Raw genomic sequence first — 64,937 nt, 5'->3', positions numbered from 1 at the left:
TTTATTTAGCGATGTCGGGGGAGCAGCGGATTAGGGGTATTTAAGACTAGGAGTTTATGTTAGGGTGTTAGGTTTTAACATAACTTTCTTTTCCCCATAGACATCAATGGGTTTGCGTTACGGCGATCACCAATCTGCAATTGCAGGTATTAGTTTTTTCTGACACTTTCTCCCCATTAATGCCTATTGGGGAAAACGTGCACAAGCACGTAAAGTCACGCCTTGGGTTTTGTGCCATATGGAGTTTATCACATCGTACCGCACAACAAGAGAAGGTTTTGGCTTAACTTGTAATGCCAGCTCTCTGGAAAGTGCAATAACACTCCTTTTTTGCATTATTTACACACCCGGTATAGCGCAAAACTTGCAATCTTGGTGAAATTGTGCAAATGCTGCTACCATCTGGTGCTCAGAAGTGTATAATTTTGTTAAAAGCATTGTAGCTACTACTATATAGTGTTGCAGACACGTGCACACTCCTGAGGCTACCTACGTAAGCTCTTCAACAAGGGTTACCAAGAAGGTAAAGTTAATTTTATGCTAGAAGTAAATTGCACATTTGTTATTTCTTTGTTTTGTTTTTTTAATTGTATACTCTATCTGAATCATCAAAAGAAAAAAAGTTTTTTTTTATGTTCCCTTAAAGGGACATGCTGGTCAAAATTTAAATGCACATAGATTAATTACATCTTTGAATAGAAACATATTTGCAATATACATGTATTGGCAAAAATGCTTCTAGTAAAAGTTATCACTGTTTTAGTGTTAACATTTTTCTCTGCACGTGCATGTGAAATATAGCTACATATTCTCAGTGCACCAGCATTTTAAATACTGCAGCTGCTCAGATCGTCAGTGGGGCTTGTATCATGCCATGTAAGTTATTACAAGATGGCACAAGCACCTTAGGCAATCTGCGATAGTGCTGTGTTTAAAATGCTGGTGCACGGTGCATACTTAAATACGCTTTTGACACAGCTGTAGCTTTTATTAGAAGCATTTATGCTAAAACATGTATATTACACAAATGCTTCTATTCAAAACTGAAGTGTACCCATGTGGTTCCTAATTTTGGCTGGAATGTCCCTTTAAACTCTGTGCTTCTCTTAATACTCTGCATTGAAGCACACCTAGAAAATCAACTGTATCGCCTAGCCCTGGAGGGAAGTCAAAATTAAAGGGACAGTCTACTTGAAATTTGTTATTGTTTTAAAAGATAGATAATCCCTTTATTACCCATTCACTAGTTTTGCATAACCAACATGGTTATATACTTTTTACCTCTGTGATTACCTTGTATCTAAGACTGCAGACTGCCAGGGAGCAGTATCTCATTGATTTTTTTCCAATTTTGCATTTTAGCCAATTAGTGTTGGTTTTTGTATAACCATTATAATTCTCCACAGGAGTAAGCACAATGTTATCTATATAGCACACATGAACTTAACTAGTAATTGCAATATTCTATAAAGCACTGAGATAAGAGGTGGTTTCAAGGGTGTTGAAACAGGCAAAACTAGAGGGTAAAAATATATTACTATAACAATGTTAGTTATGCAAAGCTGAAGAAGGCGTAGTAAAGGCGTTGTCTGTGTTTTTAAACAATAAAAAAAATAATGTAGACTGTATTCAGATTTAGATAGAGTAAACAATTTTTCAAAACTTTCCAATTTAAAAAAAAGTTGCAAGTTTAGGTGTTTTTGGGTATGTTTTGAACCTATGTATTTCTACAAGGGATTCACATACCCCTCCTCTGAGCTATCTGGAGGCTTCATAATTCCTTTAGTAGTTTTATATTCAATAAAGACATTAAATAAAATTATATATCTGGTAAAGTTATTTACAGACAGATTCTCTGCAAATGATTTTCACCGTACAGTTTTTTACCCTTAAACCATGCAAAAAATGAACCGTGAACCTGCTTGCACGTTTATAGCATTTAGCTCTGTTACATGAGCAGTAAAATTTAAAAAAAATGAAGAAGAAAAAACAACACACTGATATCCTGGAACTACACTTAGGAAGTTCAGTAGAAAAGTACCCTATCCGCTGTGCTTTTGAGATACTTGGGGATTCCTTTTGGAGTTTTCCATTTTAAATTCACAAACAAAAGAGCACACTTTGGTCAAAATGTATCATTATTGCGGGCGGACAAGTTCAGTTGGCAAGTAGGGAACCTGTCCGTCTGCAATCTCCACTTACGATGCTGCATCTCATGACGAAATTTAACATTGCATAAGAGGTTTCTTGTTCAATGCTCCTACACAACCAATTGCACAAAAGCAAGAATATGTCAATCTATTAACGAGTGACTTTCAGCTTGATTGATATCGCCACTTCTGAGGTGGCAAAGGGAGTCAAAAGAAGCAGTTTCTGTTTTTTAAAATGGTGATAAATACTAGCATTTACCAGTGCTATAAATAAAGGGGACTTTCAGTCATGAAAGGGACAGTCTAGTCAGAATTAAACTTTAATGATTTAGATAGGGCATTTTATTTTAAACAAATTTGCAATTTACTTTTATCATCAATTTTGCTTTGTTCTCTTGGTATTCTTAGTTGAAAGCTAAACCTAGGTAGGCTCATATGCTAATTTTATAGCCTTTGAAGGCTGCCTCTTATCTGAATGCATTTTGACAGTTTTTCACAGCTAGATGGCGTTAGTTCATGTGTGTCTTATAGATAACGTGCTCACGCCTATGGAGTTACCTAGTATTCAGCACTGATTGGCTAAAATGCAAGTCTGTCAAAAGAACTGAAATGAGGGGGCAGTCTGCAGAGGCTTAGATACAAGGTAATCACAGAGGTAAAAATTATTATAAGTGTGTTGGTTATGCAAAACTAGGAAATGGGTGATAAAGTGATTATCTATCTTTTAAAAAAATAAAAATTCTGGTGTAGACCGTCCCTTGAAGTATAAAAAATTTCATGTTGAAAGTACCTTTATTTGCTTGCGAGTTTATGTTGAGCTAAGCACCTCCGGCTACCCACGGCAAAACACTATTTTTTAAATGAGGTGAAGGCACTTTCAGCATGAAGCTTTTTATACTTTATGACTGAAAGACCCTTTTATTTAAATATGTGGCTGCAGGCTCACTCATCCAAACCTGCTCCTCTTAACCTAAAAAGCTGAGAATAAATCATAATTGCACCCATTTCTCCATCCAAAAGCAGGTGATATGCAGGAGTCAAGTCGAGCAGGAATGCATTGTAACAGAGTTCCTGCACTATTTTTGCAGGAGGAACGAATTTCCCCCAGGACAGAGAACAGAAACATTTTAGTAAACACATCTGCTGTTGGGGGGAGGAGCTGGAGCACAATCTGGTTAGAGGGATAGTGAGATCCTTTAGTAATGGGCCATAACACTTCCTACATTACACTAAATGAGAGACTGTCAGAGGTCCTGCTGTGTGATCACCTTGCAATGTGTGGAACATGGTGCTTAAATTTCTGTGTGGCTTGCTCTGGGGCTATTTAGCTCCCCTCAGCAGAAATAGGACTATTGCACCTTAAGTAGGTGAGACTCTGCGACAGAGGATTCTCAGGCCCAAAGGCAACCATTCAACCTTTCATAAGATTTAATTTGCTTTCATAAACCAAAGTCTATAGATTATATAACATAGTAGATGAGGTTGAAAAAAGACCAAAGTCCATTGAGTTCAATACATATAAATACAGTGTGTATGTATGTATATAGTTATCAAATGTCTATTATTCCTATTTAAAAGCAAGAGGTTTTTAATACTATTAAAGGGACATGAAATAAATATCAGGCAAAGGAAATATTTTGCAAAGCAATTTCATTATGTATTTTGTCTCTTTTTCCTATTAGTGCAGTCATTATTAAAGGGCCATTATACACTCATTTTTTCTTTGCATAAATGTTTTGTAGATGATCTATTTATAAAGCCCATAAAGTTTTTTTTTTTTTTTTTAAATGTATAATTTTGCTTATTTTTAAATAACATTGTGTAAAGGGTCTTTTCATATGCAAAAGAAGGGGGAGGGGGGAGTGTCTTATTTACCACTTGCAGTGGGCTTTCCAACTGCCTTTTCAACAGAGCTAAACTGAAAGCTTCTAAGTACGTTTTTAAATCATTTTATACTGGATTTTTATATCAGTATCTGTGCAACTTATTCTTTATAGTAGTTTCTATTACATGTCTATTACATGCAGTTATATGAAAATGAGTGTATACTGTCCCTTTAAAGGGACTTTATAACTAAAAAAATAAAATGCATGGAATGTGAGACCATAGGCCATGTACCATCACAGCTACTGATTTTGAGTCCAATATCTTTTTAGGGTTTAGCTGGTACAGCTAGTATGAGAGTAGGAAAATTTACTTTTATAGCACATCATGCTACTGTACAAGCATGTGTCACTGCTGACATCAACAGTAAGACAATATACAGGGCCAAGTGTTCCAACCCAGAAGGTCTTCATAAACAGAGGAAGCAGTCACAGCTCTATAGGGTGTTGGATGGGTGTGTAAAAGCACCCAATACTTAAAGGGACATTTTCCTTTCATGATTCAGATAGAGAATTAAATTTTTTTTAAAAACTTTCCAATTTACCTACCCCCTCTTGGTATCATTTGTTGAAGAAACAGCAATGTACAAGAGTAAGACAATAACATGAGGCATATATGTGCAGCCACCAATCAGCAGCTCCTAAACCTACCTAGGTATTATTATTATTATCGGTTATTTGTAGAGCACCAACAGATTCCGCAACGCTATAAACATAGGCTGAATACAAGGAAACATTTATAGGGATCAGACGGGTAGAGGGCCCTGCCAAGAGTCGCACTGTTGTAGTCAGCTCTAAAGAAGGTGATCTACAAACAGCATGGCTCTTACACTTACATGCTAAGGGGGTTCAAGGGGATAGCAATGGAGGAGATGAAATGGTATAAAGAAAAATTAGTGTAGGTTGTATGCATCCCTGAACAGTAGAGTCTTTAGGGAGTGCTTGGAGTTTTCAAAACTAGGGGAGTGTCTTGTGGAGCGAGGCAGAGAGTTTCATAAGATGGGAGGTAGTCTGGAAAAGTACTGTAAGCGGGAGTGTGAGGAGGTAACAAGAGAGGAGGAGAGGAGGAGGTCATGAGCAGAGCGAAGGGGACGGGAGGGAGAGTATCTGGAGACAAGGTCTGAGATATAAGGGGGAGCAGTGCAGTTGAGGGCTTTGTATGTCAGAGTGAGATTTTTTTGTTTAATCCTGGAGGCAAGAGGAAGCCAGTGAAGGGATTGGCAGAGAGGTGCAGCAGATGAAGAGTGACGTGTAAGGAAGATGAGCCTGGTAAAGGCATTCATTATGGATTATAAAGGAGCTAGGCGGCAGCTGGGGAGACCAGAGAGGACAGAGTTGTAGTAATCGAGACGGGAAAGGATGAGAGAGTGGATTAAAATCCTAGTTGTGTCTTGTGTAAGGAAGTGTCTAATTTTAGAGATGTTTTTAAAGAGGAAGCGGCAGGATTTAGTCAAGGACTAAATGTGAGGAGTGAAAGAAAGATCTGAATCAAGTGTGACCCCAAGACATCGGGCATGCGGGGTAGGGGTAATGATGGAGTTGTCAACAGTTATAGAGAGATTGGGGGTGGAGATTGTGAAAGAAGGAGGGAATATAAGTAGCTGAGTTTTGGAGAGATTTAGCTTGAGGTAGTAAGAGGACATCTAGGATGAGATGTGAGAAAGATAGTTAGTGACACGGGTTAGCAAGGAAGGAGATAGGTCTGGTGCAGAGAAGTAGATTTGGGTGTCGTCTGCATACAAATGATATTGGAACCCATGGGACTTTATTAGGGAACCTAATGATGACGTGTAGATTGAGAAAAGAAGGCGACCGAGGACAGAGCCTTGCAGTACCCCAACAGAAAGTGGTGATGGGGCAGAGGAGGCCCGAGAGAAGGCTACGCTAAAGGTACGGTTTGACAGGTAGGAAGAGAACCACGGTAGAGCTGTGTCACAAATGCCGAAGGATTGGAGGGTTTGGAGCAAAAGAGGGTGGTCAACAGTATCAAAAGCTGCGGACAGATCAAGGAGGATAAGTAGAGAGAAGTGGCATTTTGATTTTGCTGTAAGTAGGTCATTGGTAACCTTAACGATTGCTGTCTCTGTGGAGTGATGGGGACAAAATCCAAATTGCAGTAGATCGAGGAGGGAGTTTAATGTAAGGAAATGGGATAGGCGTGCATATACTCGCTTTTTGAGGAGCTTTGAGGCAAGAGGGAGTAGGGAAATAGGGCGGTAGTTGGATGGGGAGGTTGGATCAAGAGAAGGTTTTTTGAGGATAGGTGTGACCAGTACATGTTTCAGAGATGAGGGAAATATACCGGTGCTGAGGGAGAGGTTGAAAATGTGTGTGAGTATAGGGGTAAGGGTAGAAGTGAGGGAGGGGAGCAGCTATGAGGGAATAGGATCAAGAGGACAGGTAGTGAGGTGAGAGTTCAGTATAAGTGCCGAAACCTCTTCCTCATTAACAGGGGAGAAAGAGCTAAATTTATGGCTATGTCAGTTGTGGTTGATTGCGAGCATTTGAGGGGGTGAGAGAATGGAAGTATGTTGAGAGCTGATTTCATTTATAATGGAATCGATTTTGTTATTGAAGTGGCTGGCAAAGTCTTGAGCTGACATAGAAGTTGCATTAGGGGGTGGGGGTGGGCGGAGAAGAGTATTGAAAGTGAAGAACAGATGTTTTGGGTTTGAAGAAAGATTAGAGATAAGAGTTGAGAAGTAATGTTTGAAGAAAGATTAGAGATAAGAGTTGAGAAGTAATGTTGCTTATAGAGATTAAGGGCAGATTGGAATTCAAAATTAACTTGTAATGAAGGAAATCAGCTAAACTCCGAGATTTTCTCCAGTGCCGCTTAGCAGTACGGGAACATCTGCTTGGGTACCGTGTCAGAGGAGTATGCCAGGGCTGAAGATAAGTGTGTGATTTCTGAGCAATGGTAAGAGGGGCCAGATTGTCAAGGACCGATGTAAGGGTGGAATTATAGTGGCAGATAGATTGGTCAGGGCAGGAGAAGGAGGAGATGGATGAAAGGAGAGGTTTGGGGGAATTAGCAAGCTGTTGCTGATCTAATGACATAATGCTTCTGTTAAGTTTGGTGTGAAGAAGAAGGAGGGAGAGTTGTAGGGAGGTATGAGATGTTGCAAGTGAGGAGATGGTGGTCAGAAAGAGGAAAAGGTATGTGTTTCAACAACAAATACTAAGAGAACAAAACAAATTAGATAATCAATCAATCATGAAAAAAAAAAAAAAAAGTTTCATATCCCTTTTACTAGGCACTTATATTTGGCAAAGGGGGTAGGTAAAAATTGCCCTCACTACCACTGTCTGTTTGCACCTAGTCAAGTCTAGAACTATTAAGCCACACCTCCAAGACATCTAGCCACGCCCCAAGACTGTACCAGCTTGCTGTCCCTACACAGAGCTCTGAAGTGTGTTTGCCTCTCCTCAGGATAAGACTGATTTATTTCCTAGTTTCCTGGTCCCTGCAGTCCCCCCCCCACACACACACACACCAACCCATACACATACAGCTCTATTTGTTAACAGGGACAACTTCACCAGCAATAAAAAAATAAGAAGTTTTATTCAGATGAGGAACAATTATATTTAAAAAAAACTCAACTCATAATGAATTTAAAAAAACAAACTAGCAAGCAATGTTTTAGTTACAACAAAGAAAAAAATGACTAACTCATGTTCACTTAAATAAACTTTCCTTAATTTTATACAGACATTCCTATTACAACCAAAATGCAAAATATTAGCCATATTCTGTAGATTACCTAAGTAAAGCAAATATATATACTGTAGATAAAGGGATATTCAAAGCGAAAAACCAGCGAGTTATACAAAGCACCAAATAAAATTCAAAGGAATCCTTTATTAATAACAATAGATAACAAACGTAAAATACAGCAGTAAGCAAGCTGGATAACACGTTTCAGCCGTCAGGCCTTATTCATAGACATAGGGCTATTCCAATGCAAAAAAATAAAAATAATGAATGCTCTAATTTATTAGAGCTTATTTATTATTGAGCTAATGGTTGATTGCAATCTTTTGTTTGAAAATTATCAGCAGATTATATGAACACTAAAGTAAAAATTAAACTTTCATGATTCAGAAAGAGCGTGCAATATAAAACTACTTTCCAAATCACTTCCATTATCTTAATATGAACATTTTATATGCATTTTGTGATTGGCTGATAGATAGATGTCACATGACACAAGGGGAAGGAAAATTGTGCTGACTTTGAAATTTCTCAGAAAAAAAATCTACTTCTTAGGTGAAATTCAAACTTAGTGTTATTGCATTGTCTTTCTGTTATGCATTTATTGATTATGCAAATCTACTGTGTTTTCTCATCCTTTAGAGGCTGACAATTTTTTGTTGTTTATTGCAAAACGTTTCATTATTGTTTAAATTCCCTATACCTGACATGTGCCAGTCCTGTTTTTCTGATCATAATCCAAACTCTTGATACTTAAATGGACAGTTTACAACACCTTGTAATTACAATACATTTCTGTTGTGTTGCTACAGAATAAAATTTCAGCCAAGTCTTAATATTTTTAAAACTAGATATGAAACCCAAAAATTTTCTTTTGTGATTCTGACAGAGCAATTTCCAGCTATGCATATATGCCCATTCTGATTGGCCTAACAACAATTTTCAGCTCCAAATCAGTAATGCATTGCAGGACCTAGCTGCCTTTAACTGTGTGCTTAACTTCTTTGTGAGGATTAAGTACATAGGTAAAGAAAATCAACAGTATAAGAATAAAATGCTCTAATACTTCTTATGAGTCATACATTAATTTTTACATTTATTATCACCCAACTCTACCCAAGTCTATAAATGTATACAACACAACAAATACAAGTGTCCAGTTTCTGCTTCACAATTTAAAACAATGCTTACCGTGGACCTGAGAACTTGAAATAATTTTGTAATTTCCTTCTACCAGTAAAGTTATTAATTTTATATATTTTTTATAGCTTTATTTTTTATTAAATTATTCTTTAATATAAAAACATATTTAACACTTTTCATTTAAACAGCCGGCAAACACAGTGCTGTTTTTTATCTAGTATACTCAATGACATTGCACATTTCTAGAACTTCATCACATGATTCCAGCTATGGTCATCTTCTGAAATCTCACAATCTGGTTAGCCGACGCCCCCGAGGAGCAAGGAAAATCCTGGCGTATGATATTTCAGAACATGCCATCAATTTAAACTGCAAGAGAAAAGAAAAATATGTCAATATACATATTAAAACAGGAGATAATGTAACAGGCGATTTATAAAACAATGTTTACAAAAAGAAGATGCTTACGTGCCTATATTTTTGTTTACAACGGCATGTAGTGTGTAACTTTCTATCTACTCTTTAGGCCCAGTTGTTGATGCCATAGTATTGTTACTTATTATAAAGAAATAAAGGAACACTAAAATCATAATTAAAGGGACACTCAAATCAAATTCACTACCATTAAAATGTGCACAATCTTTTTATTTTCACACTTTGAGGCACCAACTCCTGCTGAGCATGTGCAAGAGTTCACATTATATAGGTATATGCATTTTGGGATTGGCCGATGGCTGTCACATGATACAGGGGGGAGGAAAATGGCAGTAACTGAAATGTTCAGAAGAAAATCTACTGTTCATTTGAAATTCAGATTAAGTTGTATTGTCTTTTAAATATATATTTGTTGATTAAGTAATTCTAATGCATTTAATGCATTTAAAGGGAGAGTAAACATATTGTAATTGCAAGAAATTTATATTGTTCTGCTAAAGAATAACGTATCAGCCAAGTCTTAAAGAACCAGTCAACACAGTAGATTTGCATAATGAACAAATGCAAGATAACAAGACAATGCAATAGCACTTAGTCTGAACTTCAATTGAGTAGTAGATTTTTTTTTCTGACAAATTTAAAGTTATGTCTTTTAACACTCCCCCTGTACCAGGTGACAGCCATCAGCCAATCACAAATGCATACACGTACCATGTGACAGCAATCAGCCATTCACAAATGCATACACACTTATTCTTGCACATGCTCAGTAGAAGCTGGTGACTCAAAACGTTTAAATATAAACAGACTGTGCACATTTTGTTAATGGAAGTAAATTGGAAAGTTGTTTAAAATTGCTGCTTTATCTGAATAATGAAAGTTTCATTTTTATTGAGTGTCCCTTTAAGAATTTTGAAACACATCCTTTTTTGCAGCAATTATGTTTCCAAAGCCAAACCCCACCCACCATTTGCCTTATTTGGAGTAATTATTCTGGGCTTTAGTCTGCAGTAAACAAGGCTAACTACTGTCATAATGTTATTATAAAATTAATTTATTGCAGTTGTTATCCGTTTAAAGCCTATTAAGGACAGATATGTAGCAGATCTAGCCTTGAACAAGATTTCAAGATCTGAGAATTAGAAATTGCTCAATTTTCAGAGCTAAATTACACAATAATGGGGCAAAATAAATAAGATAAATATATTGCACAGTTAGTTGCATTATACATAATTAAAGATTTTATATAAAAAGCTCAAGGTATTTGCTGTCCCTTTAAGCTAAAGAAAATTCTCCAAAATAAAATTAGATTTCTATATATTATTTATATATATTATAATCACATAAACAATTGCAGTAAAAAGATTTAAATTTTTTTTAAAAACCCTTAAGACTTGTACTTACAATGCGTTTACTGTCCCTTTAAAGGACCACTGTATAATTACCAAGTACATAATAAAAAGACAATGCAATAACACTTACTCTGCATTTTTAATAAGCAGTAGATGTTTTTTCTGACAAATTTATTTTTTCTCCCATTTTCCGGCCATCTGTATCATGTGACAGACATCAGCCAATCACAGACTAGAATACGCATACCATGTGAGCTTGTGCACATGCTCAGTAGGAGCTTGTTCCCCAGAAAGTGTGAATATAAAAAAACTGTGCAAAATTTGATAATGGAAGTAAATTGTAAAATGTCTTAAAACTGCTGCTCTTGCTGAATCATAAAAGTTTATTTGGACTTGAGTGTCCCTTTTAGTGGTATAATGTACTGTGCCCCCCTGGTCAATCGCACCATTAGTAACTGGCCACCCATATAAAAAAGTTTGGACACCCCTTCTAAGGATGGCATCAGACATGAGTGAGTGTCATTATTGATTTTAATAACCAATATCATTATTAATGAAAAATATACACAGGTTTCATTATCATTTGTATGCCAATGACTCCCAACTCTACCTCTCTGCACCAGACCTATCTCCTTCCTTGCTAATCCGTGTCACTAACTGTCTTTCTCGCATCTCTTCCTGGATGTCCTCTCACTACCTTTAGCTAAATCTCTCCAAAATTGAGCTCCTTATTGTCCCTCTTTCTAACATCTCCACCCCCATCTCTATATAACTGTCGACAACTCCATCATTACCCCTACCCCGATGCCCGATGTCTTGGGGTCACATTTGACTCAAATCTTACTTTCACTCCTCACATTCAGTCCTTGGCTAAATCCTGCCGCTTCCACCTTAAAAAACATCTCTAAAATTAGACATTTGCTTTCACAAGACACAACTAAGATTTGTATCCACTCTCTCATCCTCTCCCGCCTCGACTACTGCAACTCCATCCTCTCTGGTCTCCTTAGCTGCCGCCTAGCTCCTCTACAATCCATAATAAATGCCTCTGCCAGGCTCATCTTCCTTACACGTCGCTCTTCATCTGCTGCACCTCTCTGCCAATCCCTTCACTGGCTTCCTCTTGCCTCCAGGATTAAACACACAATTCTCACTCTGACATACAATGCGGCTGCCCCCCCCCTAAATCTTAGACCTTGTCTCCAGATACTCTCCCTCCCGTCCCCTTTGCTCTGCTCATGACCTCCTACTCTCCTCCTCTCGTTACCTCCTCACATTCCCGTTTACAGGACTTCTCCAGACTGGCTCCCATCTTGTGGAACTCTCTGCCTCGCTCCACAAGACTCTCCATTAGTTTTAAAAGCTTCAAGCGCTCCCTAAAAACTCTTCTGTTCAGGGATGCCTACAAACTACACTCACCTTCCCTAATCCCAGTTCCTCTCCTCCATTACTATCCGCAATGAACCCCCTTAGCATGTAAGCCTATGAGCCCAACAGATCACCTTCATAAGAGCTGACTACAACAGTGCGACTCTCTGCAGGGCCCTCTACCCATTTGATCCCTATAAATGTCACCTTGTATACCGCCTATGTTTATAGCGCTGCTGTTGGCGATCTACAAATAACAATAATAATATATAATCATTACCTGTCTTGTACTCCAGACGGAATCCTCTGCTTTGAACGCTCCAATCAGTGACAAAGACAATCAGAACAGAAACATCATTGGACATAAATGTCGGAGGGACGGAATTACCACAAATGTTAGGAACTAAGACATAATTAGTTAGTTTTGACCCATCGATAACCTTCACATAGTCGTAAAGACAGTTTGCAGTAGCTTCAGTATCCACATCTGTGAAAGTAATTGAAATCTGGAAACACAACAGGGAAGAGAACCTTGACTTTCATGTGGTCAGATAGCATGTTCTGGAAATTCATCCATGCAGGGGTTAAACACATATTTATATATAAGCAATATGGTAATGATAAAATAGTATAGTGTTACTTTCAATTTAAATGTTAACAACTTTTACTTACAGGGCCATAATAAGCAAACACTCAGGTGCTGTATTTTGTTAGAGAATGTTATTTTGAGTATTGGACCTGCACTACAGTCTGTTTAACTCTTACAAAGGGACTAAACACATGGTCGAAGTACCGCTCGGGACCCGCAGAGCACTGCTGGTCCTAAACAGAAACCACAACTGATCCAATCAGCAGCGCTAATCACACGACTCAGCTGTCGCATAAGGCTATCATAAGGTACAAGTAATATGAGTAGACTCGATGGGCCTTTTTTGTTTTTTATCTCCCGTCAAATTCTGTTTCTATCGGCATCATGAAAGTTCATTTTTGGGTTTACTTTTAATGTCCTTTTAATTACTAGTAGTAAACAAAACTATGGCCTAGATTACGAGTTTTGCGGTAGCTGAAAAAGCAGCGTTAACAGGTGCCAACCCTGCTTTTTTCCTACCACTGGTATTACGAGGCTTGCAGGTTTAGGGTCACCGCACACTTTTTTGGCCTTACCACAAAACGACTTACGTAAACTTCATAAAGTCTTTTTTCTATGGGACTTTTATAGCGCTGGTATTACGAGTCTGTCCTGGGAGGCCAAAAAGTGAGCGGTAGACCCTATCCTGTCAAGATTCCTAACGCATTTGAAAGTCAGTAGTTAAGAGTCTTATGTACAACGCGGTAGCATAAAACTCATAACTAAAGTGCTAAAAAGTACACCTAACACCCATAAACTACCTATTAACCCCTAAACCGAGGCCCTCCCGCATCGCAAACACTAAAATAAATTTTTTAACCCCTAATCTGCCGCTCCGGACACAGCCGACACCTACATTATAATTATTAACCCCTAATCTGCCGCTCCGGACACCGCCGCCACCTACATTATAATTATTAACCCCTAATCTGCCACCCCCTATGTCGCCGCAACCTACCTACACTTATTAACCCCTAATCTGCCGCCCCCGACATCGCCGCCACTATTATAAACATATTAACCCCTAAACCGCCGCACTCCCGCCTCGCAAACATTAGTTTATTATGATTAACCCCTAATCTGCTGTCTCTTACATTGCCGCCACCTACCTACATTTATTAACCCCTAATCTGCTGCCCCCAATGTCGCCGCCACTATATTAAAGTTATTAACCACTAAACCTAAGTCTAACCCTAACACTACCCTAACAAATATAATTTAAATAAATCTAACTAAATATTCCTATCATTAACTAAATAATTCCTATTTAAAACTAAATACTTACCTGTAAAATAAACCATAAGCTAGCTACAATATAACTAATAGATACATTGTAGCTAGCTTAGGGTTTATTTTTATTTTACAGGCAAGTTTGTATTTATTTTAACTAGGTACAATAGTTATTAAATAGCTATTAACTATTTAATAACTACCTAGCTAAAATAAATACAAAAGTACCTGTAAAATAAAACCTAACCTAAGTTACACTAACACCTAACACTACACTACAATTAAATAAATGAACTAAATTAAATACTATTAAATAAATCAAATTAAATTATCTAAAGTACAAAAAACAAACACTAAATTACAGAAAATAAAAAACAAATTACAGATATTTAAACTAATTACACCTAATCTAATGGCCCTATTAAAATAAATAAAGCCCCCCCAAAATAAAAAAAAACCCTAGCTTAAACTACCAATAGCCCTTAAAAGGGCCTTTTGCGGGGCATTGCCCCAAAGTAATCAGCTCTTTTACCTGTAAAAAAATACAAACAACCCCCCCAACAGTAAAACCCACCACCCACACAACCAACCCCCCAAATAAAATACAAACTAAAAAAACCTAAGGTCCCCATTGCCCTGAAAAGGGCAGTTAGCTCTATTGCAGCCAAAACCCTAACCTAAACCCCCCCCCCCACCCAATACACCCTTAAAAAAACCTAACACTAACCCCCTAAAGATCGACTTACCGGGAGACGTCTTCATCCAAGCCGGGCGAAGTGGTCCTCCAGACGGGCAGAAGTCTTCATCCAAGCCGGGCGAAGTGGTCCTCCAGACGGGAAGAAGTCTTCATCCAAGCCGGGCAGAAGTGGCCCTCCAGACGGGCAGAAGTCTTCATCCAAGCCGGGCAGAAGTGGTCCTCCAGATGGGCAGAAGTCTTCATCCAGATGGCATCTTCTATATTCATCCATCCGGCGCGGAGCGGCTCGATCGTCAAGACATCCGACGCAGAGCATCCTCTTCTTCCGACAGACTAACAAAGAATGATGGTACCTTTAAGTGACGTCATCCAAGATGGCGTCCCTTAGATTCTGATTGGCTGATAGAATTCTATCAGACAATCGGAATTAAGGATTGAAGTTCAATCCTATTGGCTGATCCAATCAGCCAATAGGATTGAGCTTGCATTCTATTGGCTGATTGGAACAGTCAATAGAATGCAAGCTCAATCCTATTAGCTTATTGGATCAGCCAATAGTATTGGACTTCAATCCTATTGGCTGATTGCATCAACCAATAGGATTTTTTCTACCTTAATTCCAATTGGCTGATTCTATCAGCCAATCGGAATCTAAGGGACGCCATCTTGGATGACGTCACTTAAAGGTACCTTCATTCGTCGTTAGTCCGTCAGAAGAAGAGGATGCTCCGCGTCGGATGTCTTGAAAATGGAGCCGCTCCGCGCTGGATGGATGAAGATAGAAGATGCCGTCTGGATGAAGACTTCTGCCCGTCTGGAGTATCACTTCTGTCCGGCTTGGATGAAGACTTCTGCCCGTCTGGAGGACCACTTCTGCCCAGCTTGGATGAAGACTTCTGCCTGTCTGGAGGACCACTTTGTCCATCTTGGATGAAGACTTCTGCCCGTCTGGAGGACCACTTCGCCCGGCTTGGATGAAGACGTCTCCCGGTAAGTCAATCTTCAGGGGTTAGTGTTAGGTTTTTTTAAGGGTGTATTGGGTGGGGGGTTAGGTTAGGGTTTGGGCTGCAAAAGAGCTAACTGCCCTTTTAAGGGCAATGCCCATCCACATGCCCTTTTCAGGGCAATGGGGAGCTTAGGTTTTTTTAGTTAGTATTTTATTTGGGGGATTGGTTGTGTGGGTGGTGGGTTTTACTGTTGGGGGGGATTGTTTGTATTTTTTTTTACAGGTAAAAGAGCTGATTACTTTGGGGCAATGCCCAGCAAAAGGCCCTTTTAAGGGCTATTGGTAGTTTAGTTTAGGCTAGGGTTTTTTTTTATTTTGGGGGGGCTTTTTTATTTTAATAGGGCTATTAGATTAGGTGTAATTAGTTTAAATATCTGTAATTTGTTTTTTATTTTCTGTAATTTAGGTTTGTTTTTTTTGTACTTTAGATAATTTAATTTGATTTATTTAATAGTATTTAATTTAGTTCATTTATTTAATTGTAGTGTAGTGTTAGGTGTTAGTGTAAATTAGGTTAGGTTTTATTTTACAGGTACTTTTGTATTTATTTTAGCTAGGTAATTATTAAATAGTTAATAACTATTTAATAACTATTCTACCTAGTTAAAATAAATACAAACTTGCCTGTAAAATAAAAATAAACCTTAAGCTAGATACAATGTAACTATTAGTTATATTGTAGCTATCTTAGGGTTTATTTTATAGGCAAGTATTTAGTTTTAAATAGGAATTATTTAGTTAATGATAGGAATATTTAGTTAGATTTATTTAAATTATATTTTTTAGGGGGTGTTAGGGTTAGACTTAGGTTTAGTGGTTAATAACTTTAATATAGTGGCAGCGATGTTGGGGGCGGCAAATTAGGGGTTAATAAATGTAGGTAGGTGGCGGCGATGTTAGGGACGGCAGATTAGGGGTTAATAATATTAAACTAGTGTTTGTGATGCGGGAGTGCAGCGGTTTAGGGGTTAATATGTTTATTATAGTGGCGGCAATGTCCAGAGCGGCAGATTAGGGGTTAATAAGTGTAGATAGGTTGCTGCGACATTGGGGGCGGCAGATTAGGGGTTAATAAATATAATGTAGGTGTCGGCGATGTTGGGGGCAGCAGATTAGGGGTTAATAAGTATAATGTAAGTGGCGGCAGTTTCCGGAACGGCAGATTAGGGGCTAATAAGTATAATGTAGGTGTCGGCGATGTCAGGGGCGGCAGATTAGGGGTTAATAAGTGTAAGATTAGGGGTGTTTAGACTCGGGTTCATGTTAGGGTGTTAGGTGTAAACATAAATTTTATTTCCCCATAGGAATCAATGGGGCTGCGTTACTGAGTTTTATGCTGCTTTTTGGCAGGTGTTAGACTTTTTTTCAGCCGGCTCTACCCGTTGATTCCTTTGGGGAAATCGTGCAGGAGCACGTTACACCAGCTCACCACTGACTTAAGCAGCCCTGGTATTGGAGTGAGATTTGGAGCAAAATTTTGCTCTACACTCACTTTTTGTCTTTTAACGCCGGGTTTGTAAAAATTTGTAATACCAGCTCTGTAGGAAAGTGAGCGGTGAGAGAAAACTGCTCATTAGCACCGCACTCCTGTTACCGCAAAACTTGTAAACTAGGCATATGTAATTTATTTTATTATTTATTTTGCCTCTTTCGCCTGTAATTTAACTCTGAAAATTGAGAGGATCCTGCAAAATCTAGGGCCTAGATTTAGAGTTCGGCGGTAGCCGTGAAAACCAGCATTAGAGGCTCCTAACGCTGGTTTTGGCCGCCCGCTGGTATTTGGAGTCAGTGATTAAAGGGTCTAACGCTCACTTTTCAGCCGCGACTTTTCCATACCGCAGATCCCCTTACGTCAATTGCGTATCCTATCTTTTCAATGGGATCTTTCTAACGCCGGTATTTAGAGTCGTTTCTGAAGTGAGCGTTAGAGCTCTAACGACAAAACTCCAGCCGCCTGAAAATAGCAGGAGTTAAGAGCTTTCTGGGCTAACGCTGGTTCATAAAGCTCTTAACTACTGTACCCTAAAGTACACTAAAACCCATAAACTACCTATGTACCCCTAAACCGAGCTCCCCCCACATCGCCGCCACTCTATTAAAATTTTTTAACCCCTAATCTGCCGACCGCCACCTACGTTATACTTATGTACCCCTAATCTGCTGCCCCTAACCCCGCCGACCCCTGTATTACATTTATTAACCCCTAACCTGCCCCCCACAACGTCGCCGCCAGCTACTTAAAATAATTAACCCCGAATCTTCCGACCGCAAAGCGCCGCCACCTACGTTATCCCTATGTACCCCTAATCTGCTGCCCCTAACACCGCCGACCCCTATATTATATTTATTAACCCCTAATCTGCGCCCCTCAACGTCGCCGACACCTGCCTACACTTATTAACCCCTAATCTGCCGAGCGGACCGCACCGCTACTATAATAAAGTTATTAACCCCTAACCCGCCTCACTAACCCTATCATAAATAGTATTAACCCCTAATCTGCCCTCCCTAACATCGCCGACACCTAACTTCAATTATTAACCCCTAATCTGCCGACCGGAGCTCATCGCTACTATAATAAATGGATTAACCCCTAAAGCTAAGTCTAACCCTAACACTAACACCCCCCTAACTTAAATATAATTTACATCTAACGAAATTAATTAACTCTTATTAAATAAATTATTCCTATTTAAAGCTAAATACTTACCTGTAAAATAAATCCTAATATAGCTACAATATAAATTATAATTATATTATAGCTATTTTAGGATTAATATTTATTTTACAGGCAACTTGGTAATTATTTTAACCAGGTACAATATCTATTAAATAGTTAATAACTATTTAATAGTCACCTAGTTAAAATAATAACAAATTTACCTGTAAAATAAATCCTAACCTAAGATATAATTAAACCTAACACTACCCTATCAATAAATTAATTAAATAAACTACCTACAATTAACCTAACACTACACTATCAATAAATAAATTAAATACAATTGCTACAAATAACTACAATTACATAAACTAACTAAAGTACAAAAAATAAAAAAGAACTAAGTTACAAAAAATAAAAAAATATTTACAAACATAAGAAAATTATTACAACAATTTTAAACTAATTACACCTACTCTAAGCCCCCTAATAAAATAACAAAGCCCCCCAAAATAATAAATGCCCTACCCTATTCTAAATTAAAAAAGTTAAAAGCTCTTTTACCTTACCAGCCCTGAACAGGGCCCTTTGCGGGGCATGCCCCAAGAATTTCAGCTCTTTTGCCTGTAAAAAAAACACATACAATACCCCCCCCCAACATTACAACCCACCACCCACATACCCCTAATCTAACCCAAACCCCCCTTAAATAAACCTAACACTAAGCCCCTGAAGATCTTCCTACCTTGTCTTCACCATCCAGGTATCACCGATCCGTCCTGGCTCCAACATCTTCATCCAACCCAAGCGGGGGTTGGCGATCCATCATCCGGTGGCTGAAGAGGTCCAGAAGAGGCTCCAAAGTCTTCCTCCTATCCGGCAAGAAGAGGACATCCGGACCGGCAAACATCTTCTCCAAGCGGCATCTTCGATCTTCTTCCATCCGGTGGGTCCATCTTGAAGCAGGCGACGCGGATCCATCCTCTTCTTCCGTTGTCTCCCGACGAATGACGGTTCCTTTAAGGGACGTCATCCAAGATGGCGTCCCTTGAATTCCGATTGGCTGATAGGATTCTATCAGCCAATCGGAATTAAGGTAAGAATATTCTGATTGGCTGATGGAATCAGCCAATCAGAATCAAGTTCAATCCGATTGGCTGATCCGATCAGCCAATCAGATTGAGCTCGCATTCTATTGGCTGATCGGAACAGCCAATAGAATGCGAGCTCAATCTGATTGGCTGATTGGATCAGCCAATCGGATTGAACTTGATTCTGATTGGCTGATTCCATCAGCCAATCAGAATATTCCTACCTTAATTCCGATTGGCTGATAGAATCCTATCAGCCAATCAGAATTCAAGGGACACCATCTTGGATGACGTCCCTTAAAGGAACCGTCATTCGTCGGGAGACAACGGAAGAAGAGGATGGATCCGCGTCGCCTGCTTCAAGATGGACCCGCTCCGCACCGGATGGAAGAAGATCGAGGATGCCGCTTGGAGAAGATGTTTGCCGGTCCGGATGTCCTCTTCTTGCCGGATAGGAGGAAGACTTTGGAGCCTCTTCTGGACCTCTTCAGCCACCGGATGATGGATCGCCAACCCCCGCTTGGGTTGGATGAAGATGTTGGAGCCAGGACGGATCGGTGATACCTGGATGGTGAAGACAAGGTAGGAAGATCTTCAGGGGCTTAGTGTTAGGTTTATTTAAGGGGGGTTTGGGTTAGATTAGGGGTATGTGGGTGGTGGGTTGTAATGTTGGGGGGGGGGTATTGTATGTGTTTTTTTTACAGGCAAAAGAGCTGAAATTCTTGGGGCATGCCCCGCAAAGGGCCCTGTTCAGGGCTGGTAAGGTAAAAGAGCTTTTAACTTTTTTAATTTAGAATAGGGTAGGGCATTTATTATTTTGGGGGGCTTTGTTATTTTATTAGGGGGCTTAGAGTAGGTGTAATTAGTTTAAAATTGTTGTAATAATTTTCTTATGTTTGTACATATTTTTTTATTTTTTGTAACTTAGTTCTTTTTTATTTTTTGTACTTTAGTTAGTTTATGTAATTGTAGTTATTTGTAGCAATTGTATTTAATTTATTTATTGATAGTGTAGTGTTAGGTTAATTGTAGGTAGTTTATTTAATTAATTTATTGATAGGGTAGTGTTAGGTTTAATTATATCTTAGGTTAGGATTTATTTTACAGGTAAATTTGTTATTATTTTAAGTAGGTAACTATTAAATAGCTATTGTACCTGGTTAAAATAATTACCAAGTTGCCTGTAAAATAAATATTAATCCTAAAATAGCTACAATATAATTATAATTTATATTGTAGCTATATTAGGATGTATTTTACAGGTAAGTATTTAGCTTTAAATAGGAATAATTAATTTAATAAGAGTTAATTTATTTCGTTAGATGTAAATTATATTTAAGTTAGGGGGTGTTAGTGTTAGGGTTAGACTTAGCTTTAGGGGTTAATCCATTTATTATAGTAGCGGTGAGCTCCGGTCGTCAGATTAGGGGTTAATAATTGAAGTTAGGTGTCGGCGATGTTAGGGAGGGCAGATTAGGGGTTAATACTATTTATGATAGGGTTAGTGAGGCGGATTAGGGGTTAATAACTTTATTATAGTAGCGCTCAGGTCCGCTCGGCAGATTAGGGGTTAATAAGTGTAGGCAGGTGTCGGCGACGTTGTGGGGGGCAGATTAGGGGTTAATAAATATAATCTAGGGGTCGGCGGTGTTAGGGGCAGCAGATTAGGGGTACATAGGGATAACCTAGGTTGCGGCGGTTTACGGAGCGGCAGATTAGGGGTTAAAAAAAATATGCAGGGGTCAGCGATAGCGGGAGCGGCAGATTAGGGGTTAATAAGTGTAAGGTTAGGGGTGTTTAGACTCGGGGTACATGTTAGGGTGTTAGGTGCAGACGTAGGAAGTGTTTCCCCATAGGAAACAATGGGGCTGCGTTAGGAGCTGAACGCTGCTTTTTTGCAGGTGTTAGGTTTTTTTTCAGCTCAAACAGCCCCATTGTTTCCTATGGGAGAATCGTGCACGAGCACGTTTTTGAGGCTGGCCGCGTCCGTAAGCAACTCTGGTATCGAGAGTTGCATTTGCGGTAAAAATGCTCTACGCTCCTTTTTTGGAGCCTAACGCAGCATTTGTTTGAACTCTCGATACCAGAGTTAAATTTATGGTGCGGCCAGAAAAAAGCCCGCGGAGCGTTAACAGCCCTTCTACCGCCAAACTCCAAATCTAGGCCTAGGATAGCAACACTAAAATGTGCTACAATGATAGCTTGATCAGTGCTGATCATCTGTATCTCTCTCTAACTAGCATTAGAAAAGGAGATAAGGTGAGCAATAATATAGATTAGGCTAAAAATACAGTTGTAAATGATTTTAAATAATTAATTTTGTATGCAGAGCTTTTGTGATGCTTAATTGCTTCATTGTTAATATATGTTATGCAGAAAATAAATACATTTTGAGTATATTTTGTAAAAAAAAATTATATATATAATATAAATAAATGTGTATGTATATATACAGTATATATATATATATTTATAAAATATATAGAAATATATATACACACACACACACACACACACATATATATCCTTCCACGACACATATCAGATCTGTACTTGCCTGTGACTTGCTGGTGATATTCCATATGCAGTAGGCATTATTGGGGTAATTAGCTGGGTAGTTTGGAGATGTGATAACGCCTGATGGGGCTCTGAGATTTGCTCCACAATCTACAAAGACCATAAAAAAATGTGCGAATTATGGGCCAGATTATTTCTGCGCGTAAGCGATAAGGGGTTTGTGCTTGTCAAGTTTATTGCTGGTATTACAAGTTGAAAGTAATCACAAACTATTTACGCTAAATGATAACCGCGTCCCCAGAGCTCTGGTTAACTGTTTCACAAAACAAAAAAGTTGCACAAAACACATGAAAAAAAATACATTACAAAGTACACTTACACTCAAAATAACACCATCTAATAAAAATTATTTTAAAAATATTGCACAAAGTTATAAGGGCTCAAAGATATCTCAGGTGTATGCCTGAGGAAACAGCCTTAGAGGGGCTGAGAAACGCGTTGCTTTGTTTTAATAAAATGTTGCTTTTATAATACACTTGCTGTTGTCTTGGGACTTTTTCATATTGTGTGGCTGGTGAGTGGAATCCATCAACGCCTGAGCACAATTTACTGGGCGACTGAGAGGTTCCAGCTGTAGCCATTACTGCACTTGGAGGTGCGCTTCTCATTGTAAGTGTGACCAATAAGTGTGATTTTTGCATGTATATACTGTACTAGGCTATGGTAGTTGTGTTTCATCCCTCACAGGAACGGATGCCTTGTTAGTTGTATATTTGATCGAGCGCTTCCTTTGCCGGCACACAGTGAGCTGGACCACTGCCAATCGATCCAGTCTGCTTCATCTGCACCATTGGGTGCTTTATCCTTGTGAGTACCCTCCTATATCACATTGAATGTTCATCTTTATAGACGTTACTAGGCCATATTGGCGCCTCTGTGTCCTCCTTTTTAGATCAATCATCACCAGGGACCGACCATCCTTTTGACAGAGTGCCACCTCCTGTTGGATGTTAAGGACTTTTTATATGTTATGTTTTTTGTTGCGCCATATCCAGATATGATGTGTTGATTATACTATTAATTATCTTGATTATCTTTACTATAGGACTTGTAGTTAGGAAGCGCCCCCTATGGGAATATCTTTGTAGCTTATATTTCCTTTATTATAATATTCATATTTAATAAAGTGTTTTATTATATATTTACTGTAAATATTTCACATTCCGATGTTCTGCACTTAGCAGAATATGTATTTCTATATAGATATTCCTATATATATCTATACCTATATATATATATAGATTGTACCAAAATACCATCTTATATAACTAGAAATATTTATTTATGAATAAATAGAACAAATTATTGTATGTGAAGAACACTGGAATGTGAAATATTTATATTTTCATGTCGGGTTAGCGCCCATGAGAATTTGCGATCGGATTTGTGCGCGAGTTGGATGTTTTTTTCCACAGTTTTTTGCTCCATTGACTTCTTTGGAGGAAATCGTGAACGCGTACGCGATATTCTAAATTCGGCATTTTGCACTTGTCGGGTTAGTGCTAAACAGTTTACTTTCAACTTATAATGCAAGCCTAATCCGAAGAGCACAAGAAGCCAAACTTCTATCCTACAGTAAGTAATTGGAGCATAAATATTTATTCTTTCTTTTAATTGGCTCCTCATCTGCAGTGGTACAGGAGAACAACTTCCAACATTAGACTAAGGAATTTGTTTAATGTTCTTACAAAATAGAGTATTTTAATTTTTCCTGAGAACTGTGTTGCCATAACAGGCGTGTTCATGAATTCACCTTGCATATTTAAAAAAACATATGATATTCCTTTAAAAGAACAGTAAACACACCTTGCCATATACATTCATTATTTATTTTGTCTCATTTTCGTGTAATTTATCTCTGAAAATTCTCAAGGCTAATGCACCCTTCTTACTTCTGAAGGCTAAACCTGTTACATACATTTCCCTAATTGGCTTCAACAGATAAGAACTGCAAAACAATGTACTTTATACCAACATTATGACAGGGGCTAGCCATGTCAACTGCAATAAGGCAAGTGGTAGGTGTAGTTTGGCTACTGAAAAAAACATTTGCTGTAAACAAGAATTAATTTGTTTTAGAAATGTTGGCTGATATGTTATTCTATAGCAACACAACAGACATGTCTTAATAGGTGTAAAATTATGATTTCACTAACGTGATTCCACACTGTATCCTTATTTTAGCTTTCCCAGGTTTCCACACTTCTTACAAACTTTATCACTCTTTTCTTCACTAGTGTTAACATTAATTCCCTGTGCTTTTCTCAACTCACCATTGTAGATCTTCATAGCAGCTGTAGTTGTGCTAGCGATACTTGTAGTAGTAGTAGTTCTTGTTGTAGTTTTGGTTGTCGTAGGAGTTGTGGTAGTTGTGGTTCTTGTTGTGGTTCTGGTTGTGGTGGGAGTAGTCCTTGCTGTAGATCTGGTTGTGGTGGAAGTAGTGGTCATTGTGGCTGAGATAGATTTCTTTAAATAATCATCTGTTAGGTACAAAAATAAAAGATTTAGGGCCAGATTATAAGTGGCTTGCTAACAGTTCCGCGCAAGTGAAAAGGGGTTTATCACGGATGTTTGCGCACAACAGGTGTAGCACTCATTTTACAAGTTGAACGTAAAAGCTTGAGTGCAATCGCAATTTACGCTAGAATGATTACCGTGTCCACAGAGCTCTGGTTAACTGTTTAGCAAAAACAAATAAGTGTCACAAAGCACATCAAAAATACATTCAAACGTACAGTTACTCATATAATAACATATTCTGCTATGTGAAGAACATTGAAATGTGAAATATTCATATTTTCATGTGGGGTTGGCACACTTGAGAATATGCGATTGGGTTTGTGTAGGATGTTTTTTTCCCTACTTTTTATGCACCATGGACGCCTATGGGGGAAAACTTTAACGCGATTGCGATATTCTAACTTTGGCTTTTTTTGTGCATCTGGTAAGTGCGCAAGTCCTGCAACATCAAGAATGGCTGATTTTTAGGTATTTTTTAGGGTAATAATAAGAATTGCTGGCTTCAGTCTTCAGTTGTCGCTAATGCTGGGGGGGGGTAGTCTGTTGGTGCTGGGTGTGTGTGGGAGTCCCTTGGACGGAACGTTTTAACCAGCATAGTACTTACTACACTGATAGAGGAGGTTAAGTTTCTTGATATCCATTTCACTGAACATATCTTCTTGTCCAAAAGCAACAGTATCGTCTGGGGTAGCAACTAATGTAGGTGAAATTCCATTAGCGGAGAAAGCAGTTCTGTGAAAGACATAAAAACAGTATTTATATAAGGGTAAGGGATACTTACACATTGTACTATAGAGGCAAGTTTGATATACTAAAGGGACATTAATCTGTAGTTATAAATCCACTAGAATGTGCACCACTATAGTAGAATTGTAAATAAATGCACAAAATGTTCTTATGACTTAAAAAATGAGACTGCTGCGTTTAAATAAATACATTTTAACAGCATCTACTGATAGGAAACAGTTTCTTGCTGTAGCTGGCTTAGTCAGCCTGCCCAAGTAAGTAGTGTGATTGACTTTACCTGATACACTAGCATGTATCCCCAACAATCTCCCCGGCCATATATTCTCTAAAAGGGACATTATACACTAGATTTTTCTTTGCATAAATGTTTTGTAGATGATTCATTTATATAGCCCATACAGTTTTGTTTTGTTTTTAATTTTTTATAGTTTTGCTTATTTTTAAATAACATTGCTCTGATTTTCAGACTCCTAACCAATCCTCAAAGTTTTAGGAGAATACCGACGTATACCTACTCCAGCTTGCTTCTGTTTGTGTAAAGGGTATTTTTATATGCAGAGGAAGGGGGGAGTGTCTGATATTTCCTACTTGCAGTGGGGTGTTCCAGTAACCTTTTAAACAGAGCTAAACTGGGAGCTTATAAGTAAGTTTTTAAACGATTTAATACTGGATTTTTAAATCAGTATCTGTGCATATTATTCTTTATAGTAAGTGTCTATTACATGCAATTATATGAAAATTGGTGTATACTGTCCCTTTAAGGTGGATTAGTTACAAATCATTGTTTTCAATATCAGTGGAGATAACAGGTAATTTAGATGTGGATAGCATTGTGGGACAGGAATTGACTATGGGGCCTATTTATCAAGCCGTCAACTGTGCTGCATTCACCGGCACCAATACGCTCGCCTGACATCGCCTAACATCGCTGCCGCGGACCTGAATACGCTCTCCATATTTAACAAAAAAGCTGTCAAAAAGCCGCGCACAAAGTACGGGGCAATGAGCAGCGGACTGTTGTTAACTAACAGTCATCGATCTCACTGCTCTTCGGCTTTTTCCCAGCTTTATTTGTATACTGTCACTAAACACCGCCACTATACTAAACTGTTTAACCCCTATACCGCCGCTCCCGGACCCCCCCGCAACCAAATAAACTTATTAACCCCTAAACCGCCGCTCCAAGAGCCCACCGCCACTCTAATATACTTATTAACCCCTATTCCTCGGCTCCCAGAGCCCATCGCCACCTACATTATACTTATTAACCCCTAATCTGCCGCCCCCTACAGCGCCGCCTCTTACATAAAATTTTTAACCCCTATCCTGCCACTCCCGGAGCCCACCGCAACTAAATAAATGTATTAACCCCTAAACCGCCAGCCCCCACATCGCCATAAACTAAATTAACCTATTAACCCCTAAACCTAACAACTCGCTAACTTTATATTAAATATTAACTCATCCCTATCTTATAATAAATTTAAACTTACCTTTAGATTTAAATTAAACTATATTAAACTACTAATTAACCTATTCTAACTTTTATACTAAAATTACATAAAACTATATTAAACTATTAATTAACCTACCCTAACTTTTATACTAAAATTACAGAAAACTATATTAAACTATTAATTAATCTACCCTAACTTTTATAATAAAATTACATTAAACTATATTAAACTATTAATCAATCTACCCTATTATAATAAAATTACATGAAACTATAATTTAACCTACCCTATTATAATAAAAATACATTAAACTATATTAAATTAATGATTAATCCAACCTATCTTTTAAACTAAAATTACATTAAACTATATTAAAATAAAAATTAATCTAACCTAACTTTTATACTAAAATTACATAAAACTACAAATTAAATAAAATATATTATATATTTAAACACCTAACCCTACTCAAATAATTTAAATCTACACTACAAAATTACAAAGTTACAAAAAACTAACTAAGTTACAAAAAATAACAAATGCTAAGTTACACAAAAAAAATAAACACTAAGTTACAAAAAATAAAAAAGATATTATCAAAGCTTTAAACTAATTACACCTAATCTAAGGGCCCTATGAAAATAAAAAAGCACCCCAAAAATAAAAAAAAACCCTAGCCTACAATAAACTACAAATAGCCCTTAAAAGGGCCTTTTGCAGGGCATTGCCCAAAAGTAATCAGCTCTTTTACCTGTAAAAAAAATACAAATACCCCCCCTACAGTAAAACCCACCACCCACACAACCAACCCCCCAAATAAAATACTAAAAAAACCTAAGCTCACCATTGCCCTGAAAAGGAAATTTGGATGGGCATTACCCTTAAAAGGGTATTTAGCTCTTTTGCAGCCCAAAAACCCTAATCTAAAAATAAAACCCACCCAATAAACCCTTAAAAATTCCTAACACTAACCCCTGAAAATTGACTTACAGTTTTGAAGATCCGACATGCATCCTCCAAGAAGCCGGGAGAAGTCTTCATCGAAGCTGCAAGAAGTCTTCATCCATCTGGCGCGGAGTGGGTCCATCTTCAAGACATCCGACGCCGAGCATCCTCTTCTTCCGACGGACTAACGATGAATGAAGGTTCCTTTAAATGAGGTCATCCAAGATGGCGTCCCTTAGATTCCGATTGGCTGATAGAATTCTATCAGCCAATCGGAATTAAGGTAGAAAAAATCCTATTGGCTGTTGCAATCAGCCAATAGGATTGAGCTCGCATTCTATTGGTTATTCCAATCAGCCAATAGAATGCAAGCTCAATCCTATTGGCTGATTGGATCAGCCAATAGGATTGAAGTTCAATCCTATTGGCTGATTGCAACAGCCAATAGGATTTTTTAAACCTTAATTCCAATTGGCTGATAGAATTCTATCAGCCAATCGGAATCTAAGGGACGCCATCTTGGATGACGTCATTTAAAGGAACCTTCATTCGTCCTTAGTCCGTCGGAAGAAGAGGATACTCCGCGTCGGATGTCTTGAATATGGACCTGCTCCGTGCCGGATGGATGAAGATATGAGATGCCGTCTGGGTGAAGACTTCTGCGGGCTTGGATGAAGACTTCGGACGGCTTCTTGGAGGACTTCTTGTTGCTTCGATGAAGACTTCTCCCGGCTTCTTGGAGGATGGATATCGGATCTTCAAAACTGTAAGTCGATCTTCAGGGGTTAGTGTTAGGAATTTTTAAGGGTTTATTGGGTGGGTTTTATTTTTAGATTAGGGTTTTGGGCTTCAAAAGAGCTAAATGTCCTTTTAAGGGCAATGCCCATCCAAATGCATTTTCAGGGCATGGGAGCTTAGGTTTTTTTAGATAGTATTTTATTTGGGGGGTTGGTTGTGTGGGTGGTGGGTTTTACTGTAGGGGGGGGTATTTGTTTGTTTTTTTTACAGGTAAAAATGCTGATTACTTTGGGGCAATGCCTTGCAAAAGGCCCTTTTAAGGGCTATTTGTAGTTTATTGTAGGCTAGGTTTTTTTTATTTTGGGGGGCTTTTTTATTTTCATAGGGCCCTTAGATTAGGTGTAATTAGTTTAAAGCTTTGATAATTTCTTTTTTATTTTTTGTAACTTAGTGTTTATTTTTTGTTTAACTTAGTGTTTGTTATTTTTTGTAATTTAGTTTTTTGTAACTTTGTAATTTTGTAGTGTAGATTTAAATTATTTGAGTAGGGTTAGGTGTTTAAATATATAATATATTTAATTTAATTTGTAGTTTTATGTAATTTTAGTATAAAAGTTTGGTTAGATTAATTTTTATTTTAATATAGTTTAATGTAATTTTAGTTTAAAAGATAGGTTGGATTAATAATTAATTTAATATAGTTTAATGTATTTTTATTATAATAGGGTAGGTTAATTAATAGTTTAATGTAATTTTATTATAATAGGGTAGATTAATTAATAGTTTAATATAGTTTAATGTAATTTTATTATAAAAGTTAGGGTAGATTAATTAATAGTTTAATTTAAATCTAAAGATAAGTTTAAATTTATTATAAGATAGGGATGAGTTAATATTTAATATAAAGTTAGCGAGTTGTTAGGTTTACGGGTTAATAGGATAATTTAGTTTATGGCGATGTGGGGGGCTGGAGGTTTAGGGGTTAATATGTTTAGTATGTGGTACTGATGTGGGAGGTCAGGGATTTCAGGGTTAATAACTATTTAGTTGCGGTGGGCTCTGGGAGCGGCGGGATAGGGGTTAATACTTTTATGTAGGTGGCGGCGGTGGCAGGGCGGCAGATTAGGGGTTAATAAGTATAATGTAGGTGGCGGCGGTGTAGGGGGCGGCAGATTATGGGGTGTTTAGACTCGGGGTATATGTTAGGGTGTTAGGTGTAAACATAACTTTTATTATACCATAGGAATCAATGGGATATCGGGCAGCAGCAAACATAAGCTTTCGCTGCTTTCAGACTCCCATTGATTCCTATGGCATCCGCCGCCTCCAGGGCGGCGGATTGAAAACCAGGTACGCTGGGCCGGAATAGTGGTGAGCGTACCTGGTAGTTATTTGATAAGTAGCAAAAGTAGTCAGATAGTGCCGAATTTGCATTCGGAACATCTGTAGTGACGTAAGCATCGATCTGTGTCGGACTGAGACCGGCAGATCGTATGTTACGTCACAAAATTCTACTTTTGCCAGTCTGTAGGCTTTGATAAATAAGGGGAATCAGGCTCGCCACAATTACGCTGCGGAATTCCATCGTATTTGCGGTTGACGACTTGATAAATAGGCCCCAATATCTCTACTACTAAACTAAATTTAGTTATTAAGACTAGTTAATTGATTAATAAATAAATCTTTTAATTAAAGAACCACTCAATGCAGTAGAAATGCAAAATTAACAGATGCATAATAAAAAGACAATGATTTAACACCTACTCTTAATTTCAAATAAGCAGTAGATTTTTTTTGACAAATTTATTTTTTCTCCCATTTTCCAGCCCCCTGTATCATGTGACAGACATCAGCCAATCACAGATTAGTAGACGTATACCCTGTGAGCTTGTGCATATGTTCAGTGGGATCTTGTTCCCCAGAAAGTGAGGAATATAAAAAATATGAGAATGGAAGTCAATTGGAAAGTGTTTTAAAACTGTTGCTTTTTCTGAATCATAAAAGTTCATTTTGACTTGAGTGTCCTTTTAACTGAACAGATTCAGCAGTGGAAAAGTGTCCCCCTCTATATGTTTTTTCTACTGCACATGTGTGAACAGCAATGCATGTTCATACCTCATAAATATGTACAGGGTTGTGATTGGTTAGATTGGATAGCAAGAGCCCTTTTGTTATGAGAGACAGGGGAATCAGTGAAAATAAAAAAAAGAGATATACTTATTTGTAGGCATGTGCATTCAGAGGTTTCGGATACCTTCAAATGCGGAAGAAGGCGGTTACTCGCTGCATTTTTCGAAGTCAGATTTCTTCTTGTGAAAGTTTAAAATCCGGCTTCAATAAGAGCCTAATGCCACAAGCGGCCACCTTCTTCCACATTCTCTTGTTATCCTTTGGTGAAAGGTTTATCTAGATAAGTTCAGGAGCAGCAAAGAACCTAGGTTCTAGCTGCTAATTGGTGGCTGCATATATATATATATATATATATATATATATACACACACCGGTTGTCATTGGCTCACTCAATTTGGGTTTCATGTCCCTTTAAAGGGATACTAAACCCAATTTTTTTTTCTTTAATGATTCAGATAGAGCATCCAATTTTAAGCAACTTTCTAATTTACTCCTATTATCAATTTTTCTTCATTCTCTTGCTATCTTTATTTAAAAAGCAGGAATGTAAAGCATAGGACCCGGCCCGTTTTTTGCTCAGAATCTGGGTTATGCTTGCTTATTGGTGGCTAAATGTCCGCTACCAATAAGCAAGTGCTATCCATGGTGCTGAACCTAATTGGTGCCGGCTCGTAAGCTTTACATTATTGCTTTTTAAATAAAGATAGAAAGAGAACAAAGAAAAATTGATACTAGGAGTAAATTAGAAAGTTGCTTAAAATTGCATGCTCTATCTGAATCATGAAAGAAAAGAAATTGGGTTTAGTGTCCCTTTAAGTTAGTCTCATGCGGCTTCCAAATTGTGTTTCATACCAATGAAGTCAAAATAACAAAATAAAGACGCTTATTGCTTTGACTACTAGAGATATCTGCTAAGGGGTTAAAACCAGACCACAAATATTTAGTCAGTGATGTCCTTATGTAGTTCTCTGTAGAATACTATTGCCTAGATTACGAGTCTTGCGTTAGCCTTAAAAAGCAGCGTTGAGAGGTCCCAACGCTGCTTTTTACCTAACGCTGGTATTACGAGTCTGACAGGTAGAGGCTCACCGCTCACTTTTCTTCCGCGACTCGAGGCTACCGCAAATCCCTTTGCGTCAATTGCGTATCCTATCTTTTTTTTTTTTTTTTTTTTGTGTGAGGAGAGGAACGATCTGCCTCTGTACATCCTATACAGAGCCAGGCAGATATCTCCATTTACTATAGGAAGGCTGCTACTACGTGCAGACACTCAAACTGCACGCATTAATATTACAGCTTCCAGGCGTATCCTATCTTTTTAATGGGATTTGCCTAATGCCGGTATTACGAGTCTTGGAAGAAGTGAGCGATACAGCCTCTCCTGTCAAGACTCCTACCGCATTTAAAAGTCAGTAGTTAAGAGTTTTATGGGCTAACGCCGGAAAATAAAGCTCTTAACTAAAGTTCTAAAAGTACACTAACACCCATAAACTACCTATTAACCCATAAAACCGAGGCCTCCCACCACATCGGAAACACTTAAATAAATATATAAACCCTAATCTGCCGACCGGACATTGCCGCCACTTTAATAAATATATTAACCCCTAAACTGCCGTACTCCCGCCTCGCAAACACTAGTTAAATTTTATTAACCCCTATTCTGCCGTCCCTAACATCGCCGACACCTACTTACATTTATTAACCCCTAATCTGCCACCCCCAACGTCGCCGCTACTATATTAAAGGTATTAACCCCTAAACCTAAGTCTAAACCTAACCCTAACCCCCCCCTAACTTAAATATAATTTAAATTAAACAAAATAAATTTACTACAATTAAATAAATTAATCCTATTTAAAACTAAATACTTACCTATAAAATAAAGCCTAAGCTAGCTACAATATAACTAATAGTTACATTGTAGCTAGCTTAGGATTTATATTTATTTTACAGGCAACTTTGTATTTATTTTAACTCGGTACAATAGTTTTTAAATAGTTATTAACTATTTAATAACCACCTAGCTAAAATAAGTACAAAATTACCTGTAAAATAAACCCTAACCTAAGTTACAATTACACCTAACACTACACTATCATTAAATAAATTAACTAAACTACCTACAATTAAATACAATTAAATTAAATAAACTAAATTACGGAAAAAAAAAAAAAAAACTAAATTACAGAAAATAAAAAAAGAATTACAAGAATTTTAAACTAATTACACCTAATCTAATCCCCCTAATAAAATAAAAAATCCCCCAAAAATAATAAAATTCCCTACCCTATACTAAATTACAAATAGCCCTTAAAAGGGCTTTTTGCGGGGCATTGCCCCAAAGTAATCAGCTCTTTCACTAGTAAAAAAAACTACAATACCCCCCCCAACATTAAAACCCACCACCCACACACCCAACCCTACTCTAAAACCCACCCAATCCCCCCTTAAACAAACCTAACACTACCCCCTGAAGATCTCCCTACCTTGAGCCGTCTTCACCCAGCCAGTCACAAGTGGACCTCCAGAGGGGCAGAAGTCTTCATCCGATCCGGGCAGAAGAGGTCCTCCAAGCGGCAGAAGTCTTCATCCAAGCGGCATCTTCTATCTTCATCCATCTGGAGCGGAGCGGGTCCATCTTCAATCCAGCTGACGCGGAGCCATCCTCTTCAAACGACGTCCTAACACTGAATGAAGGTTCCTTTAAATGACGTCATCCAAGATGGCGTCTCTTGAATTCCGATTGGCTGATAGGATTCTATCAGCCAATCGGAATTAAGGTAGGAAAAATCCTATTGGCTGATCCAATCAGCCAATAGGATTGAGCCAATAGGATTGAGCTCGCATTCTATTGGCTGTTCCAATCAATTTTTTATTTTCTGTAATTTAGTGTTTGTTTTTTTCGTAATTTAGTTTATTTAATTTAATTGTATTTAATTGTAGGTAGTTTAGGTAATTTATTTAATGATAGTGTAGTGTTAGGTGTAATTGTAACTTAGGTTAGGATTTATTTTACAGGTAAATTTGTACTTATTTTAACTAGGTAACTATTAAATAGTTAATAACTATTTAATAACTATTGTACCTACTTAAAATAAATACAAAGTTGCCTGTAAAATAAAAATAAACCCTTAGCTAGCTACAATGTAACTATTAGTTATATTGTAGCTAGCTTAGGGTTTATTTTATAGGTAAGTATTTAGTTTTAAATAGGATTAATTTATTTAATTATGTTAAATTTATTTAGTTTAATTTAAATTATATTTAAGTTAGGGGGGGTTAGACTTAGGGTTAGACTTAGGTTTAGGGGTTAATAAATTTGAAATAGTAGCGGCGACGTTGGAGTCGGAAGATTAGGGCTTAATAAATTTAATATAGTTGCGGCGACTTTGGGGGGGCAGATTAGGGGTTAATAACTATAATGTAGGTGGCGGCGATGTTGGGGGCAGTAGATTAGGGTTTCATAGGGATAATGTAGGTGGCGGCGGTGTCCGGAGCAGCAGATTAGGGGTTAATAATATAATGTAGGTGTCAGCGATAGCGGGGACGGCAGATTAGGGGTTAATAAGTATAAGATTAGGGGTGTTTAGACTCGGGGTTCATGTTAGGGTGTTAGGTGTAGACATAGATTTATTTTCCCCATAGGAAACAATGAGGCTGCGTTAGAAGCTGGACGCTGGTTTTTTGCAGGTGTTTTTTCAGCCAGCTCAGCCCCATTGTTTCCTATGGGGAAATCGTGCACAAGCACGTTTAGCCAGCTTACCGCTACCGTAAGCAACACTGGTATTGAGGTGAGATGTGGAGCTAAATTCTGCTCAACGCTCACCTTTTTGCGGCTAATGCCAGGTTTAAAAAAACCTGTAATACCAGCGTTGTCTTAAGGGAGCGGTGGGAACAAAAGGCTTGTTAGCCCCGCAAACCTTACCGACAAAAACTCGTAATCTAGCCGTATGACTTTAAAAGCATCTTTGCAATATTTACCTTCCATAATGCATGATGGAGCCGTAGTCGTAAGGTGTTAGTTCCTTATTGTATGTTTCAGTTACCGCAAAATTACCAGAATACCCTGCAAAGACATCAGGAAGGAAAGGGATGAATGAATTAAAGGGACATTCACTCATATAAGTAAGCTGGGATAAATATAATGGGGCCGATTTATCAAGCCTTCAGGCTCACCGGAAACAGATGTTATGAAGCAGCGCTCTAAAGACCGCTGCTCCATAACTTGTCTGCCTGTTCTGAGGCCGCGGACAGAAATCAACACGATCGAATACGATCGGCTCAATTAACAACCCCTGCTAGCGAATCTGCAGGGGGCGGCATTGCACCAGCAGTTCACAAGAACTGTTGGTACAATGATAAATGCCGACAGCGCATGTTGTCGGCATTTATTGATGTGCAGCGGACAGGATACGCTACATCGTATCATGTCCGCTCGCACTATGATAAATATGCCTCAATGTATTGATTATTGTTCTCACAGTGCAGTTAATTTAATAATTGATTTTAATCTGGACTGATTTTTATTTTGCTGCATATAAAAAAGGCATTTAATACAGGTAGCCCTCAGTTAACGCCAGGGTTAGGTTCCAGAAGGAATGGTTGTAAATCGAAACTGTTGTAAATTGAAACCCAGTTTATAATGTAAGTCAATGGGAAGTGAGGGAGATAGGTTCCAGGCCCCTCTCAAAATTGTCATAAGTAACACCTAATACATTATTTTTAAAGCTTTTAAATGACGACTTTAAATGCTAAACAGCATTATAAACCTAATAAAATAATCACACAACACAGAATATATAATTAAACTAAGTTAAATGAACAAAAACATTTGCAAAACAGCATTATAAATCTAATAAAATAATCACACAACACAGACTTCACTTGCATTTTCAGTTCTTTCTATGCCTTCCAGTCTGGACTGATTTATAGACAGGAAGATCTTGTTCCTTTGAAATCTGCTCGATAGCTCAGGTCTGGTTAAACTGATTAATTTCAGCTTGCTTGGCTTTGCTACAACACAAGCGGACAGCGCCACCTACTGGCTATTTTAATAAATGCACTGCTTCTCAATGCTTTTCAATAGCAGTCACGTGACTGGAAAAAAGTTTGTTATTCTGAAACGGTGTCAATTGAACCGTTGTAAAACGAGGGCCACCTGTATATTTAAAGAGACATTAAGCATTTCTTTTATTTATGCATCAGAGAGTATTTACTACATTGCAAAAGAAAAGTATGTCATTTTGTTACAAAAGTATGCATATGTTAGCAGTTTTGGAGAAATTAAAGGAACACGTGAATTTTGTTTTAGTTGTGTTTAGCTAGCTCCCCTAGTATTGTAATGCAGGACCTTTAACAAAGGATACCAAGAGAATGAAGCAAATTTGATAATATAAGTAAACTTAAACGTTATTTAAAGTTGTATATGTTCTACCTGCGTCATGAAGGAAAAATTTGGGGTTTCATGTCCCTTTTAAAAACTAATTTTGGACAAAATGTGTTCATTTTCATTATTTGTTTTGTAAAGGAATAAGTAAAATAAATATCTGCACGTTTACTAAACAACACTCTTAGGTCTGCCTTAGAGGGGGTCACACAATACTTCATATGTTGCAACCACAGACAGATGCCTAGGGGGGTCTTCTTTCATTTGATTAAAGAACTACAGGAATTTACCATCTGCAATGTTGCTCCATTGAACAGTGACGTATTGGTCTCTGTCTCCCCTCACGTGCTCATGATGAAGGCCAAGAGAGTGGCTGATCTCATGTTCGATAATTCCCACCCACATACAGCCTGCTTTATCCACAGAGACTGTCTGCGAACCACCATTGCGACCAATAGTGGACCAGCATCTGAAAGGTAAATGTACAGGTTACTTAACTAGTGGGTAGGGAGGGAGAGAGAGTGAAGGGAAAGAGAACGGGTGAGAGACAAGAGAAGAGACTGAGGGGAAACAGCGAGAGAGAGGGGAGAGAGAGAACGGGTGAGAAAGACAAGAGGAGAGACTGAGGGGAAACAGCGAGAGTGAGGGGAGAGAGAACTGGTGAGAAAGACAAGAGAAGAGACTGAGGGGAAACAGCGAGAGTGAGGGGAGAGACAATGGGTGAGAAAGACAAGAGAAGAGACTGAGGGGAAACAGCGAGAGTGAGGGGAGAGAGAACGAGTGAGAAAGACAAGAGAAAAGACTGAGGGGAAACAGCGAGAGTGAGGGGAGAGACAATGGGTGAGAAAGACAAGAGAAGAGACTGAGGGGAAAGAGAAGAGAGACTGAGGGGAAACAGTGAGTGAGGGGAAAGAGAACAGGTGAGAAAGACAAGAGAAGAGACTGAGGGGAAACAGCAAGAGTAAGGGGAGAGAGATGAGAGGGCATGAGAGACAAGTGAAGAAAGAGACTGAGGGAAAATAGAGGGGGGGAGACTCATGGAAACAGAATGATTGAGAAGAGAGAGAGGGGGAAAGATAAGAAAAGAGAGACTGAAGAGAAACAGAGTGTGTGTGGGTGTATGGGTTAAGGGTGGTGGTGTGCATGTTTGTGTAGTGTGTGTGCATGTGGGTATGTGTGTGTGCATGTGGGTATGTGTGAGTGCATGTGTGTGTTTACAATAGGTGCGAGTAAAGGGAGAGAAAGGGTGTTTTGTATGTGCGATTGCCAAACATAGCTTAAATTGCTTGGTGGAACATAGATACGTCATCGATGAGTAAGCACCAGCAAGGGGAGTGTGAAACGCGTAAGATGCCAGCTCACCAGCTACCTCCTTGTGTGTATTTTTATTTTTAAAGTTTAGTGGAAGAAAGCTTTTTTTGTTTTTAAAGTGCATGAGTGTGGCAGTATTCATTATCTTGTATAGAGAGAGGGTGATAGACTGTGGAAAGCAGGGACGAAAATCTTACACTGGACGAGAGAAGAAATAACTGTGTAAACAGGAAGGTTGAAGGGAGAGTGACTTTTTGGCATATTTTTTGTATTTTTAGTACCCACCCATTCAAAGACTCAAAAGAGATGTAGTCCGTTTGTGATGCACGAGGAATGAAACGAATACAGGTGTATCTTGCAAAGTCATTGAAAGCTGTGGTAAACGAAGCCTGCTGCATTCTATCTGGAGATAGAAAAGGAAAGAAAAGTAAACACACAGGGACGTATATACGTACTACCTATTCCAATTTATTCGAGCTTACCATGTAAAATGTCTCTATACCACTCTATGGTAAAACTCTATGGTAAACTAAGCTAATGCTGTATAGCTAGAAGCACATCAGTATGGCAAGGTCCATTAAAGAATTTTAGAAAGACAAACATGTTAACCATGAGAGATGTGTATCTCACTATTCAGGGTTCTGTATATGACGGAGAGACTCCTATATTAAAATAAAAGATCTAAAAAAAATCCCAAAGATTTTGTGTGATTTCTAAATCATGAAGGTTTATCACAAAATGCATATACAGTATTTGACAATCCTATGTTCTAAGTATTTATAAATAAATATTCCTAAATATATCTGTATATATCTACACCTAAAAATAATCATGTGTATATATATATATAGGAGAACAAGGACTGGGAGACCTACGTGCGGACGTACAGTGAGCAAAGGATACTACCATACTTCAGGAGAAGCACAGCAGATCTGAACCCCTGGATTCCCTGTTCCCATATCTAGAGAGCAGTTTTTGTACCGGAGGGATCTGTGCTTCACTTTCTCTAAAGCGGCTACTTACCTCATACTGATTGAGGTATTTTAAAGTAAGTGATTTGCTATAGGGGCTAATACCGCATACTTGCATTTTCTTCCATTTGTTTGTGGCGCAGTTACCCAGTCCTTGTTTTCCTATCTATCTTTGGTGAAGCATCTGGGAAGCTTCACAAATATTGGTTTCAGTTGCCCAAACCTCTGGAAAAACGAACAGTTTTAGTTATATGAACGTGTCTTTGCCATCACATTGCATTGCATTGCTTGGATCTGTATTTTTATATGTGGACTTTTTCATACATCGCTTTTATGTAAAATAACTAGGGTTTTTTTTTACATGTCATACAGCTACCTTTAGTTATGTAGATTTTATTGATGGTACATATATGTATATATTCTTAAAGTGATATACATTTCATTCTAGTGTTATAGCGTGAATAACATTCTCTTGTTCTTCATATATATAAATATATATATATAAAAATATATATTGTTCAAAAAAAATCATATCTATATATAGAAATATGTACTTATAAATAAATAGAACATATTCTGCTATGTGAAGAACATTGGGATGTGAAATATTCATATCTTTATGTCGGGTTAGTGCACATGAGAATATGTGATCGGGTTTGTGCACGAGTAGGGTCTTATGTTTTTTTTTTTTGCTCCATTGGCTTCTATGGGGGAATACCCTATTGCACGTGCGATATTATAAGTTCATATTTGTACGGGCGTCAGGTTAGCGTGAGTGATAACTTTTTACTTTCAACTTGTAATACACATATAACCTGATGAGTGCAAAAAGCTTACTTTTAGTGCAGTTAACGTTTAAGCAGGAACGTTAAATAGCACTCCACTTGTAATCTGGCATGTAAGGGGTGATATAATTTTAAAGAAATGTGCATGAGTGCATTGCAATTATAAATAGAAACTGCTTTTAATAAAAGTTACTTCTGGTTTTCAGAGGCATACGCACATATGCTGCGAGGACCCCATGCACCAGCATTCGAACACCACACCTTCAAGAGAGCTGGCGGTGGTGTGTATTGTGTCACTGAAGAGTTAATTTGTGTCATATGGGTGTGCTGTTTGAATGCTGATGCACAGAGTACTCCCGGCATATATACATATGCTGCTGAAAACAGTAATAACTTTTACTAGAAGCATGTTTGCTAATAGAAGTATAATACAGAAATGCTTCTATTGAAAATTGAAATACATTCATTCACATTTCAACTTTAACCTTTCTATATCTTTAAAGGGACACTCAAGTCAAAATGAAACTTTCATTATTCAGATAGAGCAGCAATTTTAAACAAAATTCCAATTTACTTCCATTAAAAAAATGTGCACAGTCTTTTTATATTTAAACTTTTTGAGTCACCAGCTCCTACTGAGTATGTGCAAGAGTTCACGTATATGCATTTGTGATTGGCTGATGGCTGTCACATGGTACGTGTATGTATTTGTGATTGGCTGATGGCTGTCACATGGTACGTGTATGTATTTGTGATTGGCTGATGGCTGTCACATGGTACGTGTATGTATTTGTGATTGGCTGATGGCTGTCACATGGTACAGGGGGAGGGGAAATAGACATAACTTTTAAAATTGTCATAAAAAAATCTACTATTCATTTGAAGGTCAGAATAATTGCTATTGCATTGTCTTGTTATCTTGCATTTGTTGATTATGCAAATCTACTGTGTTGACTGGTCCTTTAAAGGGACACTCAGGTTTTATTACATTTTCATGATTCAGATACAGCATGTAATTTTAAACAACTTTCCAATTTACTTCCATTAAAATAAAATGTGCACAGTCTTTTATATTTACAATTTTTTCAGTCACCAGCTCCTACTGAGCATGTGCAAGAACTCAGACTATATGTATATGCATTTGTGATTGGCTGATTGCTATCACATGGTACAGGGGGAGTGGAAATATACATTACTTTGAAATGTGTTAATGTGTCCAGATCCCCATTGGTTAGGTGATTACCTTTCCAACGGTGGGTCTTGGGGGACTGTAGCTGCTTATATGCCTGAGATACAGGCTTCTAAGCAGCATGCCCCATTTCCCTATACTGTCAATTGTATTTTTTAAATAAAGTTGCACGGTGACGTCATCACGTGAAACGTGAAGCCCCGGCGATGTCTGTCACTATGCAGGCCAGATTTGCCAGGGTAGGAACGGTGGGAGCCAACAGATCTCCCTCAAGGTGGGAGAGTGCCAGCGACAGCTGTCGTTAGCACCTGACTGAGACAATTTGCGGCGGCTCAGATCCGTCATTAGCACTCAAGGGTTAAACTAACTTTCATGCAAAAACTAAAATAAAATACAAATTCTGCTCTGTTGAGTGCATAATTTAATTTTTTTTTAAATAAAGTACTATTATTACCTTTAAAGGGACAGTCAGCTCTAAATTTTTATTGTTTAAAAAAATAGATAATCCCTATATTACCCATTCCCCACTTTTGCACACCCAACACAGTTATATTAATATACTTTTTACCTCTGTGATTACCTTGTATCTAAACCTCTTTTGACAGCCCCCTGATCACATGACTGTGACTATTTATTTATTATCTATTGACTTGCATTTAGTATTGTGTTGCGCTAACTCTTAAATAACTCCACGGGAGAGAGCACAATGTTATCTATATGGCCCACATGAACTAGCAGTCTCCTGTTGTGAAAAGCTAATAAAAAGCATGTGATAAGAGGCTGTCTGTAGTGGCTTAGAAACAGGCAGAAATTTAGAGGTTTAAATGTTATAAAGTATATAAATATAACAATGTTGGTTGTGCAAAGCTGGGGAATGGGTAGTAAAAGTGTTATCTATCTTTTAATAAAGATTTTGATGTTAACTGTTGCTTTATTTTATCCTTGTTTTCTATGTTTTATCAAAAAAAAACAAAATTAAAAAAATCTGATTTTGGAAAAACATACCCATATGCTGAATAAAGCTACCTATCGTCATCAGCAGAGCTCCAAACCATCCTGCATTTTGTCACAATTTTAAAACCCTGTCATGGTATTCTTGCTGCATTCTACCTAGCCACACCCTCATACCTTCTTAACTCCTCCCATTTCACACATGTCTCCACCCTTCCATCCTGACTCGCCCTTGTCCTCCCAGTCCTGGAGAGCTTCCATGTAATATTATAAGGATTCCATCAAATTTGGGAGTGCTTGCCCTTATCCACCAATCTGAGTTTAATCTATATGCCAGTAAGGTATGTATTTAGTAGATATGTGCGGTTTTGATACCACAGAATGTGAAAGAAAGTGGCTGCTCGTGCCGTTTGGCTATTTTCAGAGCTGGATATATTCTTGTGAAACTGCAACACACTAAGATCTGTGCAAATTCAGATCCTAGTGTATTGCAGTTTCACAAGAATAAATTTGGCTCCGAAAATAGCGGCCACCTTCATCTGCATTTGGAGGTATCCTAAACCTTGGAATGCACATAACTAGTATTTAGGAGCCGAATTATCAAGCTCCGAATGGCCCCTGTTTCCGCAAGAGCCTTCAGACCGCTGCTCCTTAACTGGTCCGCTTGCTCTGAGGCTGCAGATATCAATCTGCCCGATCCTATACGATCGGGCTGATTGACAACAACTGCTAGCGTCCGATTGGCCGCGCATCTGTATTGACTTTCATCTATATTTGAACATATTTTTTTTTAAAACACATGTACACAGGGGCGGACAGATCAGCTGGGCAAATAGGACTTGGACTGAGGGCCCAGCATGATGGGTGCCCTAGAATGGCATCTGCATGGGTCCTGGTGTCTTGCTTTAGCTGGGGTTGACAGCTCCTCTATCAGTAACTAAGCAGTTAAATGGGGGCCCTGCCCCAGAGTGAGTGGGGGCCTTTGCCTGGATGTTGTGTTTGTAGCTCGGGGGTCCTGTTGGGGTCTGTTGCTGTGAGGGCCATGGAGTGTGAGGCTTGGCCCTGGAGATTGGGGCCCTGTCTCTGCCCCTTGATGTTGGGGGTCCTAGCTCTGGAGGTTGGGGGGGGTCTGGTGGCGGTAGGCCAGGGAGACTGCCATGTTCATTTGCATAAATTTGAATACATTAAGTCAGTGTGAAACAGTGTGGGCCCTTCCCTAATTTTTGCCCGGAGCCCTGACTGGACTCAGTCCGCCCCTGCATGTACATTTCCCATTATTTAACACAGTTTTGTGGGATGTTAATTATTGTTTCCTTTTACATTTGACTCCATTTCTCTATTGCAGTGGCTTTCATAGTGTGAGGTCGGCCTCCCCAAGGGGGCTCTAGAGCATATAAGGGGAGATACCGGAGCAGTGACATTTTGGGCTATCGTACGGAAACCATGAGCAACAGCTTACTTTGGGAAAAAAAACATTTTTTAAAAGCCTAAAATGATACTTGCCTTGTCATGAAAGACAAAGGACAGGATGTAAGTGGTAGAAAGGAACTGAGGTCAAAATCTCTAAGAAACTGCATTGCGTTTGTTGTCGTAATCTGTAACGTGTAACACAGGAGTAACTAAGTGCAAATTAAAAAAAAACTCTTGACAGCTGTGTTTGAACCCTGGATAAGATGTAAATACCTCAACCCCAAATTAAAATAAAAAAGTAGCATCTATTATGGGGGGTAGGGTTGCCACCCCGGCCATGTTTTCCTGGACACTTATGAGTTATACATGCGGCAGGGTGTGCAGAGAGAAACATGAATAATGCTGTTTAGTGTCACTATTTGTATGCTGTCCAGGGTTGAAATTCATGTTCCTACCTGCACACCCTGCAGCATGTATAACTCAGAAGTGTAAGCCCTGCTCTATTGCTATAAAATATTACTTACTGTAAGTCTGCGATATGGTATAGGGGATGTACACAAACCCATCTTCAGATTTCGGCCACAAGCAAATGCCCATCTGACATAAACTGCTGCGTCGTCCCATTCTGTAGGCAATGTCAATGTTACTGATAAAATACATTCCTGATATCTCAGTTCCTGAAAAGCAAGGAGATACGTTTTAGATATTCATATAATAACTATTAAATACATAGTAATGCACACGATTAGTTTGCTGCAGGTGTCAGAGCCACTTTGTGCAAATTTAAATGGACATTAAAACTAGGGTTGCACCGATACCATTTTTTTATGACTGAGTACAAGTACCGATACTTGTTTTCAAATACTCGCCGATACCATTTACCAATACTTTTTTTTTATGTCATGTGACAGTTTACCAAGCACAATGCAGACTAATTATTTAAGATTCCTTCTTTATAATTATAAAGGTCTGTAATTCAAAAGACATTATGAAATAATAAAAAAGTTCACTGAACATGTTTATAAATAAAAAATATTACAATAAAATATTAAATTTAAAGGGGTGATGCAATTGGGTTGTAGGGCTGTTATATAACATCAATCTGACATGTGTATGGAGGTTTGACTCTAAGTTGAACAGTCTTTCACTTTCCAAACTACTGCATGGGGCAGAAAGATATTTTGGCCCATTTTAGCCAGCGCTGGAAATCTGTTTATTAACTGCCCAGTACTTCAGGGGTTTGTCTGAATGAGATACAGTGATCTCTCCTACAATAATACAAATAACAGCAATTTGTATTGTCAGAATAGTAGTAAACAATTTTTAGTTTAGTCTCCACTCCAGTTTAAAATGAAATGGGAACATGCAGTTTGAAAAAACGCCACAAGATAGCATATGGGTAGGAAGTGGAGGTATCGGTTTAAGTATCGGTGCATTTGCACGAGTACAAGTACTCATGCAAATACTTGGTATCGGTACCGATACCGATACTAGTATCGGTATCGGTGCATCCCTAATTAAAACTTTTGTACAACTACACTAGCAGGGTTTTTAATCACCATACTAGTGCATTTCCTGTATGCAGCTCTCTATAAAGCTGTTCTTTTATTTAAACTCTTTACATAATCCAGTTGGTAAAGCTCTGCATTTTATACTGGGCGCTGCCATTTTGTAGCTTGCGTATCCTGTGACAAAAGCAGTGCACTTTCACAGATCTGGCTTTTTGACAGCTGTACCTTGCACTTCAAGGTATAGTAAAGTCCAAATTAAACTTACACAATTCAGATAGGGCATGTAATTTTAAACAACTTTCCTTACTTTTATCATCAAATGTGCTTTGTTCTCTTGGTATTCTTAGTTGAAAGCTAAACCTAGGTAGGCTCATATGCTAATTTCTAAGCCTTTAAAGGCTGCCTCTTATCTGAATGCATTTGACTGTTTTTTTCACAGCTAGAGGGCATTAGCTCATGTGTTTCATATAAATAACATTGGGCTCATGCAGGTGGAGTTATTTAAGAGTCAGCACTAATTGCCTGAAATGCAAGTCTGTCAAAAGATCTGAGATAAGGAGGCAGTCAGCACAAGCTTAGATACAAGGTAATCACAGAGGTAAAAAGTATATTTCTATAACAGTGTTGGTTATGCAAAACTGGTGAATGGTAAATAAAGGCGATATCTATCTTTTTAAGCAATAACATTTTTGGTGTTTACTGTCCCTTTCAGTTTAGCTCACATAATACAGAGTGGAGATGTTACATTTTTGTATTATAATTTTTTTATTGCACAGTTTCAAAGTTACATAACAAATATAAGCTCCAAGATGGCGGCATCCAGTGTGAAGATGCAGAGCTTCACTAATACTTGGGTTAAAATGAGAGCTGTAGACACAGGAGGAAAAACAATAGTATGTCCCTTTAAAGGTTTTAGTTCCTCCAGTCACATTTGAAAGTCACAACACACTGTGGCTCCTACATATTACACATCAGAGGAGCTAATTAGGGGTAATTATAGCATTTTATATTTGCATCACAATGTTCCTTTAACTGTATTGTTTCAAAAATATATTCTCACAACTTGCATTTCAAACAAAACAAATTAACAACACAGGTCCTCTTTAGAAAAGCTACAAAAGCTCAGCTTACCCAGGACACTTTTTTTTATTTATTTAATTACAGTAGGGATATGGAATTCAAGGCTGTATCCTGAAGCCACAACAAAAAAGATAATTATATTGTAATGTAAATACAAGCTGAGAGTCATCCTATTCAGCTAAACAGCCTCTTTTGCATGAGAATGTAATTGAATATGAATGTGTGTGTCTCACCTGCCCTAAAAGCAATTTTATGAAAGCCTGTTTGATAACATATAGGGACATAGCATGCAATTTTAAACAACTTTCTAATTTACTTGTATTATCTAATTTGCTTCATTATTTTGGTATCCTTTGTTGAAGAAGCAGCAGTGCCCTGCTGGGAGCTAGCTGAACGCATTGAGTAAGCCAATAACATGAAGCATATATGTACAGCCACAAATCAGCAGTTCCTGAGCCTACCTAGGTATCCTTTTCAACAAAGGATACCAAAAGAACAAAACAAATTAGATAATGGAAGTAAATTGGAATGTTGTTTAAAATCACATGCTCTTTCTGAATCATGAAGTAAAAAAATGGATTTTCATATTCCTTTCAGTAAATATATAGTAAATATTTAGAAACAAATTGTATGCATATCTTTTCTAATGCAGTAATTCATTGCTGATATTTATTGTTCATAAAAAATACTAGTTTGATACCTCTTGAGTTAGATTATCTGCTATATTTATGTTCTTTTTAATAATAGCAGGCAATAAAGAAAAATAACTTACCATTTTTACTGTTAAAATCATAAATCTTTTCCAGGACTGATTGTTTTGTAGAATCTGGAGATAAAAAAATTGTTAGTTAATAATTACTGATCTACTGATTCAAAGGGATTTTACAAAAAGATTGTATTATTTTCACTATATTATGTTCATTGTAATATTAAATTTAGGATATATTTATAGACAGAGAGGAAAGAAAGAGAGAGTGATATAAGCTGTAATGTTTCATATACTCTTCATATTAAATTATTGTTTGCTACTCCTTTATGAAAAAAAAGTACCTTTCGGACTTTGCAATGTGTTATTTTGTTCAAGCTCTGTCTCATTTGTTGCAGAACCTGTGGATAATTTAAAACATTTGGATTTTTAATGCAGCAAAATAATAAAATAAATCATAAACCATTGTAAAAATGTAACACCCTGATTATCAAACAAAAACAACCTTGCAGTAATAGAACTGTAATTGTATAAATTAAAGGGATACTAAACCCAAATATTTTCTTTCCTGATTCAGATAGAGCATGCCATTTTAATCAACGTTCTAATTTACTCCTATTATCAATTTTTCTTTGTTCTCTTGCTATCTTTATTTCAAAAAGTAAAGAATCTAAGCTAAGAAACCAGCCCAATTTTGGTTCAGAACCCTGGATAGCGCTTGCTGATTGGTGGGTACGTTTAGCCACCAATCAGTAAGCGCAACCCAGGTGCTGTACCAAAAATGGACCTTTTCCTTAGCTTAGATTCCTAATTTTTTAAAGTTTACATTCTAGCTTTTCAAATAAAGATAGCAAGAGAACTAAGAAAATTTTATAATAGGAGTAAATTAGAAAGTTGCTTAAAATTGCATGCTCTATCTGAATCATGAAAAAAACAAAATTTGGGTTTAGTATCAATTTAACTGAACAGCAAATTACATTTCCCAGGTCAAAGTTGCAAATCACTGCAAATATTTAAGGGCACGTTGTTGTTTTTTCTTCATATTTTTAAGAAAGTATTGCACTAATATTTTATCTGCTAGCACTGGAGACATATTGCTGTAGTGTGTACACTGACACACATTTACTATTTAGACTGTTGAATTCATAAATTTGTTCTGCAGAATCTTTTTTTATTTTATATGCAAGGAAAAAAAAAGGATTTGGTACAATACAAATAAGAAATGAACAATCTTTAAATTATACAAAGGTAGAATTATATTTAAATATTTAAAATCATCTTTAAAGGAAGAGCATATATGCTATAGAACAGGGGTGCCCAATAGATAAATCGGGATCTACTAGTAGATCCTGAAGGTCCTGCTGGTAGGTCGCGGCCGATGTGATCAAAATTATGTGGTCAAATTACGCGATCTCAACGCTGGGGCATTAGTAGAGTATGGTTGCTAGGGAAAACGCTTTATCTATCGCAGTGTGTGAAGGGGAAGGTCATTAAACAGTCTGATGGTCGGACACGAAAAGTGCTACAGGATTGGATCTTGAGGGACATCAATTTCAACCAATCAATGTAGATGATTTTTGAATGACAACACAATTGTATTCTCTATCTGAATCATGAAAGAAACAGTTTGGGTTTCATGTCCCTTTTACATAGAACTGAATAAGAAATTGAGCATATCACATGGTCAGGGCAGAAAACCACTACACATAAGGGGCAGGGTTCTATCACACTTTATAGAAAGGACGATAGAGAAATAATTTGTCCCCAATAATTTTTTTAAATGTTTTAAATATAATTACAGAACACAAATCTAATTTTGATGCACAGGCTATGCCCTCTGTAGTAGATTTAAACATTTCACTATAATGTATAACAAAAAGCAAAGGAAAAACAATGACCTTCAATGCTTCTTGAATATCTCCTCATCAAGGTAGTGTGCTAAAAAAGAAAAAGAAAAGAAAATTTGGTACAAGAACTTACAGAGGTTTGTTTCTTCTTCTGGAAAGGTTTGAGTCACATGCTGTAATTATTTTAGAGCAAGTCATTTTATCACTATTGACCCTGTGATACTGTGTTTAACCCCTAGAAAGTTGTTAAACACATAGATAAAATAACACTCAGGAGTCCACAGAACTGCTGGTACCGAGCAGAAACTGCAGCTGAGCTAATCAGCAGTACTAGTTGCACAACTTGGTCATGTTGCATGTTCCCGAGCACTACATTAAAGGGACAGTCTACCATAGAATTTTCATTGTTTTAAAAGATATATAATCCATTTATTACCCATTCCCCAGTTTTGCATAACTAATACAGTTATAATAATGTACTTTTTACCTCTGTGATTACCTTGTATCTAAGAACCTTCTGACAGCCCCCTGATCACATGACTGTGGCTATTTATTATCAATTGACTTGCATTTAGCATTGTGTTGTGCTAACTTTCTGTGCCTGAACACAGTGTTATCTAAATCAGTGTTTTTCAACCAGTGTGCCGTGGCACACTAGTGTGCCGTGAGAGATCCTCAGGTGTGCCACGGCAGACTGACAACAGTGTGACATATTTTTTAAACTTTGCTTGTTTTTTACTCCCAGTGCAGGGGTAGTTTGTAGGAGGCATGGCATAACAGCACAATACATACAGTATGTGTGTGTTTGTGTGTATGTGTATATATATATATATATATATATGCTGTATTAGGCTACAATGTGTGATTTTTTAAAAATTTTGGGATGGTGGTGTGCCACAGGATTTTTTAATGTAAAAAAGTGTGCCACGGCAAAAAAAAGGTTAAAAATCACTGATCTAAATGGCCCACGCAAACGATCAAGTCTTTTGTTGTGAAAAGCAATTTAAAAAACATATGATAAGAGGCAGCCCTCAAAGGCTTAGAAATTAGCATATGAGCCTACCTAGGTTTAGTTTCAACTAAGAATACCAAGAGAAAAAAGCTAATTTGATGATAAAAGTAAATTGGAAAGTTGATTAAAATTACATGTCCTATCTGAATAATGAAAGTTTAATTTTGACTAGACTGTCCATTTAACTATGTATTTAACCCATTTGCGGCATATTTTAAGAATTTAAGCAGTTGTACACTTTAAAGGGACACTGTACTCAGATAATGTATCTTTTCCAAGTAAAGAGAATATTTCAAAATGTATTACAATGCTTTGTTTATAAAAAAAACAACATTGTGCTACTGAATTAATCAACCATATTTGTAGGAGTCAGGCAATTAGCAAAATCTATCTAGGTATCAGTTGAAGATTAAGTAAATACAGTAGATTTGCATTAGCAACAAATGCATGATAACAATACAATAGCACTTAGTCTGATCTTCAAATAAGTAGTAGATTTTTTTCTGACAAATTTCAATGTTATGTCTTTTTCAACTCCTCTCGTATCATGTGACAGCCATTAGCCAATCACAAATGCATATACGTATATTCTGCGAATTCTTGCACATGCTCAGTAGGATCTGGTGACTCAGAAAGTGTAAATATAAGAAAGTTGTTTAAAATTGCATGTTCTATCTGAATCATGAAACTTTAATTTTGACCTGAGTGTCCCTTTTTAACATAAACTTTCTATTGCAACAGTTGAGGTCTCTATTATTTCTTGCTTTATTATTTAAATTCGCCTATGCGCTAAAGCAAAGCATGTTAAAAAAAATGCCTTACAAATTAATGACCGTTTAGTGCATTAGGGGCGCTGCAGAAATAATGAAAGGGCCAATTTACTGTAAAATTGTTACCCCTTTAATGTGCTTCGAGTGCCACATTTTACTTGCTGGAGTCTATTAAATTGTTTAATCATTTAACTTTATTTTGTCTATGAAATAGCTGCTTTTGCAATTGAAACTGCCACCCATACACTAAAGTAGTTTCTAGATAAAAAACTAACAAGAGGCAGTAGCAGAAATCAACCTCCCATTTGAAAGGGGGTTCATGCCTCAGCTTTGAACACAACTTATTAGCTGCTTTCCTGAGCATATTGTTGTGGCAACTCCTCTAGACATTCCATTGTATTTAGGCCTACAATTCTAATACCGTTGCAAAGTTTACTACACGAAAACAATATATCTCTATGGATTTTAAAGGGACATTCTAGGGTAAAAATTGAAAAAAAAAATGCTCTAGTTAGAACATATTTTTGAACACATTCACAACACATTCTCTTCTTTTACTATGTGTTTGAATCCTTCTAAAGGGTTAAATTAATCATGTTGTCAAAGTTGTGCTCCTGTAAACCCACCCATTCTACTGGACATGGATACAGCCAGTGATTAGAGCATACACACGTATGCATTCTTCTCATTTGCTAACTAGCTGTATTTTATTTTGCATAGGAACACAAATTTAACTGTGTATGTAAAGGGATGGAAAGGTCGAAATTTAAATGTGTGTGCATTTTTATATGAAATAGAAGTATTTTTGCAATATTCTAGTAAAAGTTCATACGCACATATGCTGTGAGGCCTCGTGCACTAGTATTCACACACCATGCATGCTCTGATTGCTTCTGTGAAGACATTGAGCCAGATTACGAGTGGAGCACAAACGTTTGCCCCTGAGCGAGGGAGCTTGTCGGGTTAACTGCTGGTTTTACGAGTTGAAAGTAAACACAACGATAGAGTGCAATCGCGATTTACGCTAAAATGATTACCACAACTCAGAGCTCTGGTTAACTGCTTTGCAAAACAAAAAAGTGACACAAAACACAAAAAATACATTACAAAGTACAGTTACATTCATAATAACACTGTCTAATAAAACATATTCAAAAAATATTGCACAAAGTTATAAGGGTTCAAAGATATGAGTGAGGTCTCATATGTAATAACTTTTGATAGAAGTATCTTTGCTAATGGAACTATATTGCAAAAATGCTTTTATTTCATATTGAAATGCATCTATCCACATTTCACTGTTGACCTTTCTATCTATTTAACCCTGTGCAGATGTTAAACACATAGTAAAAGAAAAGGAATTTGTTTAAAAATAAATATAATGCTCTAATGTAATAGAGCATTTTATTTCTACATTAGAATGTCCCTTTAACAAAGTGTAAATAGCAGCAATGCACTACTGGGCCATACAGCCAATGATTGCATATGCCACGCGGAATAACTTATCATCAGTAGTGCATTGCTGCTCTGCAGCTAACTTTATGTATTTAACTCCTTTGTGGGCCTTTAACACACACATTCACACTCACATATACATATACACATATACACACACATATACAAACATACACACATATATATATATATATATATATATATATATACACACATGATACACACACATATATATATACACACACATTTACACATATACACAAATATACATGCACACACACATATACACACTTATATACACACACTCACATATACACTCACACATATACACACTTATATTATACCCACACACTCACATATACACACACTCAAATACACACACACTCACACACACACACACTCACACATACACACTCACTCACACATACACACTCACACATTCATAAACACTCACACATACATACATACATACATACACACTCACACATACATATACACAGATATACTCACACATACACACTCACACATACACATAGACACTCACACATACACACTCCCACATACACATTTACACTCACACATATACACTCATACACTCACATATACATATACACACACACTAACACATACACACTCACACATATACACACACATACATACACACTCACACATATACACACACATACACACACATATATACATACACACTCACACATACATACACACTCACACATATACGCACGCATTTACACATATACACATATATACATACACACACACATATACACACTTATATACACACACTCACATATACACTCACACATATACACACTTATATACACACTTATATTATACCCACACACTCACATATACACACACATATACACACACTCACAAATACACACACACTCACACACACACTCACTCACACATACACACTCACTCACACATACACACTCACACATTCATACACACTCACACATACATACATACATACACACTCACACATACATATACACAGATATACTCACACATACACACTCACACATACACATAGACACTCACACATACACATTTACACTCACACATATACACTCATACACTCACATATACATATACACACACACTAACACATAGACACTCACACATACACACTCACACATATACACACACATACATACACACTCACACATATACACACACATACACACACATATATACATACACACTCACACATACATACACACTCACACATATACGCACGCACATACATACAATACATACTCACACATACACATACACTCACATACACACACACACTCACACATTCATACACACTCACACATACACACTTACAAAGGATAAAAAACAAAAGCACCACTAATAAGTAATTTTGTTAGAGCCTACATATTCGTATAAGAGCTGATGCAGAATGGGAATCCCAGTGCAGAGAACTTACCAGATCAGGAGAGGTCATTCCCAGGAAACAGAGTGTGCTCAGCAGAAGCAATAAAATCATGGCAGCAGATTGCAGGAGCCAAAACTAACCTGACAAGTACTGACTCACAGAATTCTGATTGTCCTTGCTAAGACTAGTGATCTCAGGACCCCATATATATATTGCACTAATGTCCACACCCACTCTGCATATCCCACTGTGTCCTGGGGACAAGTACAGATAATATAACAATCAAGCCCTGCTGTGTATTGTTGTGCACACAGAAACTCCCGAGATAAGACTATAGCCACAGAGGCTACATGTTGATTTTTTGATATTGGTTTCACTAGAAATGGATCTGTTCACAGACATTATATAAGGTTATTGAAACTTTTTTCTTGTTACAACCACTAAATTGCTTTAAACAGCGCACCAGAAGGATTGTAAATAAATCCATGTTCCTAAAAATGCTTAAAATATTTTCCTCTATAATTAAAATATCAATTAAAGCGACGTACATCTTTCTGTTGGTATCCTTTGTTGAAACATAACTCCTTTAAATGGGAATATACTGAGGTATACTCAGGAGTGGGCATATGTCTTGAGAACTCTGTGGCAACAGTGTTTGCAACAATGTTTGTAACAATGTTACACATACACGTGCAGACTCCAGAGCCAACCACAGTCATTTTTTTAAGGGACAGCAAAGTAAATATATATAGATGTATTGGATAGAACATAGCATTTTAAACAATCAACTAACTATAATTCCCCTATGCCGCCATATACCCACCGCAATCAACTAACTTTAAACCCCTATGCCACCATATACCCTAAATTCAAACTAACCTAAACCTAACCCCCCTCTAAACTAAACCTCCTAAGTTAGATATATATAAAATAAAAAATCTAAGTAAAAAATCAAAAATAAAATTAATCTAAACTGCCAAACCCCAAACACAATCTAACCCTAATTTAGCTAACACCTAACCCCCTCTAAACAAACCCCCCCTACACTAAGTTACAGAAAATAATAAACAACAGTATAAACAAAAATCATTATACCTAGCACTAAACTACATGCAAGTATAAAGAATATTCCAGCCTCCAATTTCTTTAAAAGACCTTTATTTCATATAGGGTCCTGAGTAGAAATTACAAAGTTTCAAGCCTTAACAGGCTCTTAATCATGTATAATTCTACAATTATACATGATTAAGAGCCTGTTTAGGCTTGAAACTTTGTAATTTCTACTCAGGACCCTATATGAAATAAAGGTCTTTTAAAGAAATTGGAGGCTGGAATATTCTTTATGCTTGGATTGACTGGGACCTGGCAAGTTCTTTATTCCGTGCCCCACTACAAGCAGAGAAGATGTGCTATTTTTCTAACCTTTTGGTGATCAAGACTAAACTACATGGCCCATAAAATAAAAAACCCACCTAAAAAAACAAAACATAAACCCTAACACTAAAATAAATTACAATAGATTTAAGATCTTTTGCCAAAAAACAAACAAAAATACCCTATCTATTACTCACAGTTATTTTTTTTTAACTGAGCCTTTTTTAGACATGTGCAATTCGGTTCGATTCGGAAATTCAGAAAATTTGGCAAATTCAGAGATTCGGATCGAACCGAAATTCCGAATTAAAATACTGCCGAATTTACAGAATAAATCTGAATTAGTTCGGATTTATTCGGTAAATTCGGATGGACATGGATTACACTAGTATTGTACAGTATATTAGGTTATATCACTCTGCTATGGTTACACATAATATACAGTACATAATACTAGTCTAATACACAGCACACATACCGAAATTCCGAATTTCCGAACCGAATCGAACCAAATCCAGCCGAATTTTTTCAAATCCGAATGAATCAGAAACGAATCCATTCAAAGTTTTCCGAATTCAAATCGATCCAAAACGAAATTCGAAAACCTCTGAATCAATCCGAAATGAACCGAACCAAATTTTTCGAGCATGCACATATCTAGCCTTTTTATTTTTATTTTAGGGTTTAGTTTTAATGCATCAAGCATCAATATCTACATTTTAATTTATATATCCAATACTTAATCTAATATGCAGTATACATGGCCATGCATTTTATTTCAAAGATTATAGATATAATGCAGTCAGGCCTTGCATTGATATTCAATATTTAAAATGGTATGCATATTTATTGTATTTTGTATTAAGTATTGCATCTACATTAAAATGTATTTATGTAAGCTTGTTGTGTTTATTAATAATAACATATATATATATATATATATATATATATGTTATTGTAGTCAGTTTTATTAAATTATATTTTACATAACAGGCATGTAGTTATGTAGATCTATAATATCAATTATACTGTCTTTAATTGGAAATAATAAACACAACAAGTGACATTAAACATTTGCATATAAATTAAAATATAATTAAACATTATGCATTCTACATAACAATGCATAATTTTAAATATTGAATATTTATGTGTAGGGCCTTAGCTTCTAAAGTTAGTTTTAGGTTATGGCAGATTAGGGATCAATGTTTATATGTTATGCATTGTAGTATTGTAGATATCTTAAAATATTGTAGATATCTTAAAAGGGATTTAATGGTTACTTAATATTATTGGAAACATAAACATATATTTTCCAAAATATATTTATGTTTGAAATTATGTTTTGTAATTTTCCTTGTTTGGGCCTTGCACCCAGGCCTGACTGGGGTTAACTGCCTGTGACTCTGGTGGCAGTGCAGCTTCCTGAGAGTGCTGGTTTGCACCCAGGGCTGTGCATGTTGCAGGGTCATAGGATGTGTACCCGGTCCGGCCTGAGAGTGCTGACCCCACCCCATGTTTTGTATATGTTTGGGAAATTACATAAGCCTGTGCACCCTCCATTTTTTCACAGTTGCTTTTTTTCACAGTTGTTTGATTGTGAGCCTGCATTGTGTGGCTGTTTAGGGACCCAGGTGTATTTGGAAGAAACCTTGACGAGGTACCTGGGCTTTTCCCATTTGGCCAGATGCGGTAACTAATTCTTCCATTGCTGCTTTTTATCTTAGTTGAGAGCTTGTGAGTGAGTGCTGGACTTTTTCTGTGTGTTTATATTAAAAAATATTATTTTTTGTAATTTTCCTTGTTTGGGCCTTGCACCCAGGCCTGACTGGGGTTAACTGCCTGTGACTCTGGTGGCAGTGCAGCTTCCTGAGAGTGCTGGTTTGCACCCAGGGCTGTGCATGTTGCAGGGTCATAGGATGTGTTCCCGGTCCGGCCTGAGAGTGCTGACCCCACCCCATGTTTTGTATATGTTTGGGAAATTACATAAGCCTGTGCACCCTCCATTTTTTCACAGTTGCTTTTTTTCACAGTTGTTTGATTGTGAGCCTGCATTGTGTGGCTGTTTAGGGACCCAGGTGTATTTGGAAGAAACCTTGACGAGGTACCTGGGCTTTTCCCATTTGGCCAGATGCGGTAACTAATTCTTCCATTGCTGCTTTTTATCTTAGTTGAGAGCTTGTGAGTGAGTGCTGGACTTTTTCTGTGTGTTTATATTAAAAAATATTATTTTTTGTAATTTTCCTTGTTTGGGCCTTGCACCCAGGCCTGACTGGGGTTAACTGCCTGTGACTCTGGTGGCAGTGCAGCTTCCTGAGAGTGCTGGTTTGCACCCAGGGCTGTGCATGTTGCAGGGTCATAGGATGTGTACCCGGTCCGGCCTGAGAGTGCTGACCCCACCCCATGTTTTGTATATGTTTGGTAAATTACATAAGCCTGTGCACCCTCCATTTTTTCACAGTTGCTTTTTTTCACAGTTGTTTGATTGTGAGCCTGCATTGTGTGGCTGTTTAGGGACCCAGGTGTATTTGGAAGAAACCTTGACGAGGTACCTGGGCTTTTCCCATTTGGCCAGATGCGGTAACTAATTCTTCCATTGCTGCTTTTTATCTTAGTTGAGAGCTTGTGAGTGAGTGCTGGACTTTTTCTGTGTGTTTATATTAAAAAATATTATTTTTTGTAATTTTCCTTGTTTGGGCCTTGCACCCAGGCCTGACTGGGGTTAACTGCCTGTGACTCTGGTGGCAGTGCAGCTTCCTGAGAGTGCTGGTTTGCACCCAGGGCTGTGCATGTTGCAGGGTCATAGGATGTGTACCCGGTCCGGCCTGAGAGTGCTGACCCCACCCCATGTTTTGTATATGTTTGGGAAATTACATAAGCCTGTGCACCCTCCATTTTTTCACAGTTGCTTTTTTTCACAGTTGTTTGATTGTGAGCCTGCATTGTGTGGCTGTTTAGGGACCCAGGTGTATTTGGAAGAAACCTTGACGAGGTACCTGGGCTTTTCCCATTTGGCCAGATGCGGTAACTAATTCTTCCATTGCTGCTTTTTATCTTAGTTGAGAGCTTGTGAGTGAGTGCTGGACTTTTTCTGTGTGTTTATATTAAAAAATATTATTTTTTGTAATTTTCCTTGTTTGGGCCTTGCACCCAGGCCTGACTGGGGTTAACTGCCTGTGACTCTGGTGGCAGTGCAGCTTCCTGAGAGTGCTGGTTTGCACCCAGGGCTGTGCATGTTGCAGGGTCATAGGATGTGTACCCGGTCCGGCCTGAGAGTGCTGACCCCACCCCATGTTTTGTATATGTTTGGGAAATTACATAAGCCTGTGCACCCTCCATTTTTTCACAGTTGCTTTTTTTCACAGTTGTTTGATTGTGAGCCTGCATTGTGTGGCTGTTTAGGGACCCAGGTGTATTTGGAAGAAACCTTGACGAGGTACCTGGGCTTTTCCCATTTGGCCAGATGCGGTAACTAATTCTTCCATTGCTGCTTTTTATCTTAGTTGAGAGCTTGTGAGTGAGTGCTGGACTTTTTCTGTGTGTTTATATTAAAAAATATTATTTTTTGTAATTTTCCTTGTTTGGGCCTTGCACCCAGGCCTGACTGGGGTTAACTGCCTGTGACTCTGGTGGCAGTGCAGCTTCCTGAGAGTGCTGGTTTGCACCCAGGGCTGTGCATGTTGCAGGGTCATAGGATGTGTACCCGGTCCGGCCTGAGAGTGCTGACCCCACCCCATGTTTTGTATATGTTTGGTAAATTACATAAGCCTGTGCACCCTCCATTTTTTCACAGTTGCTTTTTTTCACAGTTGTTTGATTGTGAGCCTGCATTGTGTGGCTGTTTAGGGACCCAGGTGTATTTGGAAGAAACCTTGACGAGGTACCTGGGCTTTTCCCATTTGGCCAGATGCGGTAACTAATTCTTCCATTGCTGCTTTTTATCTTAGTTGAGAGCTTGTGAGTGAGTGCTGGACTTTTTCTGTGTGTTTATATTAAAAAATATTATTTTTTGTAATTTTCCTTGTTTGGGCCTTGCACCCAGGCCTGACTGGGGTTAACTGCCTGTGACTCTGGTGGCAGTGCAGCTTCCTGAGAGTGCTGGTTTGCACCCAGGGCTGTGCATGTTGCAGGGTCATAGGATGTGTACCCGGTCCGGCCTGAGAGTGCTGACCCCACCCCATGTTTTGTATATGTTTGGGAAATTACATAAGCCTGTGCACCCTCCATTTTTTCACAGTTGCTTTTTTTCACAGTTGTTTGATTGTGAGCCTGCATTGTGTGGCTGTTTAGGGACCCAGGTGTATTTGGAAGAAACCTTGACGAGGTACCTGGGCTTTTCCCATTTGGCCAGATGCGGTAACTAATTCTTCCATTGCTGCTTTTTATCTTAGTTGAGAGCTTGTGAGTGAGTGCTGGACTTTTTCTGTGTGTTTATATTAATATATATATATATATATATATATATATATATATATATATATATATATTTATGTTATTGTAGTCAGTTTTATTAAATTATATTTTACATAACAGGCATGTAGTTATGTAGATCTATAATATCAATTATACTGTCTTTAATTGGAAATAATAAACACAACAAGTGACATTAAACATTTGCATATAAATTAAAATATAATTAAACATTATGCATTCTACATAACAATGCATAATTTTAAATATTGAATATTTATGTGTAGGGCCTTAGCTTCTAAAGTTAGTTTTAGGTTATGGCAGATTAGGGATCAATGTTTATATGTTATGCATTGTAGTATTGTAGATATCTTAAAGTATTGTAGATATCTTAAAAGGGATTTAATGGTTACTTAATATTATTGGAAACATAAACATATATTTTCCAAAATATATTTATGTTTGAAATAATAGCAAGCAACTATTAAATCCATCTTAAGATATCTACAATACTTTAAATAATCTACATGATGAGGAAAGATGAGATAAACCCCGGAGGACCGGCAAAAATTTTCTGGCCTATCGGGCTCCTGGAACTCAGTGGCAGATCGGAATTGAGCCTCCGTCTGCTGCTTCTTAAAAGGGGTGTCGATCAAGTAGGGTGCAAGGGATCAAGTCGGTCTTTTAGTATGTTGTCGGCAATTCAATGAGGCACCTAGGAATACCACTTGTGTAACATGTGTAACGGATTGTGGACTCTTGCCCCCTAAATGAAAGAAACAAACATTTTATACAATCTTGATAAAGGTGCCTAGCAACAAACTGCGAATAGATTTTCTTCTAAAAACTAAAATAAACTAAATAATATTAAATAAAATTGGGATAGGGCTATATACTTAACACACAATTACATTTTTATAGATAAATATAATGACATAATTTGAAAACATGCAGAAAGGGGACAATGAAAGTATCTTGTACCAGCCACATTAAAGGGACAGTCTACACCAGAATTTTCATTGTTTAAAAAGATAGATAATCCCGAGAACTGTCTACACTCTTAAATACGGAAGTCCACAAACAACAATTCTTTACAAACGACATGCATTCGACACTCACAACAAGCCAGGCAGAGCGCTAGCTAGACTTGTTAAGAAAAAATCGAGGGCTAGATATATTATGCAAATTAAAGATAGAAGAGGACAAACACAACACTCCTCTCAATCTATCGCAGCTACTTTTAGAGAATATTTCAGTGACCTTTATAACTTGACTCCTAACACCTCAATGGGCAATACACTACGCCAAACCAGCATAGAAAATTATCTCTCACAATTGCACTTACCAAAACTTACACCAGACCAAAAATCACAGTTAGAAGAACCAATAACTATAGATGAAATCCTCGATTCCATTAAGAATTTACCAACGGGAAGGGCACCTGGACCCGACGGCTTTTCATATGCCTACTATACCAAATATAAAGATTTGCTAGCCCCCCAACTATTATCATACTATTCTTCTATAGAGGACACCCATTCCTTTTCTCAAACTGCACTAGAAGCCCACATCATTATGATTCCAAAGCCCGGAAGAACGGCAGATAACCCCGCCAACTACCGGCCGATATCCCTAATAAATTCAGATCTAAAAATTTATGCCAGAATCCTCACGACCAGAATAAACAAATATATTAATGATTTGATTAACCCAGATCAGGTGGGGTTCATCCCCGGGAGGGAAGCAAAGGACGGCACGGTCAGGGCTTTAAATCTTATCTATCAAGCTAAAGAAAAAAATACTCCAATGGTCATTTTATCCACAGATGCTGATAAAGCATTTGACCGTGTTGCCTGGGATTACCTAAAACTTACTCTGCAGCATTTGGGTTTCGGGGAGAAGATGCTCCATCGGATTTTTGCCCTATACACCCAACCAAGTGCTAGAATATGTCTAAATGGAATATTGTCAGATCCCTTCCCTATCACTAACGGTACATGACAGGGCTGCCCTCTATCCCCATTACTATTTGCCTGCATGATCGAGACTATAGCCACCAAAATCCGTAATAACATCAACATAGAGGGATTTACAGTTAAATAACACAAATACTTAATTTCCCTATACGCTGATGACATTCTTCTTACCCTGACTAACCCAGTAAGAGCTATCCCGGCCTTAATTGAAGAACTTCAGACTTTCCACACCTTGTCCAATTTTTTAATAAACTTACCCAAATCAGAAATCCTAAACATCACTCTTCCCTCCATTAAATACTGTTCAGGAAATAAACCCTTTCAAGTGGTGCCCCCTCTCCCTTAAATACCTCGGCATTAACCTGACTTCGAAACTTAGTTTAATATTTGAATCCAATTATGTTCCATTAAAAGATAGAATAATAAACGATTTATCTAGATGGAGGAACAAGCGTATCTCCTGGTTGGGACGGATCAATTTAGTAAAGATGAACATATTCCCACGCATCTTGTATCTCCTCCAGACATTACCCATCCCCATACCCAAAACCTATGTGATGTCTTTACAGAAGGCCCTCAGTACATTTACCTGGAACAGGAAACACCCAAGGATTAATAAAAATGTCATGATGAAACACAAAGGTCAGGGTGGCCTAGGTATGCCTGACATTCAGGCTTATAAAACTACCATCTTCCTACAAAGAGTTCTTGATTTATATTCACACTCACATGATAAACGATGGGTAACCCTTGAATTAGATAGTTTTCCTACCCACAGTATAAGTGAGATATGTTGGTCATTCCACAGTACCAGGCCCATTACGATCACCAGGAACCCAATTTTAATGGAGACTTTTAAAGTATGGCAGGATGCTTTACTGCATTACCCCCACATTTCATCTAGGCCATCTCCCCTAACTTCACTGACGGCCAACGGAGAGTTTAGTATAGACCTAAACACAACACGGACCTCACATACTGAGAACCTGACTGAACTACCTATATACACTCTCATAGACAATGAAAAGGTGATAAAGCGGGAAACCTTGGTTTCTCAGGGATTTATTTGTTTCACAAATTGGTACACTTACCACAGAACTCACCACTTCCTTACCCAACACCATCACTCTCCGAACATGATTAGACCGCTCACCAATTTTGAATGTTTGTTCACCCAAAACCCAACCCCTAGACACACCATTTCTAAAATATACAAATTAATTACCCACACACAACCTGGACAGGTGTTGGGATATATGGAAGCCTGGGAAAGGGATCTAGGTAAAATTATCCTCCCTCAGACATGCTCACAAATATTCCTACATACCTTGAAGACTTCTAGTTCCTTAAGTGTCATTGAATTAAACCTCAAAATATTACATAGGTGGTACTACACACCCTGTAGACTTAATAAACTTTTCCACAAGTCAAATAACAAATGCTGGAGGTGTGGACACGTGGGTAGCGATATGGCACACATGTGGTGGTGGTGCTCGACATTACAGACATTCTGGAGACAGATTATTGAAGAAATTGAAGTAATCTTAGAATCTCGATTCCCACTGGATCCCCTAAACTGGCTTTTGAATAAATCTCCCCCTCTAAAATACAAACCATTTCTAAAATTATTTACCATAATGACGAATAGTGTTAAACTTCTAATAGCCAAAAATTGGAAAAGTAAAGACATTCCCCACAAACACATGTGGATACTACAAACATTGGAATTCATAAGACTGGAGGAGATACACAACCTAAAACACGACACAATGCAGATTTTCGCAGAAATAACCTTCACATGGGAACACTATATAAACATGTTAAAGGAAAATAGGGAAGACAATCTAATAGATATAACTATGTGATTGGCATGGAATAATTTTTTCTCAGCGCTCCATCTAACTGTTGAATTTTTACCGATAGCTTATATCCATTGAACGTATGTTTGTTCTCTATTATTATTGGTTGTTCTTAAATATATTGATCGCATACCTACATATCTATAGGTTACTCACAATCACATATAACGGACTGTTTCGTGACATTCAAATTCGATAAGTGATGTGAGCAAGAGTTGTTGTTTTATTGTTCGAAAAAAAATCAGCCTCTGTATACTCAAAGGAGCTGCGTCTCCTCTCATTGTACAATGATTTTATTGAAATAAAGCTGATTTGGGAAAAAAAGATAGATAATCCCTTTATTACCCAATCCCCAGTTGTGCATAACCAACATGGTAATATTAATACACTTTTTATTTCTGTGATTACCTTGTATCTAAGCATCTTCTGACAGCCCCCTGATCACATGACTTTTATTTATTATCTAGTATCTACTAGGCGATAAGTCTGCCCAGAGGGCAGTCTATTTTTTTAAAATCTACAAACCCCAAAGCTAATATTACAAAAAATAAAAAATGTAAAATTACAGAAAAAAATAAACAAAGCTATCCAAACTAAAAAATTTAAACCTAAACTAATACCCTTATAAAAAATAAACAATCCCCCCCAAAATAAACACACACCCTAATCTATCAATAAACTACCAATAGCCCTTAAACAAAAATTGTAAAGTACCCCCTAACAGTAAAACCTCCACCCAACCAACCCCCCCAAAATAAAATAAAAATAAGTCTAAAAAAACCTAAGCTACCCATTACCCCTAAAGGGGCATTTGTATGGGTATTGCCCTTAAAAGGGCATTCAGCTCTTTTTCTGGCCTTAAAAGGGCAATCAGCTCTATTACAGCCCAAAAAACCCTAATCTAAGACTAAGCCCCAAATAGGTACTCACTGTTCCTGAAGTCCAGGGGTGAAGGTCTTCTTCCAGGCGGCACCATCATCTTCTATATTCATCCGGAGCGAAAGCAGCGTGGAGCACAGGTGTGGAGCGGTCTTCCCGATGTGCGGATCCAGAGCAGTTGTCCTCAGCGGAAATCCTCAGTGGCGGTGATCCTCAGTGGCAGTGATCCTCAGCGGCGGAGGCTCCTCTTCATCCGATCTCCGTCATACACTAAAAATTGAATGGAAGGTACCGCATTCAATTTGGGGTACCTTGTATTCCTATTGGCTGAAACTTTGAAATCCGCCAATAGGATTAAAGCTACGGAAATCCTATTGGCTGCTCAAATCAGCCAATAAGATTTCAGTAGCTCTCATCCTATTGACTGATTTCAAAATTTCAGCCAATAGGAATGCAAGGTACCCCAATAAATATGGGGTACCTTGCATTTAATCTTTAGTGTGCGGCGAACGATCGCATGAAGAGGAGCCTCTGCGCCACTGAGGACCGCCGCTCCGGATCCATGCATCAGGGAAGCCAGCTCTGCACCTCCGCTACTTGCCTACTTTGCTCCGGATGAAGATAGAAGATGATGGAGCCGCCTGGAAGAAGACCTTCTCTGCTGGACTTCAGGAATGGTGAGTACCTATTTGGGGATTAGTCAGGTTTTGTTTGTTAGATTAGGGTTTTTTGGGCTGTAAAAAGAGCTGATTGCCCTTTTAAGGACAATGCCCATACAAATGCACCTTTAGGGGCAACGGGTACTTTAGGTTTTTTTAGTGTTAGGTTTTTTATTTTGGGGGGTTTGGTGGGTGGAGGGGTTTTACTGTTAGGGGGGGACTTAATATTTCTTTACGTGTAAAAGAGCTGTTTAACTTAGAGCAATGCCCAACAAAAAGCCATTTTAAGGGCTATTGATAGTTCAGTTTAGATAAAGGGTGTTTTTTATTTTGGGGGGCTTTTTTATTTTCATAGGGGTATTAGATTAGGTTTAATTTTTTTTATTTTTGATAATTTTGTTTATTTTTTCTGTCATTTTATACTTTTTTTATTTTTTGTAATTTTAGATTAATGTTTTGTAATTTAATGTTAGGTTTTATTTTTAAATTAATGTTAGGATTTTTATGGTTGTATAGGGCTTAGTAATTCAATTAGTTATTTGCGTTGTGGGGGGTTGGCGGTTTAGGAGTTTATAGGAGTTAATAGGTTAATTAGGTTTATTGCGATGTGGGGGTTTGGCAGTTTAGGGGTTAATTAGGTGTATTGCGATGTAGGGGGTTGGCGGTTTAGGGGTTAATAGGTTAATTAGGTTTATTGCGATGTGGGGGTTGGCGGTTTAGGGGTTAATAGGTTAATTAGGTTTTTGCGATGTGGGGGTTGGCGGTTTAGGGTTAATATTTTAATTATGTTATTTGCGTTGTTTAATTTGCAAATTAGGGGTTAATTACTTTATTTTTTTGCAAAGTGGGGGTTGGCGGCTTAGGTGTTTGTTAATATTTCTTGCGGATGCTTAGTTTTTTTGTTATACTTTGTTCGGCGGTTAGTTTTTTTTTATGTTATACAGGTACTTTGTTCGGGCGGTTAGGTTTTTTGTTATTTCATGCGGGCGGTTAGGTTTTTTGTTATTTCATGCGGGCGGTTAGGTTTTTTGTTATTTCATGCGGGCGGTTAGGTTTTTTGTTATTTCATGCGGGCGGTTGCATGTTTTTTTTCTTAATGATTCGTTTGCCTACACTGCATCCAGGTGGACTTTTTGCTGCACGTGCAGCCAACATTCCTTTGAGGATGGGTGCGCAATTGGCGACAGCGACGGAAGCATTACAAACACGATTATAGTATAGATTGACTTGCATTTTAGCCAATTAGTGCTGTGTTGTACACAACCCACGGGCCTGAGCACAATGTTATCTATATGGCCCACATGAACTAGCAGTCTCCTGTTGTGAAAAGCAAATTAAAAAAGCATGTGATAAGAGGCTGTCTGTAGTGGCTTTGAAAGAGGCATAAATCTAGAGGTTTAAAGGGACAGTCTACAATAGAATTTGTATTATTTTAAAACATAGATAATCCCTTTATTACCCATTCCCCAGTTTTGAATAACCAGCACAGCTATATTAATATACTTTTT

General features: G+C 37.7%; 1 protein-coding gene and 1 non-coding gene across 2 annotated transcripts; both read right to left on the bottom strand.

Annotated features, from left to right (window-relative positions):
* Nucleotides 1-9,150: 9,150 nt before the first annotated feature.
* On the bottom strand, nucleotides 9,151-59,471 carry LOC128641667 (high choriolytic enzyme 2-like). The gene is made up of 12 exons (XM_053694200.1): nucleotides 59,402-59,471; nucleotides 46,125-46,181; nucleotides 45,847-45,900; nucleotides 43,004-43,160; nucleotides 37,463-37,576; nucleotides 36,157-36,335; nucleotides 34,462-34,546; nucleotides 25,065-25,192; nucleotides 24,214-24,420; nucleotides 21,921-22,030; nucleotides 12,330-12,555; nucleotides 9,151-9,263 (listed from the first exon to the last, which is right to left on the bottom strand). The coding sequence occupies exons 1-12, from the start codon at nucleotides 59,469-59,471 to the stop codon at nucleotides 9,259-9,261; spliced, it is 1,392 nt and encodes a 463-aa protein (XP_053550175.1). The 3' UTR covers nucleotides 9,151-9,258.
* On the bottom strand, nucleotides 31,651-31,781 carry LOC128642554 (small Cajal body-specific RNA 3). Its single transcript, XR_008399686.1, has one exon. It is a non-coding gene; the product is annotated as a small Cajal body-specific RNA 3 (non-coding RNA).
* Nucleotides 59,472-64,937: the final 5,466 nt, after the last annotated feature.

Source organism: Bombina bombina, chromosome 11, assembly GCF_027579735.1.
Source record: "Bombina bombina isolate aBomBom1 chromosome 11, aBomBom1.pri, whole genome shotgun sequence".
Lineage (NCBI taxonomy): Eukaryota > Metazoa > Chordata > Amphibia > Anura > Bombinatoridae > Bombina > Bombina bombina.
Note: the sequence above shows the minus strand (reverse complement) of the source record. Positions and strands in the feature narration are given on the sequence as shown.

Bases quoted from the DNA above. Each gene is read 5' to 3' on its own strand.
- LOC128641667 (XM_053694200.1), bottom strand. From the start codon at position 59,471: ATGGAATCGAGGATTTCATCTATAGTTATTGGTTCTTCTAACTGTGAT. The intron at 46,182-59,401 runs GTAAGTGCAATT...AATTATCCACAG, and splicing joins TTGGTCTGGTGTAAGTTTTG to GTTCTGCAACAAATGAGACA. The intron at 45,901-46,124 runs GTACTTTTTTTT...TTTTATCTCCAG, and splicing joins CACATTGCAAAGTCCGAAAG to ATTCTACAAAACAATCAGTC.